The sequence below is a fragment of the Plectropomus leopardus genome, chromosome 10 (assembly GCF_008729295.1).
Source record: "Plectropomus leopardus isolate mb chromosome 10, YSFRI_Pleo_2.0, whole genome shotgun sequence".
NCBI classification, from domain to species: Eukaryota; Metazoa; Chordata; class Actinopteri; order Perciformes; family Serranidae; genus Plectropomus; species Plectropomus leopardus.
The window spans coordinates 29,939,608-30,011,696 of record NC_056472.1 but is presented as its reverse complement, the minus strand read 5'-3'; the positions used below and the strand labels follow the sequence as shown (position 1 = coordinate 30,011,696).

Genomic DNA, 72,089 nt, shown 5'->3' with positions numbered 1-72,089 from the left:
CACTGTATACTTACACTGTATATATATTATTTTACTATGCAATCATTTCATAATATTCATCATAGTTCACATATATTTTGCAGAGTATTACCCACTCTACAGTACTAAAAACACAGTGAATAAATGCTGTAAATAAGATGATTGTCACAGTTTTACTCAGAGGGGCTCATTCACATGCAGTCCAGTCAGTGACATGTGGCACGTGTCGCCCGCAGTGAGGGACCCTCGGTGTTTCCATGGCTTTATATGGCGGAGTCACAACATCAGAGAGCGGCGGCCAGAAACAGAGAGGTGAAGGGAAGATGGGGGCGGGCCGCGGATATGAAGATGAAATGTGAAATGGGGAATCAAAGTGACAAGAAGCAGGAGACTAAGAGGGAGAATCACAGAGGAATGGAGCGACTGAGAGAGAAAACAGCAGGAGGAAAGCACGTCGGGGGAAATAAATCCACAGCATGACTCCTGTGGCTTTCTGAGAAACATATCTGAGAGTTTTGTAAAGATTTGATAGGTCATGTTGTCTTCTGGATTAAAACTACTCATATCTAATATTTTTATACTTCTGGCCATCATTTCTATAGCCTAAACAAGAAACACGTGATGGGTTTAAAGGCTTTGAAGCCTTTGATTTCTCACAACAACATGAAAATGGAAAAAAAGGCAATAAGTAACTTAACAAGAAATTATTCAGAAGTTAGCAAGAAATTAGTACAAATATACAAGAAAACGACCTGAAAGTAGCACAAAAAAGAAAGAAAGTAGTAGAACAAAAACAGAAAGTGACATTGAAATATCACCATTGGTCCTCGGAAACATGTTCACAGTTGATGCTGCCAAGGTCGTCATTTGTTTGTCCTTTTCATCGCCCTCCACTCTCCCTCACTGTCCTATTTTGGTAAAGTGATGATAACATCTGCTTTCCTGGGAATCTTCAGAAGGAGACAGAGAGAGAGAGGACCTCGTTTCCCTCCAAAGTCAAAATCAGCACTTTGAACTCAGCTGCCCTGTGAGTGTGTGTGTGCATGAGTGAGTGTGTGTGTTTGTCTTGATACACATTTGATTAAGGCAGAAAGATTACTAAATTGATTGGAATAATTTTGACTGAGTGGATTTGACGTTTTTTTGGAAAGATTAGCAAACCAATCGCTAAACAGTATAAATTGTATATTTCTGCAAACTACATATACTTCACATTTGTACATTATTATGATGTGGATATTCTAAAACTCAAAGTTTTAACAATGCTGTGGTTAAGACGTGGTTAGGTTTAGGCACAAAAACACTTGGTTTTGGTTGGAAAAAGATTGTGTTCTGGCTTTAAATATCTGGTTTGTGGGAAATATACTTTCTGGAAAAGCAGCAATGTCTCAATAAAAAAACAATTGCTTTTTGTGACATTATTCTGGCTTGGCAATCAGCAATGGTTTGCTTAAAAGCACCTTTATTTGGGGGCTTGAAAGCCGTTGGGAACATAGTGACAGGCTCCTTAAAACACCCATATTTAGACGCTAAGAAGCCACGTAAAACACAGCGACTGGTCCCTAAAAAACTTAAGAGGCTAAAAAGCAGCAGGAAATAGAGCCAAGGGTTGCTAAAAACATCCACATTTAGGACCTAAAAAGGTCCCTAAAAAACACCCAGGTTTGGATACTAAAAAGCAGTGGAACAAGAGCCACTAAGCAGGTTTCCATTACAGATTTGCGCAAAATTTAAGCAATATTTCTGAAATTTTGACAAACCTCAATTGCGAGATGACTGCGTTTCCATTAAATGATGTTATGCAACTTTTCTCAAGAAACATGGTGATGGATGTTTAAAACATCAGCAGGTTTATTTCTATTGCAGCCACGGCACTAGCTCTCATTATTTCGGATCAAAGGTGACATACGCATGTTATGCGAGTGATAACAAAGACAAGCCCCTCGCGGCCACGTATGAGGGATTTCTGGGAGCTGATAGTCCAGATTTTCACAGAGGAACTGTGGATCCAAACTTCTGCATGATCTGCTCAACTTTTGAAAAGTTATGTGATGCAATAACAGCTCTTGTAGCTCCTGCAGCATCATGAGGGAGCCAGTTCCTACTGACAAGCACATAGACATAGCATCATGTGACCTAGGAAAGCCAAAAAGTGCTTCCTTTGCAATTTTGCAATATATGGCTTGTTCGAATTGCCTGAAATCCATTAGGCGTATTTTTTTTATTCTCAATTTCAATTTGTGCAATTTGAGGGTTAATGGAAACCCGCCTACCGGTTGCTAAAAAACACCCAGGTTTGGGGACTAAAAGCTGCTGGAAACACGGTGAATGAGTCCCTAAAAAACACCCAATTTCTAACTAAGGTGGGAGAAAACCATATTTAGGCTTAAGTGATGAAGTGATTGAAAAAGAGACGGATTCAAGTGAATTTGCTCAAGTGGATTTCTTGTTCTAGCAGCTGAATAAACGTTGCTTTTGGATGACAGATTTCCAAGTTTCCCATGTAAGTTTTTTAATTTCAGTTTTCATTTAAATATTCAAAAGCAGATGTGAGCCAGAGAGCGAGTGTGTGTGGAAGAAAACAGTTTCACACACTTGGCAGCAAGCCTAGAATTTGGATGTATAGAAAACACATGAAAGCACAGTAAAGAAAATGCAAACACAAAGGTCAGCGGGGTCAATACGGTCGCCAAGTCAAATATAGAAATGACATTTAAATAACAAACCCTCGTGTCAAAAGCATGGCCAGTGAAGCAGCGGTGCGGCTGCCTGGAGAGCAATAAAAGGTCACCGATAGAAAAGCATTAGCCTCAAAACACTGCGGGGGGTCTGTTTATTCATGACAATTTGGGATTTTACCTTCAGCTCAGGTTTGCTGGAGCAGCCTGAGGAATAAACTCCGGCCAGAGAACGTATCAAACACAAACACTGGTCACATTATGTGGCTTAATTTTTTAAGACAAATGATATTCTCTGTGAGCAGTTTAGGAAAATATGAACCAAACAAGATAACTAGAATTTGTCAATCTCACTTTCCTTTTCAAATATTTACTCAAATGATGCTATTTCTAAACAAATCTAAACAAAAACTGTGTTTATGTTTTTCAGTCACGTTTCTAATGGAGTTTACTGGCAGTCTGAGCTCATATTTACAGAATCTTTTCCCACAGTGGAAAATGATCCTTTAAGCTGTGTACGTTCACACTGTTTACATCTTCATTCTGAGTATCTGTGTGCACATTAACTAACACAACATTTTCAGTATCCACATGTGCAATGAGATCATCAAAATAGAAACACAAACAGCATAAGATGTTGTTAAAACATAATGTTCACGGCCCAGTCGCACACACCAATGTTCGGCAGCTCAGAAGCTCCTGGAAACTCGCTTAAAAAAACTGGTTTTGTTGTCTCAAACAGTGATCTGCAGCTGGGCAGACATCTCACATTTTCCCTTTTCCTCCCAAAGACTAAAGGTGGGTTTCTATCATCCCTCAAATTTTGCAAATTGAAACTGCAAAACTAAAATACACCTAATTGAACACTGCAATTAAAAAAATCTCTTTAATTTATTATTTTTATACTCACATGAGATGATATTTCAGGTGATTGGAAAAAGCCACATTTCACAAAACTGTTATGGAAACGCTATTTTCTGCTTTTAAAAGTCACATCATGCTATGGAAATGTGCTTGTCGGTAGGAACTGGCTCCATCAAGGATGCAGCAGGAGCTACAAGAGGAATTTATTGCATCACATAACTCGTCAATATTCACAATTTCTCTGTGAAATCGTGGACTGTCACCTTCCAGAAATCCTAATTCGTGGCTGCTCCCATGTATAAGGGGCTCGCCTTTCCATTATTATTATAATGGAAACCCACATACAGCCAGCTCATATACTACGTCACTTCAGAAAAGTTGATGTACTCTGTATAAAACGTACAAAATGTAACATATCGTTGTTTTAAAAGAGAAGTTTGATGCCAACATTTTCTTCTGGTGAAGGTTTCCTCTCAGTGTTGTTACTCGACAGCTCAAAACTTTAACCTTTGACCTTGTTGGCAGCCTCCTCTAACAGGACCCCCTCTTCTCAGTCCTGCCAGCACTCAACACTGATGCTTTTAAAAAGAACACGGCTGCTTTTTGAACTTGACAGCTCCTTTGTGTCTTCCTCTGCGTCTGGTTTTGTCCTCCTCCTCCTCCTCTTCACGTTTGCTTGTTTCCAGTGATCTTTAATTTGTATTTGAAACATTTCTCAAATCTCCTGCTCCTCCCTTCCAGAAAACAGTCGCCACATTTCATTCAGAATAACATTTCTCCTCCTTATTTCCTGGAATGCAGAATCTGTCATTTTTCCTTGAGTCATCTTTTTCCCATTTTTTTCCGTTCACATGGGAGCAGCAGGTGGTGAAACGCGCAGCATGTGCTTCTCTCAGATCCAACATGGCAGATGTTAAACTGGGAGTGATGCCGTCAGAGGGCCTCATTTGGCCCCTCGCAGCGACACGTGAGCTGGACAGAAAAACGCTAACCGCAGGCCATGGTGAATTGCAATTACTTGGGACGGTGATTTGTCTCCGCCGCGGCCCCCTGATGCTGATTGGCTCCTGCATGTCCAGGCACAACCTGCCAGGTGAGGTTTTGGCTAAATGCTCTCATTAATCATTAGGAAATATCTGCTAATCAATCACAGATGTTGAAAACCTTCCGAAGCCTCGAGATTTGGAAATCTAAGTAGGTCATCTGCGCACACGTTTACATTCCTCTGATCCTCTCCTGATGAAGATGTTTACCTGTTGGTCTCATCCTGCTGCTGTTTGATGTCTGGTGTGGATTTACTGTCGGCAGAGGAACTGTGTAAAACCTGCGGTGCATCTGGCCATGCCTTAAAGGTGCACACAGCAAAATTTATACACAAAAAGGATCTTCTGAGGTGGGTTTATATGAGGTACTTATCCATAGTCAGTATATTACCTACAGTAGATGTTGATGGGCACGTCCCCAGTTTCGAGAAGCACGCTGAGTACCAACAAAAAGCAGCAAAATGTGTTCTAGCCAACTAAAATTAAAACATGAATAAATAAATAAATAAATGTTAGTCTAAGTGTGTGTGATATAGAGAACATTTTTACCACCTCACTTTACCATCAGACAGTGATTTTCCACATGGGGAACTTAAAGCACTCTTTTCAAAATCAGATTCCATTGAGAAAAACAGTAAATTAACCCTTTGAAACCTGGATGGACATCACTTTCTCTTTTGATGCATTCAAGACGCCTTTCAAAAGTATTTAAACTTTTGACATCTGAGCACAAAGAGAAGATTATCAAAAAAGGGGAAAGAATGTACAGGAACTATATTTATAATTATTAGAATTATTTATATGTAAAACATGTTAAAGATTTCTTTTTCTTCTAAATTTTCAGCACTTTTTCCCCCTGGCCATTTAAATTAACTGAAATTACTGTTTTTCTCCATAGAGTAAAAAAAAAAAAAAAAAAAACATTTTCAATATAGCTTGCAGTTAAACTGATGCAGTTTTTTTTTTTTTTTTTTTAGGTGGCTAAAATACGTACATTGTACTGCTCCCCCGTCCACAGCAGGACTTTACGTTTCTTCTGCGTCAGTTCTCCTGCCTGATCTCCAAACTGGGGCGTGCCAAAAAATAATTGAACCATCTCTTTAAGACTGAATTTAAAGACTGTCTGTGATTTAAAAGGTTACTTTTCTGGAGAAAAATGACTGATTATCTGATTATCATTATTACTTTGGCAAGATGATGATAGAATAATGGAAGCTAGAAGACATTTGATACCAGCTGCTTTAAATCAAATCGCTCAAAACCTAAATCATTTGCACCTTTTGTGAAGCAGATTTGGCCAAATAAAGTTGGAGAGAAATGGTTGATGGAATTTAAATGTCCATCTTGCTCTCTATCCTCTTCCTCTGTTTCCAAATGACTTTTTTTTTTTTTACCATCTCCACAGTCACAGAGGACTTGACTTGTCGTGTCAGACGTAGGGAGGAAGTCTTGTGAGGAATGTTGGGTTTGTCAGACCGAACAGGGAGTGCTCTGGTCGGGGAAGTGGGTGGCTTCGTTTTTGGATGACCTCTCTGCATGTTTCTCCTACCTGATTCTTAGTTTCCAGATTCAGGGAACCAAAAGCGAGATTTTAGGAGAGTTTGATGCCAAGACTGAGAATAGGAATTTCTACTGAAATCCCACTTGTTGTTGCACTGTAGCACGCTGCAGCTGATTCACTCTGTTTTTAAATCATATTTCATTTTATGACACAACACTACATTCCTGCAGCCCTAAATTAAACAACCTGGTTCCTCAGATAAATATCCAACACACAGCGATCCGTTAATGAAAAAGACTGATGTGACTCAGCTCTGACTCACGTTTGGAGGTCCAGTTTTAGATGACTCAGTGTCAGCATGTGAGAATCACACTCAAATGTTCCCACCACAGGAACTTTCCCAGGAGACCAAAAGCCTTTGAGGAATTTAGGAACTTTCAGCATGTTCTCATGGAGCTCGTTCTCATTCCAAAAGTCGTCTAACACCGCCGCTTTGACGCTTCGCTCACCGTAGCGACATCATGAAACGTCAACAGCAGACTTTACTACTTATTAGTACTAAATTCTATTGTGTGTTAATAACATTCATTGTATTTTGCCCTTATAATCAAAATTCGATAAAGGGATTAAAAAAAGAGAGAGAGAGAGGAGCTATGATAATAACACATAACGAGTGAACAAGAGGAAGATTATTTTACCCGCTGGTTGTTAGTCTAATTTAAATAATAGTCACAACTAATGCTACAAATGATGTTAAAAACACAAACAGAGGTGCTCAAAGGGGATTTTTAGTTCCTACTTTGGTTCCTGTGATTCCATTTTTCCTTGAAGTTTTGTCTTGTAATCACAAATCAAATATTCAAACCATTTCACTAGATTTTCCTTATAAGTTTTAAACATACCTTTTCTGATAATGATGACAGGCGGACAGGACCCGGGGTTACTGGGCTGGACGTGTTGAACCTGGCCTTTGAACCTGCACACAAACACACACACATACAGGGGAATAAACATGCTGATAATCTCAAATGAATCCCAACAAACAGGCTGGTGAATGACAGCTGGCGAACTCTGTTTCCCCTGACAACTGCTGGGATGTGAGCCAATAGAAAAGCAGAAAGTGGGTCAGCGCTGTAGATTATACTCCATCACTAATCAGTGATGGAGACACGCCCGAATATTCCTTCTATTATTGTTCAGTTAGTCAGATATGAATCGAATTGGGCCAAAGCCTCTTAGGGCCACTTACAATGATTACATTAATCAGATTTGAGGGTATTTGTAAGTTAAATCCTTTTGAGGGATTTATTGAGCTGATGAAAACTGGAAATTGTTGCTGTTACTGTGTTTGCTACTGACGATGTGATCTGGAACTATGGTTCAAATCAAATAAAGGCTGCCTATAAATGGGTCAAATGTGTAAAAAAGTTATCTAACAGATATTTCATTGTGTGTCATATCACATTAATTTTTAAAATTTTGTTTTTAATTTGATTTTAATATAATCTTTTTTGTGTTTTAAAGGGTTAACCCGCATTGACTGGCTTAGCGACCCAGGTTGAGAGGTGTTTCAGATAAGGAACGGACCGGGGTCGTTTCAGTTTGAATAGCACACCACGAGGTTGCTAACCAGACAAATCATGAAATTGCAAATAAGTGCGCACAGTCATGACACAATCGTCACAGGTCACTGCAGTCTGTAAACAAATGTTACCATGCAGGAAGTTTCAGCCTAATGTTACAACTACAATTTGAACAACACTGAGATGTGGCGAGACTTCAAGATGCAGGCGCTAAATGCTGTCCATGATGAGGAAAATATTAAGCTGCAGATGAGCGCGATGTCAGGCACAACGTCATGTATGTGAGCACGATAAGGCTGAATAAGAGAAACAGGTCACAAAGAAATAAAATGTACTCAATAATCAGTTCACCTTATGTAATTGTACTATTACAGGCTGAAGCAGGTTTGGTTTGAATTCCCAATTAAAGGGTTAAACACAGGTCAGATAACTACTCATGTACATTTCCTCTACATCCATTACGAAATCCCCCTGTGCACTGGTGTATTCACTCGCTGAGCAGCATCCATTGCTCAAAATATGCTGTGCAGTCCAAACAAACGTTGAGATACTGGTGACCCGATCACCTCTCTCTGACTGGTGTTATATAACCATGATGTCATTTACAATAAGACTTTAAGGGCAGCTGAGGGGCCTTTAGATCTCAGCGGAGGTGTGCTTTTTGCTTTCTTTCTCATTTATGAAAATAATGTTCTACCGAATTGGAACCAGCCAGTTTCTTACATCACTAATTACATAACATATGGCATTTATGCTCTATCCAAAGCCCTTTCCAGTCTATGAAAACATGTCTGATTGATGTCAAATGAAATCCTGGCGGAGGATCATGGTGACAAATGAGCCAGCAACCACCAAGGCTGAAAAATGAAGTCAACGCAGAAGTGCCAAAAAGCTGCAGTTCCTCTAACAGCCACTAGAGACTGGCTCCAAAAAGAAAGTCAGTATCCATAGATCTCCAAGTTAAAATGTCCAACTTTACAGCATAAATAATCATGTTTACAGAGTACTACAAAAAAAAACATCCAATGACAAGTAGCTATGATGGTGACAATGTTTGTTTGGTAATGTAATCATGGCGTATCCCAGGATTCACATAGTAATGGCGTACCTGTAGCAGTCGCAGTTCATGAAGGTTAATTGTAACATTATGGCTGCCTGAAAGAATCTTGTTCAGCATTTGATTGGACTAAAAGGCACTTATTTTAATTTCCTCCTCTCAAAATATGGTCACTTTTGGCTCAAATATTTCTAGAAAGGCAGCCAAAATGCCAAACTTGAGGCTTGACAACTCAGGAAGTGTGTCGGGCCATCCAGCAACGTATCATACTGCCACGAAATATCTCTTTTGGCAGCGGCATCTTAGGCGAAATCACTTACAAAGCGACAGTATTTGACAACCTTGGAATGAGAACAGGCTGTGTAAATCTCCTACATCCATGTTCAAAACGGGAGTCCAATAACCAATGGATGAAGCCAAGGAGGCTGCGTCCATTATTTTATGCAGTCTATGTGGCATATTTGGCATTTCCACTCAGGTTTTTTTAATGCACAAATTAAAAATGCGCATAAAAATAGGTGAATGGAAACTACTGTTGCACTAGAGTTGCAGTCCTCCACTATGGCTTCCAGACGGTGTGTTGTACCACCTGAAAGCCAGCTCTGAGTCACTTCTTGGGAAGAAAATTTGAACGCACACTTATATTTTGGCCATATGAAAAATTCTGAGTAACTCTGTAAAATGGCCTGAGTGTAGTAAATGAGCAAGCTTATGTAACAAGGTCAGAGGCCTTGAATATAATGGCCACCCATGACCAGGTAATAAGAAGGAAAACACACGAGTTTCAACTTCACCTGCCTGCCAAGTTCTTCCTCTGAGGTCATGATGTTGAATCGAGTCCCTTGGACTCACACAAACACGTCTTTATAGTCAACACAGCAGAGTCTAAATACAAAGCTTTTTAGGTTTTAGGCCATTATATCATCATATTACTAATATTTTTTTAGAATAATGTTAATTGCTCTTGATGCAAACTCTTTCTCACCCTGAAGTGTTGACATGTGTTCACAGGTTTCACTGTAAAATAGGTTTGGGTCACTGGGGTGATGGTGATTATGTAACACCGTATGTGAATGTGTTAGTGTGTGTGGGATGTGTGTGCAGCAACACATCTGTGTCACATCAAAAGGTTCAGTCAGTAATAAGGGGTAATAAGAGAGACGGATGGTTTTTGTGGTGTAAATTACACACTGACTGAACAGGGCACTGACCATGTTATCCCCCTCTGTTGGTCCTAGTCTGTCCAAAAAATGAGTTACATCAGGCATTACGACCAACCTGACGGTGTGCAGTTTAGTGTCTATTCCTGACAGAAAAATGTACCTGGAGCACTAGATAGTAAATCCTGCTGTGTCCTTGGTAACCTCGGGAGGCAAACATACACAAACATGCTTGCACACACTTGTAAGTACTAAAACGATCAAACACAGGAGGACAGTTTACACTAATGGTGGTTATGAAAATGGGACATTTTCCAACAAATCCACCCCTGAAGTTTACTCTGTAAAACTGTTATCTTCTCCTTCCAAAGTCGTTCCAAAATCATCAAATACAGCCTCTTTGTCTTTGATTTCGGCATAAGATACAGACGCCAAAACCCACCTTTTGCAATTGTATGATACACTGCTGGGCGGTGTGTTTGTAGGGCAGCTGGACAGAACTTTTCGCAGTGTTAGGATACACCTCCGTTTGACCAGACAGCACCTGGCGTGGCAGTATGATGTGCGGACAGGTGGTATCAGTTGATAATGGTTTAAATACGCACTGCATCATACGCATGGATGGCGTCAGGCTTAAGGCAAGTGGGATTTAAGCCTTTCAGAGAGTTTTTTAATTCTACTTTGCAAGAATTTTAAGATCAGTTTTACAGTAGCTAATATTGCAACACATACTAACTATTATTACTTATGGTTAAGGGGAATTTTATTTTATTTTTCAAATATTTATTGCAATGTAAAACATGACCCCGTGGTGGTGTTGATGCAAGAGGCATTCTGTAAATTATTAGCATTAGCATTAAAAAAGTCACCCAATTATTACAGGCTTTTTTAAACGCAATGTCAGAAAAAAAGAAGAATAAAAATTCCATCTCCGATGTCTAAGCCTTTTAAGACTTTAAGACTTTAAGACTTATGAAAACTAGGTTTAAGACATTTTACTGGTGAGTAAGACCTTATTTTTAGTTTAATAAATTCAACAATTTTAAGGATTTGCAGAAACCCTGTCATCTGGATGGTCCCCTGGGCTGGGGGGAGGGGTGGCTAATTGGTCCAACTAACCCAGGACTATCACTCAGGAGTCCAGTATTTGCATCCTGTGTGAATGTAGAGCCAGAACATGATGTTTTTTGTTGACATCCCTGTTTGTTGTGACATCCCAGAGGGTCAACAGCAAACATGGGAGGATAACTTGAGCGTAATATGTAGATGCAAAAGTGCATTGACAAAAGGGGCGATATATGACGACTTTGGATGAGAACATGTTGGGCTATCTTGTTGAGGTCAAAATATGTAAATAAACTACGACTGTGACCCCAGTGATGCGAGCCATAAAGCCAGTCAGAGTCTGGAGCACGCTTCAGGAAACCACCGTCAACATCATCAACAGCATCAATGAATTCACTGAGTCTGATGGATTTCATTTGTAAAACATGAGAAGAAACTGCGCCCAAAACTACAGTTAAATAACTCTATAACCAGAAATTATGGATTTTTAGAACTATCCAGAAACATCGATGATTGTAAAGCAGCAGCCAACAATTTAAGAAGAAGCTAAAAGGACTAAACTACATTGCACCACTGAAGGAGCTCACTGGATCACATTTAAGTGGAGTTTTACCTCGTATGACTTCATGCAACAAATCAATGACTGATTGATTGATAAAAGTAGAAATAGTCTGCAGAGACACCTGCAGCGATCTTTAAATAGGAACCAAAGAGAACACTTTGTTTCTTGAACATGAATACCTTTGACCTGCCACTAACATGACTCACACACTGTACGTGTCGGTCATCAGACAGGGACACGGGGTGTAGGTGTTGATGGGGGGCGATGTGCTTTTGAAGCCTTGATGTTGGGCAGGGGGGTATCAGAGGTTCTTGTTGTCTTCAGTTTTAGTCATAGGTCATGGCAGCACCCCACCTCACCTGCCATTTCCTCCCACTCTCTCCCCTTCCATGCTTCTCTGTCTTTCAGAAAACAACAGCACAGTGCATCCTAAATCTAGCTGTTTATTGATCCACACGGCTAACAGGTGACAGTAAGTCACGTGCAATTCACTAAGCTGGTTTCCATTAACCCTCAGATTGCGGAAATTGAAATTGCAAATGTAAAATACGCCTAATGAAAACACATCAATTTTGAAAAAACTCCCATTTATTGCAAAAAAGTTTTTGCGCTCGAATAAGGTGATATTTCAGGCGATTCGAAAAAGCCACATTTCGCAAAACCTTCCTTTAGATCTGCGTATTAAGGGATTCCCCAAAGAGTATTCTGGGGTTCCCTTGTTAAGAGTTGAGGAAAAAAAGGGCTTCATAGCCTTTTGGCATTTACTTCATGGTGAAACATGGATGAGAGCGTTGGTGGTGATAACAAAGGGGGAGATGAAAGTTTGGCCTAATCCGTTTCTTTTAATGCCAGCAAAGGTCAGACTCGTGCCCTCGCACCCACCTTCACTGGCACACACATGAAAGGGACACAAATACAGAAGCATACACACCGTCATGTGGAAAACCGCAGGGGAGCCATACGGAGGTTTCCCTGTGGAAGTCTGTCTGCATATTTGCCAGTAAATAAAACAATCTGATAAGTTATTTAAATCCACATGCGTGTGCTTAAATGTTTGGGAGTGTGTCATCATGTCTTTGGGTGTGTATTATGTGAGCATGCATGGTGTTTGGGTGAAAAGTGTGCGGAGATGATGGGGCCTTTGTAGATGAGAGGAAAAGTCTGCAGGGTCATTTTTAGCCGCAGAGTGTTTATAAAGTTGGAGGTTTCGGCCTCACAGTAGCAGTACGTGAGCAGTTAATGTCACATCAGATGTGGGACGACTTCATCAGCTAACAGCAGTTGGGCAGCATTCAGAAATACGGGGGGCAAAGACTATTCTCTTATTTGAATGTGCATTGATTGCCTGTTGCGTCTGGTTCTCCGGACTCACTCTTAATGAAGCGTTACATTAGTTCCTGCAGAGAAATGAAGTCATGCAAACAGTCAGCTAATCAGCATCAGTTGGCTTTGATAATCACCAGTCACGGTCAAACGAGTCACCTACAGAGAAAGAGCGCATTTTAGTCCCGCCGCCAAAGGGGAACGAATCCAGCGCTCTGACTTTGTATTAAGTGACGGTGTCTCTGTGTCTTTTCTGTCTGCTAGCAAACAACAGAAAAATGTCTAAAAGCTGCTGTGTGAGGGAATGCACTACAAACAATGTAAAGAACCCTTAAATGAGTTTTTATAATCTGCCAAACTAAAAATCTTACCTTTAAAGAGGAAGAAAGTGAACACAGAAGTGAGGGATCAGCAGAGAGAAGTGCACCACCCCACGCTCAGCACGACTGAGTTATTACACATATTTTTACCAGCGTAGCCTTGGTTTTCATGGTTTTTGACCATGTAAATGCACAGTCAAGTTAACACACAATGATGTATTCAATGGAGGAGACAAGGAGTCCACACAGACACACACAGGAATGTGCATACCTGAACGCATACATGTACAAGAACGATATTTTTAGATTCACAAATAGACAAACTGAAAAGCTCACTATATGCACATGAACACGCACATGTATGCACACACTTCTTTGCTGTTTTTCAAACAGGTGTGTTTTTGTCTCTCAGTGTCACAGATCCTTCAGTCCTCTGTGTCCCAAATCATAAATCTGCTCTCCGGTTATGTAACTGAACTGTGCTGGAGGTCTGAAATTCCTCCGAGCTGCGCCTGTGGTATTTAGATGTAAAAATGTCAAACAAAAAACTGACATGTTTTTCTTCAAATTGCTCTGTACCTCTTCAGAGTCCCATAAACCACCACACAATCATATTTTGTGGGTTTAAGTTTGGAAGAAACAATGCTATAATAGACTTGTTTTTTTTACAGCGGCGACTTCCCACACATGGGATCTGATTGTAAAATTGTATGCGAGTTGGCACGGAGATCTTTCTCTGTCAGTGCCATTATTTTGTGATCTTTTGCACATAGAAACTTAATTGGCCTCAGATGCAGGGTCCCGTGAGGGCTCACGGGGGGGAGTTTACTCGTGCCTGCTTTTCATTGCAACATAACTGCTTGACCAAAGCTGCAGAAAGTGTGTCAGAAAAACAATATATGGGAATGTTACCAGGCTTCCTGTGCAGGGAGTTACATGCTTGTTAGAGTGGGTCGACAGTGTAGCGTAGGGAGGAAAACACAACTAATTGCTGTTTTGACTGAAATTTGCGAGAGGGATAGATTGTATCAGGCGTGACCTCATTGCTAAGAGAGCTATGAGCTGGCAGAGAAATCTGTCCGAGAAGCCAAGCGGCCCTGAAACTCCCTTATCATCCCTGTGAAAACAAAAGCAAACTTTATTGTTGCCAAAAGGGCAGCGGAGGGTCTGAGAGTGAGGGACGCACCTGTAAAACCAACAACGAGCCCTCAGACACAAAAACGCTAAAAAGAAAGCACAGAGATACTCCACCAGACCATCATGTTTGGAGTTTTAAAACTTTGAGGCCTGCACGATTGAAAAGTGGCTCCTAAGAGTTTAAGGTTTTCTCCTTTGTGGAGATCAGGAGCTTCAACGACCAGCCATCTAGTCTTTAATTTCAGCACGAAACCCACACAGAGATGGGGATAACCGTGGTGTACTCAGGCTGACTGAGGGGCAGGAGTGGGCACCAGCTACATACTATGGGGTGTCAGAAAGTTTTCTGACAGGTAGGGCAGACTTTATGTTACTGCATCACTTTTTCTCCACTTGAGGGGAACACTAAGGGTCACAGCATCACAATTTCTTCACTGGAAGGGCGTCACATCACGTTTTTTCCACTGTGAGGGCACCTTAGAGGGCCATCGTCATGTTTTCTCCATTGGAAGAGCACCACATAGGGCACTACAACACATTTTCTCCACTAAAGGGGCACATTATGGGACACAGCATCACATTTTCCCTACTTTAAGGGCATCTTAAGGGTATTTCATCAAGTTTTCTCCATTGAAGGGCCACACTATGGGTCTCAGCATCACATTTTCTCCACCAGAAGGATGAAGAAGGGGGTTAGATGTATCAAACCGAAGACCTTACTTGCTGTGAGGCTGCAATGGTTACACTGAAATCTCAAGGTCACAGAGTTTCCCTATAAAACAACACTGTGGAAACTTCTTGAAGCTACAAACTATGCAGAGCAACATTCAGAATTCACATGGAGAAAATTTGTAGGATTTTGGTGTCAAAGTAAAAATGAGCACAAATGCCGCTGCTAGAGAAACACTATGAATCATCATGAGGTTGAAGTCCATCTGCTGACCTACAAACTCAGCACATAATAAGAGAAACATGGGAATGTTTGTATCTCACACTTTATCAAAAGCACATGGTATTCATGTACAGTGCAGTTGTCTTTGGTTTGCGATGCCCCAGCGGGAACTGAGCCCCTCACCCTGATGTGATTTGCTCTGCTCTCTGCTGGACCAGCACAGAGTTGGAACCAGAGCAGAAGCCGGGCTGATACAGCTGTATGTGATCCCACAGCTGCTGCAGATGTGAGCTGTCTCTAAGGATCAGTGTGAAGTTGAACGATTCAGAAGCTGATTGGCTCCACGCTGAGCTCGACGCTGGCTCTGGACGTGCTGCGCATACCTGCCTTTCAGCTGACATAAACGTCCTTACATATGATTTTATTTTACTGCAGACTTGCTTTTATGTTTTAATTTCTCTCTTTCGGAGTCATAAATTCCATACAAAGTGCTGTCCAGGGTTTACTTCTTATACTTTGATTTATGACTATTATGCATGTTTTTCACATTTGGGCACTACAAATCAAGTTGAATCGTAAAACTTACATTTTATAGAGTTATAGTGAAGTAATCTCAACTCTACCTTTTTTTACATTATTACTAAAGAATAAAATACTGAGCATTTAGGAGGCCGAAGTAAAATCAAAATGCTGAATAATGAATATTACAGTATCACTCTTGTGACTGAGCAGGCTGGATAATTTTTATTCCAAAATATAACAAAACATGTTTGGTCCTTTGAAAGTTCTACATTATTATTTTTGCTTATGTGTATTTTTTCTATATTTTTTATTAAATTGTCTTTTGGAGATCAGTAGCTGGGTGTATGAATTTTAAAGGATTGTTTTTCATCCAGACCTCATTAAAATTTTGTTTTCCAGCAACATTTCATAGCTTCACTGGTTGAACGTGTTACAACCCTCCTTTCAAAACTAAGAAACTTATGAGTGAAATTAGACGTGGGAAGATTTTGGTTGCTAAACTTGACCCCTGCCCTGAAAACACCATTTTACATTTGGACTCTAAAATCAAGCTGAATAGTAAAACTAATATTTTATAGTGTTATTTTAGTATTTCTTCTTCTTCTTCTTCTTCTTCTTATTATTATTATTATTATTATTAATTTTGCTCACTATTTTTCAAAACTACTTATATGTATTTTTTCTATATTTTCTGTAATATTTTTACTAAATTGTCCTTTGGGGTAACCCAATGTCAGTTTTAAAGGACGTCTTTTTCTGCCAGACCTCATTAAAGCTGTGAAGGAACGAGTGCCATACTTTTGATGATAACACTATTATTGGACTACTGAGGACATATCGGGGTCTTCAAGGCTGGCTACATTTCATGGGACGTCACCCACCAGGCTGTCCCTTGATTCTCCCTGAACCCGTCCAAGGGGTTCTTGATGGGATGCAGCAGGTAAACCAGCAGCCAGGTATGTGGAGCTGTAAATACCAGCAGCCGCTGACAGCTCCCCTCGCTGCTTATCATCTCCCAGGTCTCACAGGACGCAGAGAGTCGACTCCAACATACGTGACTGTCAGAGGAAATATTTCAGAAGACGTTTTGACATTTCTGGTGCAGATCGTTTCTTCTCAGAGGATTCCTGTTGTTATCTGATGGCAGCTGCATCAATCCTGTTTAACTGCCGGCTGTTAAAAGCCACGAACTTTAACTCGTCTGCTGGCTTTTCTTTGGCTGCAGCCACACGTAGACTGTTACACGCCAGGCACGCACATGACATAACGATGTTTATATTACCTGTCAGGTGTTTCTCACATATCTGGATCACTCTGTTAACTCCTCTGATCTGGTCCTAGAAGCACGCTGAAAGAAACGATGCTTCTGATCTTGACACTTGACATTTTTCAGCCAGACAACATCAGTCCTGTCTATAATCGTCAAGACTTACACAAACAAATTGAGAATGTTTGCTATTACGGCCATTGCTGCTATAGCTGAGTGACAGGAAGTAGACATCCATCCGATTATCCGGGGCTGGATGTTGGGGGCAGCAGGCACCCGAGTACCCCAGATGTCTTTCTTCTCAGCTTCCTAGCTCCTCTTTGGGGATCCCGAGGTGTTCCCGGGCCAGATGGGATATATAATCCCTGCAGTGTGTTTCTGGGTCTACCTCGGGGTCTCCTTCCACTTGGACGTGCCCAAAAATCTCTTACAAGTGGCGCCCAGGACATATCCATCAGATGTCGAACACCCTCAACTTGTTGTTTCATTTTTAGTGTTTAGTTGAGTTGTGCACAATTTAAAACTGCATAAAATCCAGATGAATTAAAAAAAAAAAACGTGTCAGGAGAGGTCAGGAGGCTAGAGGCTCGTACAAACACACACCCCTCAACATGACAACAACAAACAAAAACAAAAATTCAGAAAAACCCATTAAATTAACATTTTACAGAAAAATACCACAAAAGATAAATGACAACAAAGAGCAGAAAAAGTAACCAGTCAGTGAACTTTCATCCAATAAAAAACCAAGAAGACATAACGCAATAGAAACAAACGAGTTGTTGTGAGGTGTTGGCGTGTCTCTGAGCGCAGAGAAAAGACACGCAGACTACCCACCAGCTATTTTAACAACTCTTTAAAAACATAATATGACAAAAGTCAAAGGAAAACCAAAGTGCCTGCAGCTGCTCTCATACACACACACACACACACACAAACACACACACACACACACACACACACACACACACACACCCTTCCTGTCAGTCTCCACTGAATGCGTCCAATCTTGTAAAGAAATTGTGAAGTTTATGGGGCGACATTAACATTATGCAACAAAGTTGTGTTTGGGTTACATCACCTAAACTGCTGAGCAACCTGCCTCCCTGAGGAACATCACCAAACAACATGATGTATATGTGATTGTCAGCAACTGGTGGAAAATCTGAGGAGAATGCGACACACTGGTGCGCAAATCAGGAGGCTTTTGATGGTTATGTCTATATTTCTGCTGGTTTGGACGTCCCAGAATGCGTTTTCTAAATATATGAGTCACGCCTGACCGCCGCTCTTCTGTTTCTTGTTGAACTGTGTGCTAATGGCTCTCAGAAAACATTATAAATTAACGTTAGAGAGACAATTGCAAAGCCGCAGTTGATTATTTAGTTAGTAAATTTTGCTGTCAAAGCATATCAGGTTTGCACTCATAACTCAAAAGAGTTTAAACAAACTTTTCTGGGATGCTTCAGACTGCAGTCAGAGGGGAGCCGCACACTTCGAGATTCCTGCTTAAATTATTTCATAAACCTCTAAAAGTATTGTGTAATCCTCTAACTTCTTCAGCCGAGCAAAAAAAAAAAAGATTTTAGTTTGTGTCCTGATGACTCTTTATGAAGACTGGACTGGATTTTATATTTAAAAGAATCATTAATTTGCCTTTTTTGGTTGATTTAAATTGGCTTGAATCAGCAAGAAACTGATATTTATGTCAGACAATATTTTTTTTTAATTGTGGCTAATTAGAGTGAATTGCAATTAATCATATTTTTTTCATCCCATGTTTACAATTCAATTATTTTGCATTTTACAGCAGTCTGTAGTTCCTATTAAACTTTTTGCAGCAAGCAACTTAACAAGACACGACCTTAAAATAAGCCAAAAAGAAGAAGAAAAAAGAAAAAAAAGACCTAAAAAATCTCTAAAAAGTAGTTATTTTATATATTTTATTATATTTTTAGATATTCTGAAATATAACATTATAATTTTAAATATACTTTTCTGCCCATATTTTTTGCTAATTTTCTAATAATCTTTCCGTTATTTATATATTTATTTGAGGTAATTTTATTGAAATTAATTTATTCATTTGATTTAAAAGTTTACTTAACCTTTTACTAATTTCGTGCAATGTTTATGAAAGAAATCAACGCAATTTGCTAAGTGTGAAAAGGGTCAAATAGCTTGTGAAAGGTGTCTCAGCACAGCACAAAAAAATGATACTGAGCCACGTTTCAAAGGGTTAACAAGGGCAAAGCAAGTCTTACCAGAATGTCTTGATTGGGAATGAAATGACAGCGTTTGTCAGCTGATGTTTGCTGGTCTGCAGTCAGTTTTCGTAGTGTTCGTGTAGTTAACTTCATCCACACGTGATTCACTCAGAACTGTCATTCAAGCAGAATCCATGTTTGCGTCTTTCATGGCGCTTAATGCCAGATCTCTTTTGGCATGACATCCTCCAGCAGAGCCCTGACGTCACAGCTGCATCAGCTGATTGGCATCAGCCTCTTCATTCATGCCTCAACATGATTGTCTTATTAACCCTTTGAAGACCTGGATCTACATCAGTTTTGTTGTGCTGCGTTCAGATGCCCTTTAACAAGTATTTAAACCTCTGGAGCTTGAGAAAAGCTTGTTTTCTTTTGAAAACATGGGAAAAAAGGTGACAAGAAATTGAACTGAAATAAACTGTGAGGAGGGAAAAATGTCCAGAAGACTATATTTGAAATTTGTAGAATTTAATATTTTAATTTTTAAATTTAAAATATATTTTTTTCTATTTTGTTTTTTTTGCCATTTTTAATGGTTATTTTTTCAATTTTTTCGTTTTCTTTTTAAAATTTTATTTATTTATGAACTTTTTTTAAGGTAATTTTTGGCCATTTTTTAAAAGTTGCCCATTGCCTTCCTCCCATGTTTTCACATTTTTGAAAAAAATCAAGCCAATTTGCTCAGGTTTCAAATGGTTAACTAACTCTTTGACTTCTACCTAACTGACTAGTAACATCCTATCATACATGCAAACGTGGCCATCATAACGCACTAATCTGCTAATATCTACTAGAGCTGATGATCTTTCCAACACTCCTTGTGTTATGGCTTTTCATATTTTTGACACCTAAAATACTTGAAGCATATCCCTCCTTACTGCTCGAATTCTTTTCCCCACCAAATCTATAAACAATCAATTCCTGTTCTTACTTTCATGAGTAACCGCACGAAAGAACAAAGTCAGTCTGATCCGATCTGTATATTTCACAAGAGCGACATTTATTAAAATCAATGACATTTTGTTCTCGTGAGCGTTGGACATCAGATGTACACAATATACAAATGGTGCGTTTTGTAGCAAATATACTTTCTATAGGGACAGCAGCAGCAGAATTGGCATGTACAAAAATACACATTTGATTTTTTCACACAACACGACATACCAAAGTAACAAGATAATATATTTATATATATTTATATATTTCTGTATCATAAATATGCAGAACTATACACGTTGGACACAATTCACTGTAATGGAGATAACAATTAAAATATTAATAATAATAGAAGGGAACAGTTTAAGACTGATGCTTATCATGACAAGGACCTTATTGCAGTGTGTGGTAAGTTTATTTGGTTAATTCCCATAAAAACTACACTTATATTGTGTTAAGAATATATTATCTTTAAGTATGTATTTACGTTCCTTTCAGTAAATTAACCCTTTAAACCTGAGCAAATTGCCTTGATTTCTTTCAGAAACACGGGAAGAAGGCAATGAGAGAAAAAAGAAATCACTTAAAAATTTGCAAGAAATTACCTGAAAATAAGTTTAAAAAAAAAAGAAAATTAAGAAAAAAAAACAAGTGGAAAAATGCTTTTAAAAAACTATAATAATTTTGTAACATAATTCTAAATATGTAATTATAATCACTTTTCTACAGCTTTTATGTGTGAAAAAATAAAATAAAAATTGCACCACTTTGCTGAAAGCAGCACATGAAAAGTGACACTGCTGCAGGTTTCAAAGGGTTAATGCACAGTGAAATAAGGTCATTGATTGTTAAGCGTCACCTTAGAAATTAGCGCTGCATTGACGGCAGCATTGGAATGAAAATATCATAACATTATGGACAGAACGTACAAAAACTGTGGTGCATTCAACTCCACATACACACACACACACACACACACACACACGCACACACACGCGGTGTCCTTGTCATTCATGTGAGACTGAATGGGTTTCTTGTTGAGAATAATGAAGTGCTATACAAGCAAGAATAAAGGAGATTTCTCCTTCAATGGCACACGTTTTTTCTCACATTCCTGCTCAGGACACGCTGTCAATGATCACATCATATTCAAACGCTCTGACTTTCTTTTTTCACCCACACACAGCGACAGTTTCTCTTCTTCCCTCCCGTGTCCCGTCCCTCCCTCCCTCCCAGGTCACAGAGATATAAACCAGAGCTTCAGAGGACAACACTGCGCGCTGTGTGTCTGGAAACTCGGCTCATATGAATAAATAACGGCCCTATTGATTCACTCATTCACACAGACTAACGCTTCACTCTCTGGGGGAAAAATGCTTCACTTTACAGATGCAGTTTGTCACAAAAGGTACAAATGCCGTTAAGATGTTTTAAGTATGTACAGCTGGAGTCATCGGTTTGATAACTTTCCTCCTCTGGCAGCAAACATCACACATGTTGTGGATGGAGCTACAAGCATGTTCATAGTGTGTTATTTTTACTGCAACGTTAAAGGGGACCTAATACCTACGCTATTCTGTGTTTTGTGCTTATGGATTATGTAGAAAAAGAATTACTTAATATTAAACTTGGGCAAAGTTTCAATCATGTGTATTTTGTGTTTGCATAGCGCAGCCTGCACTGCTACATGTAGCTACATGCTAACGTCAGAGAAACATAAATCTTGGTTGCTGATGTTGTTAATTTCCCAAAGATTTGGGATCATGTATCTGTTAAAATATGTCCAGTTGCATTTAGAAACTTTAATTACCAAATTTTCACTGTAAATGCTGCTATACTCCATACTCCAAGTAGCCTACACTGCTAACGTACATGTAGCTACATGCTAACTAATCTCAGTTGCCTGATTTTGTTAATTTATCTCCAGTTTTGGATCATATTCCTGCTGGAACACATGCTGCTGAGTTTAGAAGCTTTTATTCGTTATTTTCTTATGGTAGAAAGTGTCGCTATTTTTGCGAGTACACTGCTAAGTACATGCAGCTACATGCTAACATCAGGGAAACACGTACTCTTGGTTGCTTATGATGATGATTTCTCCCTGATTTCGGATGATATATCTGCTGCAACATGTCCTATTGCATTTAGAAACTTTTCTTTGCAAATTTTCTCAGTAAAAAATGCCTCTATACTCTGTTACAGTCATCTCACAGTTGCAAGTAGCTTACACTGCTACATGTAGCTACATGCTAATGTCAGGAAAAAGTGTAATCTTGGTTGCCTGATTTTGTTAATTAATCCCCGATTTCAGATAATATTTCTGCTGGAACATGCTGTCATGTTGAGAAGCTTTTACTGGTTATTTTTTATGGTAGAAAGCGGAAAGCGTTGCTATTTTTTTTCCTGTTCAGTCAATCCCCGGCTGCAAGTACACAGCTATCGTACGTGTAGATACATGCTAACGAAACTTGGTTGCTAATGTTAATTTCCCAAAGATTTTGGATCATATATCTGCTGAAACACGTCTGCTTGCATTTAGAAACTTTTATGATCAAATTTTCACTGTAAAAAATATAAGAAAAGCATATTAGGCCGTCTTTAGCATTAGCTGTGCCAAAATTTGTATCCCCCCTCAAAAGTTTTTTTTTTCTGAATTTACATGCATATTTAGTCAACTTTTTCACAACATTTGAAATGTTTTGCTGCTAGAAAATTATTACAAAAATGTGTCAAAGCCTGGATTTTTCTGCCAGTTTTAATGGATTTTCTGCTGGCTTTGGAAATGCCATAAAATAAAAAATTTCACAAGCTTCCAGAGATTGAAAAAAGTTTTTTTTTTGTTCTTTCTCTTTAATTTAGGAAAATCTCCTCAGCCTTCATCATTTTTTCACGTGCTAAAAAAGCAACAACACATACCGGAAGGCAAAACGAGGACACACTGCCAAAGAAAAATATGTCTCAGGAGAACCAGATTTTGGCACAAATGCTGTAACTCTGACCAGTTTTGACAACAGCTTTAACAGCTTTGTTTAGGAATCCAGATGTCCAATTAAACCAACTTTTTCTTCATGTCTTCTCTGAAATGAATTCACAGAATCAGGCATCTTGACAGCAGAATGCCACCGTCAAATACACGAAAAAGCTTCTAAACTTAAACTATTGTGGATTATAGCAACTTTAAACCGTTCGATCTGCTGTTTGCCAGACACACTGTCACACTGTCACGTTGAACGAGGAGTCAGAATTGATTTACTACCACACGGAGGAGAGACATGGAAACGAAAAGTGCATCTGTACCTTTTAAAATCTTGGACGTACCACTACAGTAAACTGCAACACATTTTTGTATTGGACAGAAGGAAAAAGGGCGTATATGAGGGAATTCTATCACATCAACAACGAAGAGAAGTGAACACATCAGTTAAAGTTCAGTCTCTCAGTTTGTTTCTACTCAGTTCGTATTCACACGTAAGACTCTTCTGCAAAAAAAAGCTGGTCAAAGTCGTCCACTCGCGGGTCACTGCACCGCCTGCTCTGCCACTCCCTCTTCCCCTGCACGATCGCCAGCGCCACCTCCTGACTCCTCCGCAGGCATGCTTCAGCGTCCTCCTGACCCTGCGAGGAAAAGTAGTCCCTTACAGCTCGAGTGGCGGAGGGAGACAGGCAGTAGCGTGGCTCTGCGTGGTTGGGCTCCACCTCTGTAACTCTCAGGCCGCTGTCTTGAGGCTGGCCTTTAGACGGTCTGTCGAGGGTGAGGCTGGCGGAGGGGAGGGTGACGTCAGCGGGTTCAGACGCTTGGCGAGGAAGAGGGAGGGTCTTGCGCCCTTTGTATCCCTCCATGGCCGGAGTAAGAGAGTGGGACTTTTGCCTCTGGAGGACCAGAGTGGTGGCATTCTGTCCGTAGAAGACACCCTGCGGCGGCTGCACTGAGTCGCTCCTCGGGGAGGCTGGGATCGGGGGTCTGTAGGTGCAGGTCTGGTCGTGGAGCTGCCTCAGCTCTCGGACCGTCAGAGGCTTCTCCGTCCCCCTGTAGAACGGGGAGCGGCTGCGCTGCAGCTGCAGTAGCGCCTGCTGGTAGGACGGAGGGCTGCTGGATCTCCGCTGGGAGTTTCGGGTCGCCGCGGCGGCCTCCTGGGCACCGACGGAGTAGCCGTTACTGTTTGGGTGGGTTTTCCCGTTCACCACAGGAAAGTCCTCCTCTGAGTGTCCGTTTTCAGACTGCCTCAGGGACAGGCGGCGGTCTTTCTTGAGCCACGTGTTCGGGTGGAGGCCATGTGGATGTGGGGGAGTTTGATTGGTCCGAGGGGCCTGCGTGGACTGAGGCCAATGAGGCGGGGCTTCCCTCTGAGGGGGGGAGTCTCTGGGTGACAGCGGGGGCCGTCCAGGAAAGAGAGGGGAGAGAGGAGCGGGCTCAGCCAATGGAATCGCCCCATTGGTGGCGTAGTCAGTGGAGTACTGTGAGAAGGCGGAGTCTAAAGAGCTGAGGGAGGAGCCTGTCGGCGAGGTCGCCGGCGACGACAGACTGGAACAGCTGGCGTCAAGCCGCAATGGAGGCGGCGGGGCGTGCTTCGTCTTCCTCCGCCCGCCACTCTGCACTTTGGCTCCTCCCTTCTCACATCCGTCCTCCTCCTCCTCCTTCAGCTGCAGCCCGCTCAGCCCCTGCTCCAGAAACACCTCGTCCTCCTCCCGCTCCCCCTCCATGGCGGCATCATAGCTCGCCTTCCTCACCAGTAGGTCATCGGCGTGAACGGTCACCGTGCCCAACGGCGGCGTGCTTGTCAGCGCCAAAGCCGGCTCTGAGCTCCTCCTCAGCCTCCGGGGACCCTGCGACGGCCCGTTGGCCTGGCGGGCGCGCGGCTGTCGGACCGCCGGGCTGAACCTCCTGGGTCTGGCCAGCGGGGGGAGCTGCAGCAGGAGGTCGCTCTCAGGGTCGGGATCGGGGTCGCAGTCGCTGAGGGTGATGACGGAGTCCCGGCTGCGGCTGTCCGGCTTGTCCTTGTCACGCAGGGGCAGCTGTTCCTGGAAGGGAGACTCCGGGTCGTCGTTCAGCTCGTTCTCCAGACTGTCGTAGGACGAGTCGTTCATCTGGAAGGACGACACATCTGGACGGAGAATAAAGGAAAGAGTGAAGAGACGATGTTATTATATGACTTTGAATAAACACGTGATACGGCCGAAATGTCAAACGAAGATAAAGAGAACTGAATCCAACTAGAATTACCAGCATGGATTACACACAGACATCAAAAATAGATGCTTCATACACATCTCGCCCTCAAAAGCACAGAAGATCTTTACAGTCAGAACAGTTTCAAGGTGAAGGTGAACGTTTGTGCCAGATTTGAAGAAAACCCATCAAGGTGTTCTTGAGATCATTTAATTCTTCACTGCTCGTCTTTGTTCACTATTATATTTCCTACAATGGTGAAGAAGTTCTTAAATTATACCTTCCATTTCATGCAAGTATTCTGAAATTTCGGGCATTTCCACCTACTACAAACCAAAATAACAATCCAGTTGAGGCTAACCAACCTTATTTACACAAAAACATACACTAAAAAACCAACACATCTCCCACTTTCTTTCTGCTCTGCCAGAAACTTTAAGCGGAGAAAGGGTGAGAGCAGTCTGAGGGAAAATATGAATTCTGACCCCTGAAATGAACAAAGACACAGTTGACTGCAGGAGACGAGGGGAACAGAGGACAAAGCGTCCTCCTGCTGTGCGCTCCTTCACCTCTGCTGGTTTATTTATAGCGTCAGGAAGAAAGTTGGTGGTAATTTATGAATGAGGAGATTCAACGCAGCGTTAATCAGCACCTGTGACCCCGGCAATCACCGAAATGACTGCAGGTCAGTCTACTGACCCCAATCAACCGGTCTGAGAGAGCCTAGGCCACTTAACAACACACACACACACACACACACACACACACACACACACACACACACTGAGCTCGTCACTCTGAAACCACCTTTGTTACTATATTTTAAGGTTTAACACTGAAGCATTGACAGTGAACTCTTTGAGTAAATGAGCTGGTCTTTAGCTGCGCTCATTTTGATGAAGACTCTATTTGCTTCTAAACCTCATTCAGAACTAAACCCAAAAATCAATATTGTCTAATTTTGCCTATTTTCTGCCTCTCTCTTTATTTAAAGTAAAACCATTTTCTTATGGGACCATAATGGAAAAGAAGTGTGTTTGAGGATCTTCAGAAGACATCATTTGTGTAACTGAACCTTTACGGTCTTTACATAACAGGAAATTTGCTTTTTGCTCGGCAACAACAACAACAACAACCGTTATAGCTGCAGACCATTTTTCGTGTGGGTTGATGACATTAGGAGTGCCCCAACAGTATCAACGTATTAACTAAATTGAGAGTAATCATTTTTGCAACCTGAATCCAGTTGTCTGGTTTAACTATTTTTACCAGTATTTTTTTATTTTATTGGTTTTAACTCAAGTACGTTTTTAATTTCACTGGTTCATCTATTGCTATTTTATTTTGTTAGTTTTTCCTTGTCTGTCATTTCTTGGTCTATTTATTTTATTTCATTCTTTTATTTATTTTTAATCATATTTAAAATTCTCTTGGTGGTGGTCTATTTATAGTATTATTATTTTATTAAAGGTATTCTTTTTAGCCACCGTTTCCAGTAGTCTGGTTCAACTATTGTTACTAGAATTTTCTTTTATTTCTTTTATTGGTTTTAACTCAGGTGTGCTTTTACTTTCAGTGGTTTAGTTATTGGTTGGTTTACTTGTGTGTTATCGTCTTTTCTTGGTCTTGGGCTTTTAGTATTATTTTTTAATTGAATTTTTAAGAAATGTTTTTTTTTATTCTCACCTGATCCGTGGTCGCTGCTGCTGCTCTTCTGGCTGAAGCTTCTGAACAGCGAGGTGACGTCTTCTCCCAGGAGGCTGCTGCAGTTCTCTATGAGGAGGCGAACGAGCTCACACACCTGCAGGAGAGAAACGCCCCCTGGTTATAGCTTCAAAGCTTTGACTTTGCTTTTGCTGACTGTTGGTTTTCTTACATTTGGCTGAAGGTGTGATTCTGTTACTGTTTATGCAGAGCTTGCAGAGGAGCGGTTCATCCAGCCAAAGCTCTGCAGTAATTCAGCAAACACGCACTTGTGTCGATGTAAACTCACAAATTTGCTGCTACACACAAAATGAACATTAATTAGATGTAGATATTAAACACTGAAAACAGTGTGAAGCTGTTGGTACTGGAGCTATTGGCTGCCTCATTTTGAGAAATCCTGACCTAAATAACTGTGATATCAGCTCCAAACAGCTGTCCAGAGCTGTGTTTTTGTGTGCGCGCCTCCCATATTATCATTCTGAGAAAAGTCTGTGTTCGTTTGTTTGGGCTGATGTTGACCCTCCAACTACACGACTATTTGCATTCCACACCGAGCAAGAAAACATCAAACTCCCTCTTCCCGGTCCTGGAAAATGTCTTGATAGTAATACATGACATCATGTACTGGCTTTGATTATCACTTTCTGAAACGCTTTTTGAAAGACCAAGACTGACAAATAACTGACAAATATGTTCTTAATGTGTCGTTTTACGCTTCAGCTCAATTTCCCACAAGCTAGAATGTGCTAGATTCATAAAACTTGGCAACATAGCTGGAAATGATGTCCATTCGCATCATAGACAAACTAATTGGCATTAACTTGATTTCTTTAAAAAACATGAAGAAGGCAATAAGCAATGAACGACGAAAAATTTTGTAAAAACTACAAGAAAATCCCCTGAAAATTAGTAAAAAAACAAACAAATAAGGAAAGGACTTGTAAGTGCTTCAGAAAAAGTCCATAAAATTGATAGAGAAAATAAAATAGAGATTAAATTCACAAGAGATATACAACACTTAGTCCTGAGCATAAATACCAAGTTTTATTCACGTCCAATTAACGGAGAGCCAGCAAATTGCTGGACTTTACGCGTGCAATTATTTAAACTCTGCATACCTGTAATGTTTGAACTATAGTATGATTGGTCTCCCCTCTCTTTTATTATTATTTATTTATTTTTGTTTACTATATTTTTCATTATATCTATGAGCAATCACACAATTTGCAAACGGCTTCCAATATAAACTGCCTGTCTCCTGCAGCCACTTGAAGTTCTGAAACATGCTGACGGTGTTTCTAAGAAAACCATGAGCCCAGTTGGACTCCACACTGAACAAATCATGTTACTTGGCTGAAAGCCACGCCTTTAAAACTAAACAGACACAATTTACTAAACACATATGACGTGCTGAGACGCAGAGCTACTCAGAAGAGTCATATCCTCCCTGGTGGAAAGTTTCCACTAAAATCTGTTTGTAAATGAGTTGTTTTTCCTGTCATTGCTGCGTTTTTGTGACACTTTGGAAAACAGAAAGACAAACACACTTTAGGGCCTCCCTGTTTGTTTGTTTGTTGGGCCAGATGTTGTCTGTTCATGTGTCTGTATGGTGTCCATATGGGTTGTATGACTCGGTGTTTAGAAGAAGAGTCCAGCATCACAAACAGGCTACACTATGAACTTGTAGACTTAAATCAACCGGTTTCAAGACTTTTCAGGAATCAAGTGCAATTTTTCTCTATAACAGCAACAAACTGTCAACAACAAGTTGATCTATAAGAGAAAATTGAAGTTATTCAAGTACACTGTGATTTTTTTTGTCACTTGTTTAAAAAAAACTAAAATTACAGCCTCACGGTTTAATACCTCCATGATGCAGTCAAGTTGCAGTTTACATCTATGTTTTTGCAAAACACTGTGACGTCACAGTGATTTCACTTATTAGACATTTGGGTGAAATTTTGTCAGAAAAAAATCTGGAGTTATGGCCAAAAACATGTTTTGTGAGGTCAAAGTGACCTCAATGTTTGACCTTTGAACACCAAAATCTAAGCAAGTAATTCTTCAGTCAAAGTGGACATTTGTGCCAAATTTTTAAAAATTCTCTCAAGGTGCACATAAGATATAATACTGATGGAAATGAGACAGACAAGGTCTTATGTCCTTGACCTTTCACCACCAAAATCTAATCAGTTAATTCTTAAGTGGAATTGGACATTTGTGTCAAATTACTGAAAATTCCCTTCAGGCCTTCTTCAGAACTTACATGCACGAGAATGAGATGGACACAAGGTCACAGTGACCTTTGACCACCAAAATTTTATCAGTTCATCCATGAGTCCAAGTGGACGTTTGTGCCAATTTAAAAAAGAAAAATCTCTTAGGGTGTTCTTGAGATATCACGTTCACAAGAATGAGACAGATGAGGTCATGATGACCTTGACATTTGACCACCAAAATCTAATCAGTTCAATGTTGAATAAAAGTTGAGATTTGTGCCGAATTTGAAGAAATCCCCTCAAGGAGGTCTTGAGATATCGCATTCACGAGAATGAGACAAACGCAAGGCCACAATCACCTTTGACCACCAAAGTCTAATCAGTTCATCTTCGATTCCAAGTGAGCGTTTTTGCTAAATTTGATCAATTCCCTCAAGGCGTTCTTGAGATATGGCGTTCACATAAACGAGACAGGCGATGTCACAGTGACCTTGACATTGGACCTTTGACCACTAAAATCGAATCAGCTCATTGTTGACTCTAAGTTGACGTTTGTGTCAAATTTGAAGAAATTCCCTAAAGGCTTTCTTGAGAGACAAACAAACCGAGAACATCATGCCTCCAGCCACCTGTCGCCGGGACGGAGGTATAAAAACACTCTTAGGCTCTGATAATGGACCAAACTTTGGATTAAAAAAAGTGAGAGAAACATTTTACCTGACAGATGACGGGAGATGAGAGCTGTTATATAACTTAATGAGTTTCACTTTTCGATTAAAAAGGCACCGTTAATCTCCCAGAATTGTTACCAGAGCACAAATGCAACATTAACTTTCTGGTTTTATCTCCTCTTTGTGTATACTAACCCTCTTCGGATACCAAATGTGCTAATGGCTGCTGTTTGAAAGTCCTGAGGCCACATTTGACTTGGATTATGGGTAATTCCCGGCTCTGACATCCATTACCTGCAGTGACACTTTCACATACATAAGAAGCAGATAAATACACAAGTGTCTCATCAGTCTGTCATCATGGCTGACACTTATAAAGTCAGCAGGTAAATTCTGTCCACGTGGAATCTGCACACCTCATTTTCACAATCAGCCAAAACCTGTTTGCGATCACAGGTGTATTTATCTTCAGATATCTTTAGATACTGTTGCTCTGTGACATCTGTCTGCCATCAGCGCACAATAACATTCCACTGTCTCATTCCCTTTTTAAATTATGTAATAAAGTGATTACACTGTGTCCCATTCCTGCAGGGCAGCAAATCATCTGGCAGGCATTTTAACAGGCAACTGGTAAGTATGTGTTTATCAATCTATAATTATAGGGGACATTAAGTTTCAAGGCTGGTATGTCTGACGTCCTCAGCTGACATTATTTTCCATCAGAGGCTGGTTTAAGGGAGATTTGAATTATATGAAAGGAAGGTGGTTTAATGCACCAGAGTTATAGGCTACATTTTGGGAAAGCGGAGAAACAGGTATGACCATTTTCACAGGGGTCTCTTGACCTCTCACTTCAACATATCTGAGTGAAAATGGGTCCTTTGGGTACCCACAAGTTGCGCCACTTTGTGCTTGTCCCATGCAGTTTTGGGCAAAAACCATGCAGCTTTTCTTATGCAGTACAAAAGTGTTATTTTGGCCTACTGTATTTTAATGTCTCTGCATACTGGGGTTTCTAAACAGTCTTTGAATTGTATAAATTGGATATGACTGGAAAGCTGAGACTCGTGGATTTAACTCATAATTGCAAATTTACCATATGTGCCTGGTGGAATTGTCCCTTTTCTGACAGTCATGATAGCGGCAATTAAAAAAAAACAGTTGACCAATTCATCTCTTATTGTGTTGAATTAATCTGCAGATGCTTTGGTTGAAAATGAGACCTTCGAGGTGTATCATAGCACCGCCAAAGGTGACTTTTCACAACACTACAACATTATTTTTCAGACATATAACCTTACATGTAACCTTCACAATCCCATATTCTCCAGAAATTAGACAGCAAGCCTGTTATTTTATCGAAATGTCTGAAATGTTGCAAGCACGACTCTATTATATTTTGCAAAAATAAAAGCTTTCTGTTCCTTTTTCATTGCTTTCGCCACTTTCACCATTTTTAAGTTTTTCATTTCTACTTCCCTTTCGGGACTCTTTTCTTTCCTGCTACTCTTTTTTCCTTTAGCCTCCGTGTCCTCCTTCAATCACTCACTCAGCATTCCTGGCTATCGCTCAGAGCGGAGCTGCTACGTGATGCAGAGCACTGTTAGAAAGAGCTTGAGGGCATCCAGAAGACTTTCAACCATCCATCAACAGCCCATTCAGAGCTACTTCTTCTTCCTTAACTCAGCGGGATATTATCTTAAACTTTCTCTCACCTGTTCTGCTGAATATCATTCACAAAATATTTGTCTGCAGCACCAACGCAGGTTGAGTTTCTACAGTATCACTGCAGGATGCATCATCTGCACGTGTGCGTGGGCTTGTGTGTGCATTAAGAGATGTCACAGCTGTGTGTTAGTGGCTCATTGCTGAGTATTTTTGAGGTCGTACATAAACACATACATCCAACATTCTGCAAAGGAAAAATCTGTGTATCACTTTTTTGTTGTGTCCTCTGTTGGATACTGTAATGCGGAAAAGTCGCAATAAAAGCAGAAGAAAAACAAAGTTTAAGTCCACGTTTAGAAGCCAAACTCGAGAGAAAAACAACGTTCTTTTGAATGATTTGTCTCCCTGTCTCCATCTTAAGTAATACACACACTAAAGCAGTATTTACCTCGGCCTCTTTCAACCAAAAACATTTAAATCATACACTGCGTGAAGGAAGGAGGAAAACAGAGGCTAAACCAAATTGGCTGAAACTGAACGTTCACGTGTCTCCAGACAAGTTTGGAAACTAGCCATTACACAGCCAGGAGCCCACGCTGGTTTAAATTGGCCCCCGGCTCCGACCGCAGGGAGGGAAATGTCGAAATCTCACTGTTATTTTTTAAAAGTTTTTTCCCAGGAAAAGGGTCGCCTGCGCTCGTGCTGCGCACACAAACACGCAGTGTGTAGGAGGGAAAGTGTTATCAGTGTTTGTGAAAGAGATATTTAGGTATTTGTGGGGATTTGTGCTGACGTGTGTGTGTGTGTGTGTGTGTGTGTTTGTGTGGAGAGAGAGGTGTTTCAGCGACACAGTTTTCCACTAAAACACACACTTAGCCTCAGGATTCTGTAGGAAATTCTTTGCATGTTTTCTCAATGAACCTCAGCCACCTCAAGCGCGCGCGCGCACACACACACACACACACACACACAAACACACGCACATTTAAACAGATAAGCAAAGCAGCCACCCAGAGAGATTGTTTTTAACTCAAATACTGTAACTTTCCAAATAGACCACAAATCACAAAGCTGTGTATGAGTACAGGATGGGCTCTGCAGGGCGAGGGGGGGTTTCCTCTGTGGGCTCTGGCTGCAGCCGCTTTCGTGGAATTAAGTCGTCTCAGGTTAGCCTCGCTGCCCAAGATATGGTGGAGAAAGAGCGAGCAATGTTTCTTCATCGTTTAATTAACTTTAGATTTAAAAAATACAACAAAAGAGAAATTCAGTGTCTGGAAGATCACAAGCTGATTTATCTCCAGTTAACACTTGTTTCTGATTTGCTGGTAGGCACCTGTTATCATCAAATATCGGGCCAAATGTGGCATCGTACGTTCTGCAATAAGTTTGATTACGCATCGTATCAGTGTTTCTAAAGTCAAGTCACATACAAGCCGTTTCATTGAGGTGGATGATGTGTCATCTTGGTGAGACGCCTGCCGAGCTGCGGACCCTTGTTAGAGTGCAAAAAACAATAAAACCACTTTCCTTTGAGTGAGCAGGCACTGTTTTAGGGCCCTGACACACCAAGCCGATGATCGACTGTCCGTCAACTGTGAGGCGTCGGTGAGCGTCTGTCGCCCTAGTCTGTGTCTCACACTGTCAACCTCTGTCTGCTTTTTCTAGCTGTTAAAGCATGTTGAATCCGCTGCCGCAGCCTGCAGGTGACTGACTCTGACTGGCCGTTCAGCTCAGCGCACGAGAAGAGAGACGGAAACGAGGGAAGTAAACAAAGGGCTAAAATCACAGAGATTATAATGGAGAGTTACTTCCTCTCATGCAGGGACATATGCACTAGTTGGCCGTCAGTTATAGTTGTTGTGGTGTGTTCATGTGAAACTTTTTGGTTGAGACACGACAACGTGAGGTGACAAACAGTCTGCTTTATTTGATGCTATTTTTTTAATGTCGGTTATGTGTCAGAGTCCGTACAATTGGCTTTTAAGACACCACACGTGGCCAAAACGAGTTTTTTTACTGAGACATTGCTGCATTTCCTGCTGCTTTTTAGCCAATGGAACTGGGTATTTTAAACCAAAACATGATCTTTACTTTACCAAAACCAAGTGTTTTTTGTGCCTAAACCTAACAACACGTTAACCACAGTAGTGTTAAAACTAAAAGTTTCAATGTATCCACCACATAATAAGTTACAAATGTCACGTTTCCATGGTTTGCAGAAGTGTTCAATGCCAAAACTTATTCTGGAGATTGAGTTGAAGTTTTAGGACATGTAAAATGTAAAATGTAAAAAAAAAAAAAACAGTTCTAGAGACATTTTGAGGACAAATATAACTCAAAGGATGCAAAATTGACCAGAGACAAATAAATAAATACAACCAGAGCTGTCTTTATACCCACATACCACCAGAGCCAATGAAAAAGTTTGAGATTTTTTGTAATTTGGGAGAACTAACTCTTCAATGGTGACTTGATACTCTCAGTGGTGATCCAGAAACCAGTATCTTCTTGTGTGCTTTGGAGTAAGTCACCATGAAACTTTGTGCTTTCCTGTAAAGTCTTACTCTAAACCTGAGTATTTCAAGCTCAGCAAAGTGTAAGAATGTTGCGATTTTAGCTCATGAGCGATCATCAGAGATGACATGTGAATGTGACTGAGCATGTGTGTGTGTGTGTGTGTGTGTTTGAGTGTGTGTTACAGCTGTGTGTTAGTGGGTCAGCTCCCGCCAGGAGGTCAACGCTCACATCCGCAGGGAAACTGTCTGCTGACAAACGGCTCTGAGGCCGGCAGAGGTTGTGTGTGCATGTGAACACGTATGTGCGCGCACACACACACACACACACACACACACACACACACACACACACACACGGTTTACTTGTGTTGGTGAAATCTGAATTTCTTGCCTGTCTGTCAAACTCTTGTGTGTCTGTCTGTCTGGTCACATGTGTTTCATACGCCACAGAAGCGCGTACACACTCATACTGAGACGGTCTCTTATTCCACTGAAATGTTAAATTCCTCGTAGTTTGCACACTGTCTCAGTAAGCCTCCTCTACACACACACACACACACACACACAGACCTGTAGCAGTTCAGTGTATTTAGAGTGTTGTTCAGCTTCATGAAAAGGTCGAGACGAAGTGCCAGCAGTCATTCAAGTTACAGGGCGCCAGAAAAAAATGCAAAAATAGCGAAATTCGCAAATTTAAAACCTCACCTTTTTGGTGCCTTCTCCCTCCATTTCGGGGGTGCTCGGCGTTGGAGCCCAAAGCATGCTGGGAGCGATGCAGACAGACAGGTTGAAGGCGTTCATCTGGTTGTCGTGGGCGTTGCCTTGGATACAGTGCAGAACGCCGATCACGTGTCGCAGGAGCAGCAAGTTCTCGCTGGGCAGGAGGTGGAGCAACCTGAGAGGAGATGGACATCATGTGAACTGCACGACTCCAGCTAACATCCGAAAATACTTCGTTCCTTCTTCTCACAGTGTGTGTGTGTGTGTGTGTGTGTGTGTGTGTGTGTGTGTGTTTTGTCATGATGTTTGTTGATCTCAGTCTCCACAGGAGTTTCTCCACAAACATTTTCATTGTTGCTTCCATGTTTTTTATTTTCCAAAGCAAAAGGAATTTAGTTTGTTGCTTCTGGAGCTGAAGCGTCTCCCTCTCTGTGTCTTTCTGTCCCTCTCGAGACATAAACAGCACGTAATTAAAGGAAAAACCAACAGTGTCACAGTGAGGTGTTGGGCCACCACAAGGAAACAGAACACTCATTTATTCAGGTCTTTCCTTTAATTTTTCACCCATCTGTTTAACGAATGTCTGTGTGACTTGTTGTGCTTTTTAGAAAGAGACAGCAACCTGCTGTGTATTTTAACTTTAAAATTAGCAGTAAGAAGTTGTTCCTACCTCTGGACAGCTTGCGTCCTCTCCTCCCCTCCCTCCTCCTCCATCACATCCATCCACTGCTCGTACAGATCCACACACAGCAGGCTGCCTGGGATATTTCGCAGGAAGTCCTGTACACAAAAATGACATGAGATCTTAAGCTAAATGATCCAAATATGAGTGAAAGGAAAACTATCTTGAAGACTTATGTTATTTTCAAGACTGGCGTCACTTAATGTTCTGTCAGTGGACTACAGAATCGTCAATCTGCGTGATTAATGGCATCATTTTGGTCTCAGGTGATTCACAATCTGTGTCCATTGTGCAGAAACCAGGTAAAACACACCAAAGACAGGAGATGAATCAGTTCTGTGTAAAACCTCAGCTGCTCCCTGGATGCCCCGCGCTGAGGTGGCTGTTTGGCCTGGATGCTGAACAATGCAGCACCTTGTGTGTGTGACTGGCAGCGTGCCTGCCGGTGCACAGACAGATTATCCTGTCTGGATTTATGTGACTTTGGATGCACATCAGTCGCTCCTGCTTTCTGTTGTCTGGTTTCAAACCTGTGTGACGGGGCAGTTTGGGGTCGAGCGTGTTACCTTGAGGACGGCAGCGATGACGAACACAGACTGGTGTGTGATCTCCGGGTCCTCTGTCCCGCTGTCCAGTCTGTCCCGAAGCTCCCGGCAGGCTTTGACCCCCGCTGAGCGCCTGAAGACGCCCCGGGTGTACGGCCCCTCCAGGGACAGGAACACCAGCATGTCCTGCAGGGAACAAATTAGCAGTGATATCAATATTATGAATACAACAAAGACTTCACTTTTCTAACAAGGTTTGTATCGCTGACAGAGCTACGAACTCAAAAGCTGCAGTACAAAACCCTGATATTAAAGAGCTTTTAATGTAAAACCCTTTAAAACTTGAGAAAGCTGATTTTCAAAAACATGGGAAGAAGGTGATAAGAAACTTCAGATAATGCCCAAATATTAGCAAGAAATTAGTGAAAAGTTACAAGAATGTTACCTGGAAATAAGCAATTTTATTATATTAATAAAATAAAATAAATAAACAAGTGATATATATATATAGCTAATTTTCAGATCTTTCCTTGCCATCTTTTAATTCATAATTTTTTATTCGTCTTCTTTTTTTCGCAGTTTGCAGGACATTTCTTTTCAAGTTGCTCAGCACTAAATGGTCAGAGGGGAAACTCTTTTGTTGACGGAGATTCTGGGTTTGCTTATTCAACAGATTGCGATTTCACTTCCCTTGTAATTTCAGCGAGTCTATTATTTCTCTAATTTGCTATTCTGTGCTGAGTGTCGTTAACTCGCAGAACAGTAATCTAACAGTGGTTGTGATCTTCATACCACTACATCCCCCTCCACTCAAACACACCAGACCCTCCTCCCTCCAGACAGACCCTGACCCCCTCCTGCTGGCCTGCGTGACCTCGACTCGGCTCACCATGACAGGCTTGGGCAGGCCGTGCTCCGCGGAGCAGACGGAGCTCAGGGGTCGTCCGAACAGCCGTCCCTGAGTGGGGCAGAGCGAAGTCGGGGACAGGGGCAGGCCGTCCAGCTGCGTGTTGGAGCCTCTCCAGAAGGGCCAGTTGATCAGAGACCTCTTCCTCTTAAAAGTCTTCTGCTGACCAGGCTCTGCGGGGGACACGAGGAAGAGGTGAGCTGCGGTTTCAGACAGAACCAAACTGCTGCTTGAGTAATTCATGTTGGAGTCACTGGAGTGCACGTCCAGCAAAGCTCGATGATTCACAAAACTGCAGACTTGCAGCAGCTCATGTTTATTTTTTTAGAGTTCTGGGTCAAATTTTTTTAACAAATTAGATGTGAAGTGTTAAGCAGTTAAAGGTCAGGGTTTTCACATATTTTCTTGGACACAATTTCAAAACTTTTCTAAGGATCCATAGTAAAATTTTTATCTCCACTCACATCAGCATCAGGAGAAAATAAAAAAAACGCACGTGATGGTAAGCAAAACAACAGGTGATGGTGTTTTAAAGCTATGTTACGTTGACAGCTTTTATGTGGACTTTTTCAGCATGCATATGAAGGCTTTGTCTGCCTAAAAAGTTGCAGGGAGATTTACTGTGCAGGTTTTTCCAAAAAAAACAAAACAATACTGTGTAGCAGTGCATTTTTCTGCAGAGACTCTGTCCATTGCCTGAATCATCTCATTTTTTCTTATTTTCTGTGCTCAAGAGATTTTTGGGCATGTACCCGCACAAAACTCAGGTGAGGTCAGGGCTCTATAAAAAGGTAGTGACCAGGTGTTAAGCAGCAGACATCAAAGAGACACAACTCTGAAAAAAGGAGGTGAAATGCCAAAGAGAGGGTGATTTTTACTTTTCACAAACAGTAACGTGCAATTCTGCATATTATGCATTTAAAGAGAAAGACAAACAGTTCTATTGACAGAAAGAAAAAAAACATCAATTCAGTCTTTGAGAAAAAATACGTCCTGTCCTAAGACCTGTCCTCACGCTCGGGAGCAGCATTTCACTCGAGCTACGTGTTGCTTCTGTGTGAGACAGCACATGTATGTGGCTGTGTGTGTGTCTTCAGGCTTGTGACTGTGTTCCTCGTTGACATTTGCTCTGTCGTGACAGTGTCTACCTGTGCTGTTGTTGTTGTGTAAGTGTCTGTCTGCAGGTCTGTCTTCACTGCATGTTCTCTGTGACATAACAGCTCAGTATGTTCCTGCAGTTATGAAACTACATACTGTGCGTGCAGTCAAGTGCATGTTAATGAGAATGTACAGCAAACATTAAGAGTTTGCTGTTTGACACGACGCCTGCAGAAAAACTTAATCCAGACCTCAGTTGTCCTCACGGGACACAAAAAATATGGGACTAACTGTAAAGGCACTTTCTAATACGAATATCTGTTATGGAGAGGTGCGGAAAATGATTATTAGCTGATTAGTTGACGGAGATAAAATTTCTGCTGACAACTGAGATCATTGATTAATCATTAAGGTCAGTCATAGCACAAATCGCCTATTAGCGACCTATTAGCATATATCATAGGTATAATGTATTATTATTATTTTTATCTATTTAAACAGTTTTCCCATTTTATTGAGCAGAATTATTATTATTATTATTTTCTCATTCTCTGGTAATTATTATTAATTATCAAAAATCGTCATTAATTCAATAATTAAATCTATAACTATTATTATTTGCGTCAGAGTCTGAAATGTGATTCTCTGTTTATATCATTGTAAAACATATCTCTGGATTCGGGACTGCTGATTGGACCAAACAAGTCATATAAAAATGTCCTATTTCACTCTGGGAACTTGTAAAAGGCATTAACGATTGATCAATTAAAGAATAAACTTGATTAATATCATAAAACATGCAATAATTGATAATAACATTAATCATTAATCATATTCTGGATTGTAAATACTATAAAATACGTGTGTGAGACACTGGTGACAAAACTGCAGTAAATCTTTTAAAGGGCCACTGACGGGAAATTAAATTGTAAAAACATCATCAGCAGCAGTCTTAAAATCAAAACATTTGTGTTATAAAGTGATTGTGATTTATATCCGAGGGTGGGACTCTCAAATGAAGGATTCTTTCAGTGGGTGGAGGACCCAGACCCTCAAAAGAGCCCGCGAAATATGAGGCATACCTCACGTAGAATTCATTATTTAACGATCTGCTGTGGCGCCGAGCCCGAACACACTTCACTTCAGCTCTAACAGAATTAGTGGGCCGCTCTGGCACTTGTCAGCAGGCCTCGCCAGCATCGAACAAACACGACCTCGCTGTAAATCAGGCGTTACATCATTAGTCGGGGAGCAGTTTTAAAGAGGGGGAAACAGACGACTTGTCGACTGGGTGGGCAGCGTCCATCATCCCGCTCTAATCTCCTGCTATCGTTTTCGTAATGATCATGAGCGTTTAAGAAGGAAATGATGAACAATATCCTGATTTTGCAGATGCCAGATCAGAAAATGTTGTTTTGGAAGGGCAGTTAGTGCCCTATGTTTTTTATTTTTAAGACCTCCACCCACAAATAAACACATTTTTGTTAGATTGATTCTATTGGCTGCTGCCAGGTAGCATCATGGCAAATACTGGCTGGACCTGGACCTCTGCCTGCACCGTCTTTGCTTTGAATTTATAGCATAATTATGGTTTTTGGGCTGGACTGGATATCAGCCTTCAACACATTTATGGCACAGAAACTGACAGTCGTGTAACTTACGTTGTGGCAAAGCTGGCAAACGTGTATTGGAAATGTTTATCAGTTACTGTGTAACAAGACAGTAATGTGTGTGAAGAACTGTTTTGTTACTAGTTAACTGTTAAAAATATCTGTAGGTGGGTTTCAATTGAAGGCTTTCAAAATGTTGATAAAACACAATGTCGAGATGACTGAGTTATGTTATACGACTTCTCTTCTCGCCATATCATTAAAAGAATCATGGCGATGGATGTTTAAAACATCAGCAGGTTCATTTCGATTGCAGCCTCCGCACTAGCCGTCATTATTTACAATTGAAGGTGTGTTATGGGAGCGGTAATGGAAAGGACAGCCCCTTTTGCGTGGGAGCAGCCACGTAAAAGGGATTTCTGGGAGGTGTCAAAAATCTATTACAACAGCTAGTCTCATATCATGATATTGCTATAAAATCTATATATTCCCCGGCTCTATTTCATAAGTCTTAATATTTGATCATAACAGGCTCCTACCAGCAAAACAAGTGTTAACTGGAGTTAAAATGGTTTCTGGTAACAGTTTGCAGTGACCTACATTCTCCGAGTTTCTCTTTTATGTATTTTTGTGCACTTTAAATAAACTTCAAAGTGAAGCAACATTGCTCACTCTTTCCCCACCATATCTTGACCAGCCAGGCTAACCCGAAGTCCTGCAGCTGCAGCCGGAGCCCGCAGAGGAAACCCCCCTCACCCGCCACAGCCCGTTATGTTTTGAGAAACAAAGCATATACAGCTTTGTGATTTGTGGTGTATTTTGGAAAGTTACAGTATTTGAGTTACACACAATCTCTGTGGGTGGCTGCTTTGTTTATCTTTTCAAATATGTGTCAATTTACTGAAATGCAGCCTTTAGAATAGCAGGACACACAATATTGTGAAATCTAAGATGATATACGGTCTCAGGTGATATCAATATAATATCAATTTATTGCCCAGACCCTGTTTTTTAAACCTTTAAAACCTGGATGGACAAGTTTTTCTTGTGCTGCATTCAGACACCTTTTACTAGCCGCTAAAACCTCTGAAACCTGAGAAAACTGGTTTGATTTCCTTCAAATACATGGAAAAAAATCCAATGAGAAACTGGGCTAGAAAAGTCCTGAAAATTGGTTTAAAAACAAAAAAAAAGGTGAAACAAAGTGACCTGAAAATTTGCTGGATGGAAAAATATCCAGGAAACTATACTTATATTTATAAACTGCAAAAAATAATAAAAGGTGACAGGGAAATTATCTGAAAGTTAGCTGTTGGGAATTACTAGATATTATCAAAAAACGAGGGAAAATGTCCAGAAAATTGTATTTTTTTGTTTTGATCTAACCCATATTTAACCAAGTCAGTCCTGTTGAGCTCAACAATCTCTTTTTCAAAGGAATTATACCTTTAAAATTATGTTACATTGTTTTTATGTTGCTTTTTTCTTTGATTTTTACTTTTTTTGTTTTGTTTTGGTTTTTGTAACTTTTTACTAATTTCTTGCTATTTTTTGGGCCATTTTTTGTTGAGTCGCTGGTTGCCATCTTCCAGTGTTCCTAGGTATCAAACGTTTATTGTACCATATTTAAACATATTGTTTCGGTTGCACTTATGACATCATGTATTGGTGGATCTGAATGCAGTTTGTTGCAATGGACAGGTCTTGGAGCATTTAAACATATATAAAAAACATCACCAGAGTTTTATTTTGCACATTCCAGTTAGTTCGAGACAGAACTGCCTGCAGGGATGTTTGAGAATAAATGCCTGAGAAGGGGCTTCTTCCGTGGCTACGAGTCAATAAACACACGTGTTCGTTAGCTTTCGGGTTGGGCGTGAGCGATTAAGCCTCCATGGCGGCGGGGCTGGTATGGAGCGATTATGTAAGACGCTGTTATGCTTGAGGCGAAGGAATCTGAGGCGAAGCTTGTGGTTGGCAAACTGCAGCCTCCTTGACTGGAAAACACACACGTTTTCTCCTCTATTTGTTTTCCTCTAAACCTCATCCCCTACTTTTTCCATCCCTGTTACTCATCCCTGTCCTCTTGTTTTTCTTTCTCCTCCTCCTCGTCTTTCTGTCCTTCTCACTTTTCGAGGTTCCTCTGTAAATTCTTCCCCGTCTATCTGTTACCGTCCGCTGTTTCTTTTTCCTTCACCTCCACTGGCCTTCAGACTTACTCAATAGCTGTGTCATCTCTTTTCACTTTCCATCTTCCTATTCTCACACTCATCCGTCCCTTCTGGGGTTTCTTCCTCTTTGTCCGTCTGATGTTTTTCTTATTTTGACACACCGTCTCTCCTGACCCCCGCTCTGACCTCTCGTCTGTTAAAGTCTCCATTCCCACCGTTCTCCTCCACTCTTTTTCTTCTTGCTCACCTACTGATTGTCCTCAGAAACAAAAACAACGCGGCCGAGCGTCCAGAGCGAGCACAAACACAGTGAAATGAGTTATATAAGTGAAACAAATTCAGAGGAAGTACTCTCTGTTCTGCTTTAATACTTCTGCATCTGCATATTTCTTTCTGCGGTTTCAGAATTAGATTCATGGACGAATTCTTGACACGGAACAACCATTGATTTGCAAACCTCAATGGTCAAAAAACTAATATTTTTCACAGCTCTGTTTTACAACATACTTTTATTGTTGACACCAGTTGTTGCTTCTTGCAGATTTAACCCTACAAGACTGAAATTTTAACACTTAATGTGGATTTTTGGTTTGAAAACATTTATCATATGTTAGGGCTGAACCTACAAAGATTATTTTCATTGTTGAGCAAGCTGTTCATTTTTTAAAAAATATTTTCCATGCATTTTTGTTGTTTGTCATGGTATTTTTGTGTGTATTTTTGTGATTATTTTGCTTATATTCTGCTATTTCTGATCTTTTATCTATTTTTATTTGACATGCCTCTGTAGTGTTTAATCTCTTTGTGAAGCACATTTGGCATCATTTGTTGTTTTTAAATGTGCTCTAAAAATAAACCTGACTTGACTATTTTCTTGATTAACTGATGTACTGTTTAGTTTAGAAAATGTCAGAAAAAGGTGAAAAATGTCCGTCAGTGTTTTCTGAAGGAAAAATATTTGCATCTATTTTTTTCTGTAAAAATATCTCTAACGATTAATCAATTATCAAAATACTTGACGATTAATTTAATAGCTGACAACTCATTGACGGGCCGTTGCAGCTCTTAATTTGTTTTTGGAATATACCTTGAGACTGCAACTTTCCCAAAAGAAAATGTATTTTTGTTCACATCAGAGCAAAAACTAAACTAACAGGATGGCTTCACCAGGCCACTTTTTTGTGTGTTTTTTATGTTTTATGATTATGTCATGATGTGTTATATTATCAGCCCAATCACTAAAACAAAATGTTGGTACTGTAAGTTATTCGTACGTTTTATATGTATTAAATCATTTCGAAAATGATGTAGTATTTCAGCAGACTATCAGGAAGTGAAGGCGATGCTGGATGGTGTGACACCTTTGTGAGATGCGATCTGCAGACCGATGTTTGAGACCAACAAACAACAAAACCGTTTGTGATTTTGTGAGTCCTCTCTGCATTTCCAGCTGTTTTTTAGGAACAAAAGCCTTTTTTTTTCACCGTGACATTACAGCATTATCAGACGGGATTGTGCTCCCCAAGGTGGGCATTTTTGGCCAAAACATCTTTTCCTAACAATGACCAAGTGTTTTTTGTGCCTAAACATACATCAACCACAGCTCTATTGAAACTTAAAGTTTCAGTGTATCAGCTACATAATACAGGAAAATGTATTTGTATTTGCAGAAATGTACAATGCCAATGTTTCTCCTGCCGACTGGGTTGGTCCGATTTCTTTTGAAGCACCAAAAATAGCCAGCTGATAGCAAACATAAGCATGCCGCAGAATTTCTTCTTTTTCAAACTGTAATTTCACAGTTTTTTGTTGCCCACGTATTGAATTGTATTGAAATCTGAAACATACTTTCTTGAAAAATATCCAAAATATCATATCATGCAACCTCATGGTCTGACCCCCCCACAATGTGACCCACAGTGTTGACCGGCGGTCTTACCTATGAGCGGAGCCTGAACCAGGGTCACCTTGTTGGGCTTGAGGATGAACTGGCACTGTGTGTCTGGGGGGAGACACTGGTCCAGCAGCAGCACCCCTGGACAGTCGGTGGGACTGGCTGGATCCCTCCCGGCTCCTCCTCCTCCTCCACTGCTCCCACTGTCCCGAATGTGGCTCATCTTAATGCTGAAGGGGAACTCGTGGCCTGAGTGAGAGGTCAGGGTCCAGAGGTCAGAGGTCATGGCTCTGGTATTTGAAGTCTGTGCATTCGATGTGGAGTGAAGTCGAGAAATCTGATAAAAATTAAGGCTCGTGCCACGCAGCGATGAATCTGGAGCTGGGATGTTTGGAATTCAGTGTGAGAACAAAAGATAGAGAATGTCGCGGAAATACCACCGAGACGCAGAACGAGCTGCTCTGAAACGCTCCCAGATGTTGAGTTTTTGGTGTACTGTAGTAGTGACCCGCTCCCTGCGTATTCTCTTCAATGGTTTTCTTTTATATTCAGATGAAACAAGTTTTTTTTTTTTTTTACCCTCAATGAATTTATAAAAGACGTAATTGTAAGTATACGTGCAGATCCAAGATATCGCATTCTAACTGTAAAGGGGATTGATTATGCTTTTCCTTTTAATATGCCTTCTTTTCTGTCACATATATAATGTTATAATGTCAGATGTTCATATTAAATGTGGCTGAAGTCTCAAATAATGATGAAAATGATCTTCAGACTATTGTTCTGAATATTTCCGTTTCCAACTGATTTTTTTCTACTTTTGAGATGAGCTGACGTTAAATATGATGCATCTCTGTAAGTAATCGCCTTCTTCAGGCATACTACTACAATCGTTTGATTTACACACACTGCTAGATGCAGCTGCATGCTATTGTTGTGAAAACCTGTATTCTTGGTGCCAATGTTGTTAATTTTACCTAATTTTGGGTCAGATTCCTGCTGGAACATGTCCAGTTGTGTTATACTCAGTCATTACTGCAAGTACACTGCTCCATGTAGCTACATGCTAACTTCAAAGAAAACGGGATTTTGGTTGCCGATGTTTGCGTTTCTCCCCAACATGCCCGGTTATCTTTAGAAGCTTTTATTGGTGATTTTTCACGGTACAAAGTGCCACTATTTTCTGCAAAATGGTGCAGAGACGCAAAAGGAAGACCTGGCAAAACTGACCAATCAGAGAGAACTGGGCTTTTTTGGGAGGATGTCTTAAAGAGACAGGTCCTAAAATAGAGCGTTTCAGACAGAGTGTGAATACAGGTGTTTCAGTGCAGACAGTATGAGGATAATAGAGCGTTTTTAAACATTAAAGCATGTAAAAATGTTGTAGTAGAAACCAAAAATACAAGTTTGAACCTGAAAATGAGCATGACAGATTCTTGACTGATTCTTGTCATAAATCTTAACCCACAACACTGTAGGGAAGCTTTCTCAGGAACATCTCCTAATGATAAACAACGTTTAAGGGAAATTTACTTTTTACTTTCTTTTTACATGGTCATTTTTTTTCCGATGTAGGAAAAGTTTTACAAGAGATAATGATGACAGCTGGGCTCACCGATAAGAGGGTACGGAGGGTCGTCCTTACTGGAGCTCACCCACAACCGGTGGTCTTTAACGCAGCCCTGGACAGAGGAGAAGAAAATCAGGTTTAACAAATTAATGTTACATTAAAAGAACAATCACGATAAACTTTTCCACGATTCATCAGCTCTTGTATCCTGATTGCACATCTGTGGTTAAAAGAAACCTGTACAAATGCTGTAAAAGTAGTTTGAGGCTGCTGTGCAAAACAGCACTTTTTTTTTTTTTTTTTTACTGTTTTACAAAATTAGTGAATGTTACACAAATTTTCCCAAATGCTTAATTTGTATTAAGGTGTTTTGATCTACCAAGGGACAACAGATGCTAATTATCTTGGAATAATTTAAATCTCCTTCTGACTGGAATAATCTAACTGTAAATACCATATTTCCACTTGTTCTTTTTAAAGGATCAGTCGTACATGTCCATGAAAACAGTGCTATAACTTTGACTAGTTATGTTTTATGACTTTATTACTTTGAAAACCTTATTTCTAGTGGCCAGACAGGATACTAGAGGCTGCTTTAACCACCCTGTTAGAGTACAGTCACTGTATATCAAGCTGAGTTTGAACAGCGGCCTCTGGTTACTCACAGATATGCCAAACTGCAGCAGAGCCATGCGGATGACATCAGTGGTGCTGTCAGTGTTGCTCACTGCGAGCGTCTTGGCCTGGTGGAAACATTACGGAAAATATCAAGTTATTTGTGTGTTACATAATGATGTCATTAATTACCCATGAAAAGACTTGGCAAATCAAACAATGTTCATTTTGTGCTGATAGAAGCAATAAAAGGAAAGAAGAGAATCTTACATATGCGCAGTTTCCAATATCCTTTGCAAATATCTTCAGAGGGATGGTTTTGGGGTCGTCTTTCTCTTTTCCCTCGAGTATCCGACTGTGTTCAAGGAAAAATGCAAAGAGCACAAGTCAAGTCACACTTTATTTGTAAAGCATATTTAAAAGAACTGCAGCTGATTTAAGTGTTTTACAGTTTTAAACTGGCCAAGAAGTGATAAAAGCCTGAATAACTTCCTCTAGATCTCTGTGGGGGGTGACAGGGCTTAACCTTGGCTAAAATTACTAACACAAAAAAGTTAGTTTTGACAGTGTAACTGATTTGTGTGTCGAATTTGAAGGATCTGTCAAAAATTGCACCAAGTTTTTTTAACAAAAAGGTGCACCTTGTGATGCTAAGGGCGTCATCTAATTGGTCTGGTCGTCCAAATATAACAATTGTTTTCATAACAACTGAGAAAGTTTAGGTTCATTCAAGTCTTGATGTTTATAGACAGTTCAGCAGAGGCTGTGTACAATCCTTTCTATTTGTTTTTAATGGGAAATAGTTTTGGACGTCATTAGCAAAGCAATGACATCAGTGTCAGAATAAAAATAACATTTAATGTGACTTCATATGGTCAACACCAGTGTTAATTTCATTGCCGAAAACTATGATGAAAACCATCTTGACTAAAATATCAAGAATTTTCCTCGCCTGGCGGCTCAGTGGTGGCCCTTTGCTGCATGTCTCCCCCTCTCTCTCCCCCTTTCACACTCAAATTGTCCTTTCCATTAAAGGCAATAAAAGCCAAAAAATAATCTTAAAAAGCTAGACTAAAAATATGAAGGATAAAAAATGACTAAAATGTGACTAAAACTAATAAGCATTTAATCCCGTCTGTGCCATCTGCATCAAATCCTTCCTGCCCCGTGGGGGAAATGCGATTCACATGATGAGCTATAAAATACACAAAACTAACCATTGCAGACAAAGTAGCAGGGGACAAAACCAAACATTTACCTCTTGATGAGTGCCAGCCACTTGTTTTTGATGTCCTCCGAGCTGAGTAGGAGTAGATAAAATGATAAATTATAATCAGAGGAAATCATTTTAGATCATTTTGTTCTGTTATGTAACTCCCGCTGGCTAAACCAAAGACTTCGCCCGAAGCTTTGACTGGATTCCTACTGATGGAAACTGTAATAAGTGTGTTTGTGAATGAATAAGAATGCGTGTATGCAATTGAGGAAGCTGCAAATATACAGCACATGAATATATGAATGTGTGTGTGCTGCATGTTCGTGCCTGCTGTGCGTGTGTGGTTATCTGCTCTGGTCGCACTGCGGTTGGATTGAGAGGCTTTACGACTGGGAACTGCCATCGCACATAAGGGGTTTTAGGGACTTTGTGGTTGCTTGTTCAGTTTTTAGTTCCCTTCTATAATGAGCATTTGCACCTCAGAACACTGTGTGCTCATTTAGAAGTAAACTGGAGTGACTCAGACAGGCGTTTTATGAAATATGTTTAGCATGCTTGGCATGAATAACTGTCATGCAATGCAAGCAGATGTACTGAATGAAGTTATATAAGAGGAAATCACAACGAGTCGCTCCTGCTTGATCAAATTAAGGTAATCTTGAAAAATGGATCTAAGGATCTGAGGAAGGCATTTTTCTGCCTGAGTGTGTTGCTTATGCTGTGTGTATGAATGTGTGTACCTGAAGGTGGCCACACAGTTGCAGGTGGGCCAACCCATGACGAAGCTCTTCTCGGGGTTGGTGCTTCCCTCGCACACCTCCTCCATGCAGTTGGCCGTCCACATTTCACACACTCGGACCTGGGACTTCACTTTGAAGTGGGTTGGGGACCTGCAGAAAACACAATTTGCCACATTAAACTAAACTAGGGCCCCAACTGATAATTGATTTCAGTGAAAATTGATGACCATTTCTGGAAATAGCCCCCTAAAAATGCGTATCCAAGGCATACTGGAAGTAAATTGAATTATTGGCTGAAAAAAAAAAAACACAATGGGAGCATGGCTTGAAGCTTTTCCTTGTCCACATTCACTCAAATGATTTATTAGTTGTAAAAATTGTTAAATGAAAGAAATGGCCTAAGAAATAAGCCATATTCTTTAAAAAAGAAAGAAAAGAGAAGTTTTCTGGACATTTTTCCGTTGTCTTTTGCAGGACATTTTTGGGACTTGTTGCTACGCTGCTCATTATATTTTTTCTTGTGTTTTTGAAATAAATCAAAACAATTTTCTCAAGTTGAAGTGGTTAAAATGCTAGTAAATGCAGCCCAGGAAAACGAATGTCAATCCAAGGGTAATAATATGTTGATCAGCTATCAATTATAGGAAAAGTTTTTGCAACTGAGAAACTCCTAAAGATTGTTTTGCAGAAGATTGCATGAAAACATTAAAGTCCTTTGTGAAGTTCCACAAGGAACGAACTTGGATCCCCTACTTTTCTAATCTAGCTTTTAATTTCCCTTAAAGAAAAGTTCTCCACAAACCTCTAACATATGTCAGCCCTTCAAAAATGCTTTATATAGATTAGATCAAGCTTTTTTCAGCAGTTGCTCAATAAAAGTGTACATCTGTGATTACAGAGAGAAATACTGCAAATGCACACATGTGGCAAACACACACACTCTCCTGCTATTCCACAGATATAAAGGCACACAAACACACATACACATCAATCAACCTCTTCTGCCTCTCAAACACACACATACCAACACACATTCCTCAAACTCACCCTGTGTTCAACCACAGTGTAATGGCCAATTATAGCGCATACTCTCTGTGCTGGAGGGGTCAGCTCCACCCACTGGCACATGACTCCCAGGACGGACCACAGAGGTCCCGCTGTGTCTGCTTTGACGAGTGTGTGTGTGTGTGTACAGTAAATATAAGTACACAGAGCAGAAGTCTGCGTCCGTCTCTACATGCCTGTGTGTTTATATGTATGTGTTGGACTTCAAAAACATAAATGTGCTCTTTAAGATTCTATTTTTGAACATGCGTGTGTGGCAGTTTGTGGGTGGGGAGCCCCATACTGTAGGCCAGAGGCAGGCCAACGTGGCTTTGATCTGAGCCAGGCTTCATATGGATTTAATTGGCTTGGAAATAATTATATAGTAGGGAGAAAATGAGGGAGGGAAAAGTGAAAGAAGCAGAGGAGCAAGGGAGGAAGAATTTAGGGAAAGGTAGCACCAGGATGAAACTCAGTGCTCCACAAATTGTTTTTTGTGATCTGTGTTAGAGAAACAACTAGATGAAATGTTGCTTCTTTGTTTCTCATTTTTTTTACTCTATTTTTTCCTGTTTATGTCTCCATTTTTCCATCTCACTCACACAACCACATAAACACACACTCCCTCATTCACTCTGTCATTTCTCCAGACATGCAGAAGGAAACTTACTTTGCCTTGGCGACAAGCAGTGTGTCAGTGAAGAGGAAGAGGTGCCTCTCCTGGGTCTGCAGGCCCGTCTTTAGCTGCGTCTGGGCATGACCCAGGAACAGGCGGCGTGGACACTCAGCCAGGAAGGCCTGGACCAGGGAACAGGACTCTGGACTGACTGGCGTCATGCAGCTTTCCCTGGAGGAGAGACAAAGAATGAAGGGGATAGCGTCATGAAAAGCAGTTGTTTTTTATTGAAGCATGGCTGCGTTTCCTCTTACAATTGCGCAACCAAAACTGTGTTGTTTTAAAGACATTTTTTTCTTTTTGGGGCATTTCCCCTTTATTAATAGTACAGCATTAGAGAGGCAGGAAGGGTGGGAGAGAGAGGGGGATGACACGGAGCAAAGGGCCGCAGGCTGGAAGCAAACCCGTGCTGCTGCAGAAGTCTCAGGGGCACACACTGTCCCAGGTGAGCTAGAGGTCGCTTCTTTAAGCCAAAAATGGATCTTTTCCCAAACATTACAGAGTGTTTTTTGTGCCTAAACCTATCCACAGCATTGTTAAAGCATAAAAAATATAAACAAAACAAAAAAAATACCCACTACAAACAGTACAATTGTACAAATTAAATGAAAAGTAACACTCAGAAGTTTTACTTTTTTAATTCAAAAGTGGCACTGAGTTAGTAAGTTTGAACACACTGAGGATTTTTATCTTTTATAGAGTTTCAATGTATCCACTATACTGTAATATCATACAAATTTAACATATCCGTGGTTTTCAAAAACATACAATGGCGACATTTATCCTGTTGGTTAAGCTGGTTTGGAGGCAAGCTCTAAAAAAAGTTTTGAACCTCAGCATTGGAAATAGATGGGCTTAGGTCAAGTCAGGTCAATTTAATATATTTTCCAATATCACAAATTTGCCCTCAGGAGTTTTCCAATCTGTGTTGCGATAAACACACAGAGGGAGGGGAAGAAAAGGACAACACGCACACAAAGGAAAGAGAGACAAGAGGAGAGGCTAAATCCCTTGGAGGACGAAGATCCAAAACATCTGGAATGAGGCACCAACAGAGAGAGAAAGAGACAGAGAGAGACAGAGACAGAGAGAGACAGACAGAGAGAGAGAAAGAGAGACAGACAGAGAGAGAGAAAGACAGACAGAGAGGGTTCAACTCTCTTCTCTCTCTCTTCACCTCTTTTGACAACTACAGCAAAATTACCACTGAGCACGGCACTGAGTCCCCACAAAATGTCACATTTGAGCTGATTACTGACTATCAAAAGAAGACTTAAGCAGGCTAAATAGAGTCCTGCAGGGGTGATTTTTTTTGTTTTTTTTGCAAGATGACCTGTAAGTTAGCTTTACCTTGGCTTCCTTGCAAAAAGCCTATGGGATTTTTCCATAGGATTCTGGATTTTTGCAGAATAAAAACTCTGACAAACAAACGTTTATGATACCATGTTTGGTTCAGCAAAATAATCTTCACAAATGAAGACCACTTTTAGGATTTTTGAGGCCTAAATGCAATCGCCGGAAGTAAAAAGCTAACCTTAGGATATCAATTAACTACATTATGGTCACATGTAATGTTATATCATGTGAAAGTTTAGTTATTTAAGATTACTGTAACAATTTCATTAAAAATCCCATGACGTTTCCAAAACTGACTCAAGATTTCTCAAACCCCGAGTGTGGAATAACGATGCCAATGTTGTGTTGAACCAAACTTGAAAAAGGCGCAAATATCCAAACAGCCTGTGCAGCATAATCAAAGTCCAAAAGTGTAATTTTTTTGTTATTTCCTGCATGTCCTTCCCCGATTCCTCACAGTTGCAACCATTTACTTAATCAAGCATTATCAGTAAAATTATTCTTAGACATTTGGAACTGCAGAGCAATTTTAAGGCTACAGATTTATTATTATTTGCATGTTTACAAAGACAGCTCTGTTAACTTAAACAGCCACAAAACTTTGGACTAAAACCAAAGACCTAATGTGTTGTCTCATTTTTTTCTTATTTCATCTCTCCTTTCAGTAAAGCACTTAAGTTTTATTTTTTAAAAAAGTACTTGCTTGTTCGTGTACTACAGACTTAGTTTGAATTAAAATGGTCTATCTGGGTTCCACTCTCAATATGAGCCGCTGATGGTAAACAGAGGGGAAATTTTGGAGGAAGAGGAAATAGTTTGAGAGCTCCATCCTTTCCTGTTTACCCTTCACCACCAGATAAAAGACCTCCATTTTCTATCTCTACCTTTCTGTGTCTCTTTCATGTACACAAACATGCACACACACTCTCTGCTCTCTCACGCTACCCAAAGGGATACACAACACCCAACACCGCCGACATCCATCAACAAAACACCCAGTGGAAGAAAGTCTTGCTGGAAAGGACAGAGAAGCTTCTCTCATACACCAGTCATCCTTCCAGTTATATTGCGTAAGTGATTGGTTACATAATTAATTAACGAAGAACAGACACTGGAGTGCTTCCCTTTTTGTCTGTCTTTGTGTGTCATCCAAAAATAAATCCTAAGGGGGCTTAGAAAGTTCAAACAAAGGAGACGAATGTAGCCAATTAAGCCCTGATGCTCAATGGGACACGACGCCCTGCAAGAATGGGAGTAAAATACTGGTGAAAGATACAGGAATATGTCCAATTCTCTGGTCTTTGTTCCTATAAAGCTTTAAGAATCACCAGTTGCAAAATAATCAGTTATTGTTCCTTGAAGAAAGAAAATGCTTTCCACGTGGTATGAAACACATTTGCAGAACTCGTGCACCCTTCAGCTGCTACAATTTAAGCATTTAGTTCATTCTTTCTTTGTCAGGGAGCAGCAGCAACGTATAAATCTTCATTTTTTTATGTAAACTCCTTAGGCATTGAGAAGGGGTAAGAAATAATAAGTTTATATTTCCTCTGACTCCTTTGAAACATGTAAGTTTCTGTTGCTTATTTGAATCTATTCATTGAGTATAGGTTAACATATCACTTTAATGTCTTCAAAATTGGGGGGACACATATGAGGCCAGAGGAGGACATAACCCCTAAACAACCCCTTCACATCTCGTTCTCCCCCCAAAAAAGAGAACATCTTCCGTATTCACCGCACATCCCTCCCTCCTGAATGTAAGATTGACAGCTGAGCCGGCCGCCCTTTGGATCTGACGGATGAGCCGCTAATGGCTCCATTGTACATCATGTGATGTTGATAAATTGAGTGCTCGGCCTGCCCGCGCATACATGGCCACCTTTGTTGGGGCACGGCACCGCGGGGAGGACTGTTGACTTTCTCGAACACAATGAGGGGCCAAGCGCACAATGAACCACACAACACAGCATACTAATGTCCCAGCATGAATAATTAATCTGCAGCGGGCATGATTTGTGTACAAAAGGTTGATACTGATCTTATCAGCGTAAATCACAAAGTAAGACACGTTGACAAGTCAATTTGATTTATATACAGCCAAAATCACAAATTTGTCCATCTTTATCCTTAAGTAGTAGAATCACAATATAGACAAAAAATATATAAGCGCTGCAAAGGTGTACAGGGAAGGAGAAAGTATTCAAATTCTTTATTTAAGTAAAAGCACTAACACAGTAAAAATACTCTGTTACAAGTAAAAGTCCTGTATCAAACAATGTAACTGCAGTATTTTTCAACTGGGACTCTACTTTCCCATGTTCTTGTGTCTAAGTGACTATTGGTGACTATTGGGAACAATAGCTTTTGAAATTAATCCCATTTAGTCACAGAAACATGGAAAAAATGGGGCCTAGGTAGGAAAATACCAAAATTACAGTTTAAGGTTAAGTATGTGAGTATTATCAGGAAAATGTAGGCTACTCGTAGTATTACAAGTAAAAGCATTCAATGCAAATAATATAAAATAAAATTTTAAAAAAAGAGAGAGAAACACCTCCAAAAGTAAAAAAAAAAAAAAATATATCAAAAAAATGAAAAGCTTGAAGCTGGACCCATGAAATGGTTTTGCATAATAAATTTCTGTCAATCAACTAATCGATTAATCGACTAATCATTTCAGTACTTGTATAAACTGTTGGGTAGTTTAATTTATAACAAACATATCTGATAAGCTCCTCGTGTTTTTATGCAAACATCTAAATTTGTTAAATGGTTGTAAGATAACTGCAGTTAGGTACAATATTTAAAAACGATAGATTTAGAGGAACAGAAGTGTCAAGTAGCATGAAAAGAAAAGACTTGAGTAAAGTACAAGTAGCACCTACCTCAAATTTGTACCTTGAGTAAATATTCCTACATTACAGGTATATTCTATAGAGCTACAGAATTATAAAATACAACCGATTATACTGAGAATCAAAGGTTTAGGTTAATTCAGGTCAATGTAACATAATTACAACTGAAGCTGAATAACATAGACAAGTGCCCTCTGATCACTGAGTGAAACTGCCCAAATCTGCCCAAATGAAACTCCTGCAACAGAAATAGACGCAGCCAGACTGGACTCGGCACAGTCAGCAGTGAGCTGCATCGGTCATGTGGACCGACATGTCTGCAGTTGTTGCATCACTCCTTGTGTTTGTGCTGCAAACACTCACACACATCTGTTTCACTGTCCGCCTCAATCATGGAGGCTGGAGTGGGCGAGTCAAGAAAAGTCAAGGACACACAACACACCTGTGAATACACACCCTGAGGACAACAGCTGGAAAAAACAGCTGTAACTTTCTCTTTCTCTGATTATGTTTTTTCTTTGCTGACATGTCCATCACCCTACTTTCTTCTGCTGCTGTCCCTCCTGCCAACTCTCATTCAACTCATTTTTTTTCAATTTCCCTCTGCCATTAAGTTTCAGGTTAATCTGTTTTTTAAATATCAGTGACCTTAATGCACCCAAAGGCTTAGCTGTTTAACAGTCAACCATGACCAGGCAGACTGACTCTCTCAGTGACACACTCTTATATAAGCATCCATCTGCTCAGCTTTATTATTAACACTGAAAAGGACTCTCTCTCTGTGTTTGTGTGTTTTATATTATTTGTTTCATCAGTTTATTTGCAGCGTATTTGGCTCTAAGGACACCAAGATTCTTGGCAAAAATCAAACTAAGAGGAACTGAATGAAAAAAAGAAGAAAACCTTCAGATTGCTCTGTTGTTCCTTATGCAACAAGTGAACTCTGACTTTAATAAAAAAAAAGAAAGAAAGACAGTAAAGAAGTGCGTCAGATCGGTGATTCACTGACGATGCTTGTGTGTGTCCAGAGGAATTTGCTGAAAGTAAGAGGGCGTGTGCATGAGTGCTCGTCCGTCTACGTGCCACTCTTCGGACTTGTGTGTTTATGCAGGAAAAGGATTGCATCACCAGCAGTTTGACCTCTTTCTCTCAGATAAAGGCTGTCCAGACAAGCATCAATTGGCGGCTCAGTGTATGTGTGTCAGAGACACTGAGTGTCTGTTAACATGCAGATTAAAGTAGATGTCATTTTGCACAAACACACACCAGTCTGTGTCATCTCCTAAATCCACAGTGGCAGCTTTTGTTTGCTGCTGCAACACAACTGCAGACAACACATTACACGAGGGGATACATCCTCAAATACTCCTATTATAACCAACTTCATATTTTTGTGTTCATACAGGCATATGTGCTCTTGAAAAGAAAAAAAACAATTAATCTTGGTCTTCATTTGACATGAGCCTGTATTTTTCTATTTTGTATTGAGTAGCTGGCTGAATTCGAGTTAAAAGGATTAATATAAAGTTGCATAAAGTTGCCAGCTGGTACTGAAAATGAAGTTTATAAAAACCCTGAATGACAAGCTAAAAAAGGCTAAAAAGTAGAGGTGATAGGCCCTTTGATACCATATTATCAAAAAGACACTTTACTCATGATACAATATAATTGCGATTTTAAATACTTTGTGATACGATGAGTATCAGGAAAACATGTATGCCAATATACTGCAACATACAACCCTGTTTTTAGCTGTAAATGATGTCCCAAAAATAAAACTTTGTCAGCATCTGTTTTATCTAATAAGACAGAGTTATGAAGAAAAAGTTTCTCACTTAAATTATTTTTATTTCAGGAAAAAAATCAATTGATTTCATGAATTATATCGACTGATTTTATTATGTAGTAGGCTACGAAAAGTTTAACTTGTATTTGAAAAATTAATAATTAATACAATTAAAAAATGATACTTGGTGTCATTGTCTCGATACAATGTTGCACAACTAAATAATGCAATACTATGCTAAATCAATTTTTCAAAACCCTTCGAAAAAAAGCTGCTGTAGACCTGAACTGCAGATTAAGGAGGTAATTGTTAATGAGTTCATCACTACAAGTGGTACATTTCAAATTGCGAGCATAACTTCTGTCAAGGAAAATTTCAAAGATACTGCCATCGTTTAGAAAAATAAAAGCAGGCAACCAGATTTTCAATCAAACTAACTGCTTCACATCTTTTCTGTCTGTTTCCTGTTCCCACCTGTCTCACATCACCGTGAACGGACTGACTGCGCCAGATCATTTCCATAGGCAAACTATAATGTCATCCGTGGCTGACACACAATGCTCTCTCTCTCTCTCACACACACACACACACACACACACACACACACACACACACACACACGGACACACTCACGGAGGATGAGGTCAGAATATTGAAACTCGTCCTTTTTTTCAGCCAGTAAAAGAGAAGTGACCGGGGGCTGTCGGCCGTGATAGCCTTAGCAGAGCTCATTATTAAAGCCAGGAAATGTCTTTTGCATGATGTGAGTGTGTTCTTGTGTCATTTTGGAGACCCAATGTCCTCAAACACCAAAAGAATCCAGAGCTTAATGGATAATTAAACTCTGGTTTCAGGCTGAAGTTAAAATTGTTAAATATCCCCAGAGCTATAATAATATAAAGTCTACTGGAAAGCCCTATATTGCCAATACTAAACCCAGAAATGTCGTTTACTATGAACTTTTATGATTGAAATGTCATTTATAGGCCATGTGGATTATATTCAACTTGGTTGCTGAGAGTTTCATCTCTAGCAAACTTTGGCAATTAGTTAGTTACCAAAAAACACAAGTGAAAAAAATTTTGCTTCTGATTAACTTGTCCGTGTTTGTGATGCAAAATCCAACCTTTGCCATAAAGCAATCATTCAACCTTTTCTTATTAGCATAATTTGCATACATTATTTTTTTTTAAAGGAAAAAATCAGGAAATAGCTATACTTTGACTTTTGGTTAACCTGGAAAGGAGACCTAGCAGTTTAAATGCATAAATGCATTTTTTTGCCATAACTAAATAATAAAGCCTTTTCTTAAGAGGTAAGTCAAATGTATTTATATAGCACACTTCATACCCAGAGACAAGTGCTTTACAGATTAATTAAGTTAAACTTATTTGTGGCCCAATCACAAAGCATGCCCCAAAGAGCTGTGCAAATAGTAATTTCAATTACACAAACAGACCATGACACAAAAGACAGAACAGCGACATTAGACTCGCTAAATTCGAGCTACCTCTGTTTCTGGTAATTAATTACCTTATCTTGTTAATTGCGCAAATTGCCTAGCATGCAACTCATAGCAACCAAGTTAAATTTCATCCACTAGGTGTATAGATGATGTTTTAAATCCTAAAAGTTCATAAAGAAACAACATTCCTGGGTCCAAGAAATTTCCAGGAGACTAATAAAGAGGTCATTGAGTCACTTTGTGGTGACACTGTGGCTGATAGTGAACGGAGGTGTGAGGTCAGCGCTGTGAGCCATTTAGCGTGTTTTTATGCTTTAAGGTGCAGCCACCTTCCTCCCTGCAGTATAGATTTCATTGCCTGAGGAGGAAGAGGAGGATCAACTCCAATTTGGGCCCATAATACTCTGTACTGTAAGCCTCGAGGCTGAAGGATGAGGTTATTCTTCTGGATGAGGTCCACGTGAGTGTGTGAGTGAGTGTGTGTGAGTGTGTGTGAGTGTGTGTGTGTGTGTGTGTGTGTGTGTGTGTGTGTGTGTGTGTGTGTGTGTGTGGAGTTGATGTAAGTGGTTGAGCTGAAGGCCAGAAGGCTTTTCAGCGCCTCATGGCCTGATGGGAAAGGCAGAACAGAGTGTGCAAAAGAGGAGTCATCTCAAAGATCGATGGGAGGGAAAATAAGATGTGAAATATAAATTTAACTCCCTCTTGTTATGTTTTTAAATGCATTTTTAGGCTTACAGCTGATGCTCCAAACGACAGTAATCCAACATTATAATAAAGGTCGTTAAATAAGAGCAAAAAGGGAAACTTCACCCTTTAATCAAAAGATACCGCTTGTCTTTCCTGAAATGCTTTTATTCCATCTAGGTTGTTTAAATGCAAGTTGCCAGTCACATCAGCCTCATACACGTTTGATTCATGATGATTTAAGACATTTCTAGGAATTTAGAACAATTCAACACTTTTTTTGGTTATAAACAAGCTTCATTTTAATGCTGTTTTATGCATGTTAGTGCCTTATGTATACTTAAAGTTCAAAACAGAATTCCAGTGTGAATCACTTTATTTTTAACTGTGAGTTGGAAAATGGTTGGGGGCCACCCTGCACGCTATACGGGGCCAGATTTGGCCCATGGGCCATATATTGAGTATCACAGCTGTGTGTCATTAAAATTATACTAATACCTGTTATCTGTTGTTTGTTTTTACAAGTAAAGCAGAAATAGTTGATTTTAATAAAAAGCAGTTCTGTTTATGTTTTCTGATATTTACTCTTGGATGAAGAGCACAGGGTTGATGCAATAATGAGAAAGCTGCTGCCAAGTACTGCTGGCAGAACCGATTCATCCATTAAAACTGTATTAATAGGACTTTGGGGTGTTGTAGTTTTTTATAAACAGTTACCAAAGCGTGGAGACGACCTGAGAGGCTTTTACAAACAAGTGTGAAGACGTAACACAAAAAACAAAGAAAGCTCAATGATAATATTTCCAAAAACTATGTAAATAACTGACCTGTTGAAAGACGTTCACAATAATCACAACCACGACCTTTCACCTTTACCTACTGTGAGTCACCTGACCACAATAATTACACATCTCTCCCCCTGCACACACACATATCCACATCCGGACATTAATGAACACCTCCCATACCCACTGACATGGGAGGTGTTCATCCATGTCCACATGTGGATAGGTGTGTGTGCAGGTCAAAGGTTAGGGGTGGCAGCTGAGAGCCCTGGCTCCATACCTCCTGAGACTCTCTCTCACACACACACACACACACACACACACACACACAGCCCCAAGAGCACTGACCCATTTAACAGTGTGGAGTTTCCCTCAGCACTCTAAATGGTGCGTTTTCACAGTTCAGTTTGCTGCAGACCAGCCTGATCTCCCTCTGCAAACACCACAAACCGCCACCAGCTCTCTCTCTCACTCACACACACACACACACACACACACACACACACACACACACGTTATTAACATGTCGGACAGTCGCACCATCACAAGTTTCATCACCAGGCATTTGGTTATTAGAGAAAATATGGTGCTGTGAAGAACATATTTCCACAAGGACTTCTTTTTGGCCAGTTATTGATTTAACCCTTGTGAGCAAACAGGCTTTTGAAAACATGGTTATAAGGTAATGAGCAGACCCAAAATTTGCAAGAAATGAGCAAAAAGATACAATAAATTTACCTGAAGCAGAAAAAAATAAAATAAAAAGGAAATGGCCTAAAAATGCAAGTAAAAAAAGAAAAAAAAAAGTAAAATAATTTTCTATATAAACTGTAATTATATTTATTACAGTTTTCTGTACATTTTTCCCTATTTTTTAAAATACTTTTCTAATAATTCTATTTCACACTCTCTGTCTTTTTTAATTTTTTAAGCAAAGTTTCGGGTCATTTTTTTTTGTCACCTTTTGCTAATTCCTTGCAATTTGCGGGAAATCTCTTGCCAACATACTCATGCCTTTTTTCCATGTTTTCAAAAGAAATCAACCATTAACCCAGGCTTTAAAGAGTTTAATGCTTGTGAAAGGTGTCTGAACGCAGTGCAAGAAAATGATGTCTATCTAGGTTTCAAAGGGTTAACTTCAAGATGTTTCTTTATCTTAAATCATCTGATTTTCTTCAAAGAATTAAAGGTCTATGGAATACTCTTTATTGTTTATTTTCTTCTCTAAAATCCCCCTAAAAGCTGGCACCACCAGCAAAGACACATGACACAAATATTCCAGGAAATAAATGCCCTTCCCGAGGGGTTTGTAATGGCTTACTTCCGAGCGTGAGGAGGAAGGGATTTGTGCGATACGAGGGTGATGAAAAGCATGATAGCTCTGGGAGAAGTAAGTGTTTAAACCCCCTCTAAGCCATGAATGAGTCTGGGAGACCAACCTCTTAGCTCTGATGTTTGAGACAAATATAAGGCAGTGTGGGAAAACCAGCTGAATCTTGTGAAAATATCTCATCAGTTACATCAGTTTGAAACTTTTTACAAATTCTCTCCATGCTTTCACCCCCTTAAATGTCTGGGTCTTGCATCAACCATTCATAAAAAAGCACTGAGTTTGCAGAAGCAAATGTTGGTACGGCTAAGTTAAATGATGAACCACGAGCAAATATTGTTAAATCACAATTCAATCATTAACGTTGAACGATTGAACGCCAACGTCGTTGTTGGCATTGTACATTTCTGCAAACCACAGATGAACTCTATATTTATAGACAGGTTAATGTGTGGTTAGGGTTAGGCACAAATACCGCTTACTTATGATTAAAAAAGGAAACACATTGATGTGATGGTAAAAAAATTACCCGCTTTTCCTGACACTATTCAGACAGGAAACGCAGCGATGTCTCTGTAAAAAACAGCCGCTTTTTAGGGCTCCATCCTGGCAGGAAACGCAGGTATGTCTCGGTTAAAAAACGCTTTTTAAGAGCCCTTTCCCTGCTGGAAATACATCAACAGGTTACTTAAAAATACTAAGTCACTTTAGAAATGTTGATATGGCACTTAGGAAACGTACAATGCCAACATTTTCTTCTGACAGCTTGGCTGTAATTCATCCACAACTACAAATGTTGGAGCTTCTTTTATAAATTTTGATTTTGTAGAAATTAATAAGTAAATGAGCAATGGTCCAGAGGTTAAATATAACTAAAAAGACCAAAAAAAATGTCACACTGAAGGATGAGGTACACCATCAAGGGAGAATTTTACAGCCTATAACTGATTCTTTTATGGGGTACAGAAGGTTTGGAAAGAAAAATAAGAAATAGAAAACTTTGAGGTCCTATTTCAACTTCGAATCAACTGTGTAGTTAATCGCACTACAACTTGCTCAGATAGCAGTAAAACTCGAGGATAATCTGTCTCTCAGTGGCGCTCTCTGCAGAAGCTACATCTGTAACACCACTGAGAGAAATCACCTCTGCATCGAGGATCTACGGGCCAACAATGACGTCAGCAGCAGTTTTTGTGAAAGCAGGTGTGTTTGCTCGTACCTGGATGTGCTTCTCGATCTGGTAAGCGCTTTGCTGATGACCAGCGAGGGAGCTGACTGTCGTCTCTGGGCCAAGGTCTTCATCTTCTACACAGCCGGAGAGAGAGAGAGAGAGAGAGAGGAGGGGGGTCAGAGGTGATGGTTTGCATCCCGACGATGAATTAAATGTTTGTGTAGGAGGACACAGAATGGTTGCAAAAGGACAGAGTCAGCAAAGCTTGTGGCTGGTTGTCAGCTGTTCAGGAAATAAAGGAAGAAAGGGAAATTGATGAAAATCCAGAGAGTGTGTGTGTGTGTGTGTGTGTGAGGGAGGGAGTTAAAGAGAGAGGAGGATGTTGGCTGAAAGAAAAGGAGAAGTGACAGCCGTGAAGAAGGAAAAGAGGAAAAGAGGAAGTGAGCTAAATGGTTAAAGGTGGCGACCAACAGAAAGATAAACGACAGACGGGCACAGAGGAAGAGGAAAATGTCGTCCAGCAGTTGCATAATTGTTTATGATCCCTCGTATATTCTCACTGTAACATGATGAATCGTAAGCTGCCTCACAAAAGTATGACAGGCATCCCCGCTGCCACCGCAGCTATTCTAATTTAATTATTTACAACATACCAAAACCACGTGAGCCCCAAACACACACTACAGTCATTCAATCTGGCAAAGAATTTCAAACAAAATAAGTCAAAAGCAGCGACAGAAATTGAATAAGACTTGGCTTCCTGAACTCATTTCGCAGTGACTTTCGGGTGACATTCCTTTCCTCTAAAGATGTTGAAATAAGAATTCAACTCATGTTAGTCATAAAAGCCACAGAAACAACAGTGCTGCACAAGAGTTAACATCCTCTCTGCATTTTTAAAAAGTAAATTAAAGGCCAGTATTATTTAACATAGCAAATCATTGGCTTATTTTATTTTATCCCTGGTACTTATTTTTTATCCTATTTTATTTATTTATTTTAATAACGTAGACTTTTATTTATAATTTTTTTGTTATCTAAACTTTTTAAAAATATTTCACTGTCATTTATTTATTTAATTTATTTTATTTATCTATTTATTTATTTAACCTTTACTCAATCTGGTTGGTCCCACCGACATTAAGAATCTCTTTCAAGGGAGACCTGTCCAAGACATTCATACATTTTTGTGAAGACAAAAAGTTGCAGACAGAGACACAAAGGGAACAAAAAATTCACAAGCACTAAAATTTGCAATAAAAGACAACCATCTATGAGTCTTATTGTTGTAATTTTCTAGTCTTATGTATGATTGTTTGTGAAATTTAAATTGTGTTTATGTTATTTAAGTTTTGCCATGCGAAGGACTTTGGGCTGCATGTTTGCAAAAATAAAGTTAACTGAATTGAGCTCATATTTCTTTAAATGTGCTTTAATATACAAACCTGGCCTGAAATAAACTGTGGTCCTGGCTGACAAAAAGGCCCAAAGGGTCAGTTAGATTGTGGAAAATACTGTGGTTGAGATTTGGGTATGGTTTTGTTATTTATGAGCTTTATGTAAGAAACTGGCCCACTTTAGTCTGCAACGTCAGCAGTTTTCCAAACAACTTCCACAACTAATCAGCTTCTGTTTTAAAGGAATACTTCACTGCAAAATGATAGTTTGGGAATCAATTACTCATCCTTTACTGTGTTGAATTTATGAGGAAATTTTGTTTTTCTTGCATGAGCCCACAGAGAATGAAGAAACCAAAAAGATCAAACTTTACACATCAATTTAAGTAAACAGGAACCTTATTTAGGAACAGCAAAACTATATAAAAACATCTGTTTATAAACTCTCACACAACTCCTGCAGAAGAATGCAAGTCTCATTTATAAAGTCGAATACTCAGTTCTTCCAAAACACATGCTTTTTCGCTAAAATGTTAAGCTTTGAAAAACAAAGCACAAACTGTCAAATCCCAGGAGGTTTGCTGGACTTTGACGCCAATTTTCATAGTGACCAAACTATGTAATTGCACAGTCAAGTGATGCCCTGCGGCCAAATATGACTTGTTCCCTGGTCTGACAACATTTGGAAAGCCTAAAAGAGACTAAATCATTTTATCCTAATTTAGCACAGCGTTAAGCTGGAAGTTCTAGTGCACGTGCTCTAGGGGCCAGACGGTACTGAAGTAGTGCCAATAATCCTCAGATCATGCAGGTAATTTTATACGCGACAATCGAACGATTCGGCTTCACGTTCCACTGAGCAACTCTCATAGGAATAAATGAAGAACCGTGTTCAATGCCGTGTCCAGGTGTCTTAGTATACGCACAATGCAATGGTTTGAATACTAAAGTGTTTTACAACATTTTTGCAAAAAAAAAGCATGTGTTTTTGGGAACTGAGCAAAGTGGATCAATTAGACTTTGGCCTCGTTTAGACAAGGACGGCACTACAAAACAGAAAAGTTTTTACCTTGCGTTTTTTTTTAAAATTCATATGATAACATCGTGTACACAGATCTGCAAACAACCCAAAACGCTGTAGTATGCATGCCAGGCCAGTAGTTAGCGGTGTGACTTTGTAATGACACACCACAGAAGAACTCCACAAGCATGCGTAAAGTGCAGCCGTGACGTCACTGTTCTGACAGGATCCGCACATCGCCAGTTTACACGGCGGCAGAAGGGGTTGTGTTTTCAGAAAATTACACTCTGGAAGCTGGTTTCAAAACTTTGCAAAAAAAACAAATTTTCTTCATGAATTCAACGTAACATGAAAGCTCTTTATTTGACGAGATAAAACATTTTCATGCGCAAAAAAAAAACGTGTTATAATTTCCCAAACTCTGCAGGATAAACACCTACATACCACACACAGTCCACAGACATGTTATGCATATTCCCGACAAGTGCAGCACAAGATGAACTTTCAAGGTTCTCACACAAACATCTCAACACTAACAGCTCAGGAGTGGAGTGGGAGGTGAGTGCAAACTGTATACAGTCGCTCTCAGTCAGTGATGATGAGGCAAAGCTCGAGTTTCTCTGCTCGGCCTGACAGCTTGTTTCTCACAGCCGACCAAAGCAGCGCAAAACTTTCCAAACTAGGCCAAAGTGCAGCAACTGCTCATAAAATAAGGGGCTACAGTAACAACATTTGTGGATCCATGAGACTGAATTTTACTAACAGCATGCCAAGCTCCGGGACGTGGTGAAATACTTAGAAAAACATTATGAAAACACGAGAAACTGCACGCTGGTGCCAAAAAGTGATGTAATGGGTTACAGGAATTGTGTGGATAACAGTATAACAGCGCTTACAACTGCTTCAGTATCTGTTAACCATCATGCATTGCTTTGGATGTTAATCTGCGGCCAGGTTTAACAGTGAACAGATCTGGGTTGGTTCAGTTATTTTGTCTTTAAACGTAATGCCTCTTCTCAGTTTTGTTTTTACAGATAAAGGCTAATAAAGAATACTTTGAGGCACAGAAAAAGGAAGGGCTGCAACTCATGACTCATTTTGATTATTGATTACTCTGCCTTTACCGGAGCCATTGTTGCGTCAATAAGTGTGTTGTGCTGCGTTGATGTTTCCATATTGAGGTCCTGCTTTGCCCCCAAATATACACCTATGGTCCAAAAATCCAAAGCTGTTAAGTTATTATAATTTATGATGAAAAAGTATCAAATTCACACATTAAAGAAGCACGAAATCAGAAAATGTTTGACTTTCAGGCTTAAAAAATTACTAAAATGATCATCGAAGTAGTTGCCACTAAATTTACTGCTGTGACTACTCAATATCAACTAATCATTGCAGCTCTAAAAAAAATTACAAATTGCAAACCCTTTATAAACAAATCGTTGCTTTTTGCCCCTTTTTCAGATCTAAACTCACATTCATCCTGTCTGCTGAAAAATGCAGTTACACCTTTTAAACACGCGTTGGATGGGGGCGCTGTTTACTACAATTTAACTGAGCAGCTGCTGGAGAATCACCTCCTAAATCTATCACTCAAGGACCAAAACTGAGATTAGAAAGCCACAGTAAATAACTATGAAAATAGCATTTAAAGTCAAGGATTAGGATTCAAATTTAGGGCTAAGTAATGAGGGGTAACTTATAAGACCTGATGGCTCCGCAGTGCAGGATTCATTCCTGCGTGTTTGCGTGGTGACTCCTGCCTGTCTGATGAACTAATAATGACTTTCAGCACGTTATCCTGCTCTCTTATTTGGTTCCTTTTTGGCCCCTCAGCTCAGCCAGATACTGTTTCATTCATGAAAACATGAAATCTAATAATGAGATGGTCATTTTGGTGTTGGTGAAAAAGTAAAAAAAAAAAAAAAAAAATGAAATTGGCGACATTATGACAAAATATCAAAAAGCAGAAAGTGTTTGAAAACACTTAGGGAAAAAAAACACTTGCACAAGGTTTGTGTGCCATGGATCCACTGGAGATAACATTTATCAGTTAAATCAATCACACTGAATTGTGTAAAATAAGAGCTAAAACCTAACTAAAATGTTTCCATATCTGATTATTTTTTTAAAAAACAGCAACGAAATCGGAGCTCACGCCATAATCAACTTATCCAGACCAAAACTGAAGCATGCCAAAACTGCAGATCTGCAAAAATCTGATTAAACTCAAGTACGCCGGAAACAAAAGGGAAAGCAAAAAAACTTCATAAATAAGCATATAATCTCTATTCAAGAGCTCTTGCACGTCTATGTTAACATCTCCTTCACATCTCAAAGGCGCGCACCGGACAACTCAGTGCGTAAAAACGCAAACGGTGTCCACCGCCAGCTCTCCATCAGCACCACAGAGGACACTTGTACCTTTTTGTTGTCTGGGAGCGCCTTGCTCTGTCCCGTCAGAGAGTCCGACCTGTTCTGTCCCATGGTCCCCTGCTGCGGTGACATGGTTTCCATCAAGACTGTATAGATCCACGGGGCCGAGCGCGCACACAGTATATTCCCATCATACGAGCTTAAGTCCAGAAAAGTTTATCCGGCAGAGCGAGGGGCGCGAGCCCGAGGAGGATCCATGATGGAGAGGAGGAGATCCGGAGGAAGAGAAGAGGAGGTGAGACCTGCGCGCGGAGCTCCTCTCTGTCTCTGTGTGTCTCTGTGTGAGCGCTGTCTGCTCTGAGGGCTGGCACCCCGCTCCGCCTCAACTCACTCCGAGGTTGTCAAGTCAACCAAGTCACTTCCGCTCATGCTTTTCAAAATAAAACTCGAAAAGGAAACGAAAAATGTGTGTGAGAAGTCGCAAAACTAAAATAGGAGATGCCTTAAAGTCATGAGGGAGGAAAGGAAAGGAAATACAATTTTAAATTGAATTTTAGATTACAATTATAATTTTAGCAGTGCTTATTAAAAGTACAAACAAGTGGAGTGCCTTTAAATAGTTATATTTACACTTAAAATGCAATCCAATAAGAAAAAAGGTCTGCATCAAACTAACTTATTTGCATATGTCAGCTGTTTTGGGTAAAATCGTTGGCTGCATGTTTTTAATAGGAAATCTGCACTACTAAAGCACAATATCAACATACACAAAGGCATGATTAGATAGTTTTGTAGCTATTTGTTGAAGCAGAACCCTGTTTTAAAATCAAATTTGAGATTTATTGTTTTAGTTTATATTCTGTGCATTTGATACTCAAAAATGCATGAAAAGCTGTAGCTAGTAACATTTATAAAATAACTTTTCTCTTTCATATTTCTCGAAACTGTCACTACATCCACACAGAAGTACCTGAGATGGTTAATCTGTGAAAAAAAATCGTTACTCCTCCTCCTCCTCCTCCTCATAGTGCCTCTAAAAGGTATTCAACCAAAACTAAGCAGATCAAACATGAATCATGATTCTGTTACTGTATTGTCTTATTCTCACCTAAAATGTTTTCAGAAACATATTTTAGTGTACTGTTTAGCAGTAAAATGAGAAAACTGGAAACTGACAAGCCAAAACAAGGCACCGCCAAATGGGCCAGAGCAAACTCTCTCATTTTACAGCTAAACTGTACACTAGAATATGTTTCTGACAACATTTGAGGTGAGAAAAAGGCAATGCATTCACAGAATCTAGATTTATATCTGACCAACGCTGCCTAGTTTGACAGTTTGACTGCAGTTCACGAGCAGTGATGATAATTGACAGCTACAGTGGATTCTAGCAGATGCCATCAGAGGCACTAAATGGAGGGGGGGCAGGATTTTTATCACAGATAATCTGTCTTTTACTTCTGTTTGGATGTAGTGACAGTTTCAGAATATATGACAAAAGTAATTTTCGAAAAACATGTACCTTTGAGTGTATGCACCCAGTATGTAGTGAGTTGATAATGTCACTCACCACCTCACTCCACTGGACATCAGACGTTTAGCGTTCTTAAAGTAGTTAAAAATTTGCACCACTAAAGTGCAAAATCAACAGAGGCAATCCTTCATGTTTAGCTAATTTTGTGGCTATGTCTTGTATAAGGACCCTCTTCCAAAATGTAGTTTTAAGAGTTGTTCCTTAGTTTATAATTTGCTATTATGACACTCAAAATTACATTTAATGTAACTGCAAACAAAAAAGTATTATTTCACCACAACAGTATATGTTGCATGGAACTTCTTAATGTTCTTATAATCTTATCATCTCAGCCAGTGTGGTCATTTAAAATGTTGCAAAGTTGTTTTTACAGCATGTGCTCTATTAAAAGTTAGATTCTCCAATTTCTTTTATTATTTTATACACTTGACTTTTACCTTTAATTTTTTTTAAGGGGTATCTATTTTACACATTTAGCTTTAATCTATTTTATAATGCATTAGGTTGGATGATCCATTCACTCCATTAAATTTTTTGCCTCTTTTATTTTGAAAACAGAACTAAATTCTAGCCATTTCCTGCTGTAACCTGCACACCTTGACACAGCTCATGTACCTGAAAGCATGCTTTGGTTTGACTCCTGAGTTTTTCTGTGTACCCACAAGTGTGTGTTTTGATTTGAAGGGCCCATCATGTGTTTTTACGTCTGGCAGTCAGTGCCATATAGAAGCTGACTGTTCTTGAACGGCAGGACGGCGGTTTGCAGAGGGTCCAGACCAGGTGTAAAAATGCGCTCCCAGGGCCAAGAATAACATGACTGATGAGGAGGAATGTCAGCAGTATTTTTTTTTCTACACAGTCATGACGCATGACACATTTGCCTTATAGCTGCAGCTACAGTATACCTGAGTGTAGGATCATTTCCAGAGTGGGTGGGAGTGTTTACTTTTAAAAGCCTGCAGGCAAAGAAGAGAACACACCTCCATCAAAGCTGAAGCTAAACTGGTTTGTTGACCGTGCAAACAGAATTTAAGCATTCAGGATTAAATCTCTGTGTCCAGTTAGGCCTTAAATATTATGACAGTCACTCCATGATGATGCAATTGCAACAAATTCAACTCATCCGTCTGCACTTCCTTGCTTTTTTTGCCCAATCACTGCAATTTTTCCGCATATTTAACCAAACATTGTAGTTTCCTGTGAGTTTCACTCATCATGGCAGTCCCCGCATTTACGTCACCAAACTCACTTCCTTATTTCTGAAGATGCAGACCTCCTCTGCACGGCTTACATTTACAAACAAAAATTACTGCTAAAGACCGAGCAAGAAATTCCCTGATATTCTGCACAAAAGTGGGGATAAACTGTTTTGCACCACGTGTGACAATGACTCTTCATAGTCATTTATTTTGTGTCTCTTTATGGTCATTTTGCGTCTTTTTCTTTTTTTTGCTGCTTTTTATATTTATTTTGTTTCTCATTGCAGTCGTTTTTCACCTCTTTTAGGTAATTTTGTGGGTTATTATGGTCATTTTGTGTCTCTTTTGGTTGCTTTGTGTTTCTTTTTTGTTATTTTGTGCATCTGATTGTGCATTTGATTGTTTTGCCCCTTTTTCTAATTATGTTTCTCTTCTCAGTCATTTTGAGTATATTTTGGTCCTTTTAGCTGTTTTGTAGTCACTTTGTATCTTTTTTTGTGTCTTCTCTTTGTTTTTTGCCTTTTTTTAAAGTTATGTTGTCTCTATGAGGTAATTATGAGGGTTTTTAGTAATTTTGTGTCTCTATAGTTGATTTGTTTCTCTTTGAGTAGTTTATTTTTGTCTGTTTTTGGTTGTTTTATGTCTCTTTATAGTCTTTTTTAGACTCTTATTGGTTATTTTGCCCCTTTTTGTATTTATTTTGTGTCTTTGAGGTCATCTTGTATCTGTTTTGGCTGCTTTATGTCTGTGTTTGTTTTGCCAGTTTTGTAGTTATTTTGTGTCTTTGCAGTTTCTCTGCATCTCTTTGTTGTCTTTTTGTGTCTCTTTCTGGTCTGTGCATCTTAATTTAAGTCACATTTTGCAGGTGAAGGCCAGGGGCGGCAGTTAAGTAATCCATCCATGATTGTGAGCCATTGTCTCCTCTGCACAAACATAAAGGTATGCAACAATTGTTCCATCTTATCTGTCCCCTGAAAAGTGGCGTGCATCAGATGATAAGAACAGTCATAGTGCTCGAGCCCTTTGATCATATCACAAGCTGCAAGAAACAGCAGCTGGCGTGTAATCTTTACTTCAGTCTGGTTTCAACTCTTGATGTTGAAACAACTATCTCTCTGTGACTAAATCCATTTCATCAAGAGCCCAATGTGGCCAAGTCACATTTGTCTTCAAACTTCACATTTCCTCGTTTTAGGGGTTAAATCACTGTGTTTGTTTCGTGCTCTTTGTCAGGAGTAGCCCGTCTGGAGGAACCCAAAGCAAAAAGCGAGACTAAATTGAGGGTGTGTCAGAAAATGTGGTTGGAAACGCCGCTGGTTGACCACGACTGCAACTGCACTGCACTGTTTTGTTTCTACCTCCTCTTTGTTCCACTCTGGAAGACGCCGGGTTACGACAACACAAAAAAGAGAGTCTTGGAGTGGTTTTTATTTCGGTATCCATGGCAAAAAAGCAACACATCTCCCTGTGATAACACATTTTCAGCCCAAAAAACCCCAAAGTGGGTCACACACACCGCTGTCAGACAGCAGCCAAACACTCAGAGATTCTCCTCATGCCTGAACCGAGTTTGGCAGAGTGACTTCAGGTCAGGGAGGAATGGGAGTGATTATGCTCCTCAAATAAAAGGCAGAGAATCAATATGTGTCCACGGGATTATCTAATATTTCCTTTCAAGTGTGTCTGAAATGTCTCAGTCACGCCTGGAGAAAACATAAAGCATAAGGAGAGTATCGACTTGAACGGCAAACAGTCGCTTCCAGTGAGAGAAAAAGAGCTGGAGAGAGTCCAGATCTCTGACAGGAGCCTCACATGAAGCCTTCATTCTCGTCTGGTTGGGGTGTTAGGGTTGCACTTCGCACTGTAAACACAAAATGCACGTTCACACTCACTATACATAGCTGAATATCTATTTAAAGAGCACTCTACCATTCCTCCCTCCTTTCAAAGCAAATATGCACATGGAGTTTGAGGGGAGGCCACAAAGACATGATGAGCAGTTTTGGTGGACAGATGCATAGCTCTAAAGGATGTCAGAGATTCTTCAAGCAGACAGGGAGTTTCTGTGACCCAAAAGAAGCATCCGCCTCTACTGCCGCCACCACCACCACTGCTGCCGCTGCTGCTGCAACTTTAAGAAGCCAGACTTCCACGTAGCCGACCAAAAATAAAGACCCACTGTTTCCCTTTTTCCCTGAACAGCAGAGGTTTCTGGGCGACAAATGTTTGAGGTATGGCTCTGCAAATTCTGGAAAAAATGACATGTGGGTGGGAAATACTTTTATTTTGGGCATTTTTCTAACCATGTAGTTTCTGGTCACTCTGAGTATTTCTAAAAAGCAATATGCAACTATAGAAAACCTGGAAACCTCTACCTCATCTTATCTGTCCTGAGCCACTATCTGTTTCATCTTAGACATAATTTACTGAAGGAAACTTTAAGGATGGTCAGTGATAAACCAAACTGAAAGATTTACATCACCCACTGGTTTGTGGCCCACCATTTTGAAGCCTTGAGTTTGGCATCGAAGCCGTTACCATCATTTTTTTTTTTGGAGCCAGTAGTGAACAGACAGGGTGGAGCTGTGGAGGAGTGAGGAATGGATTTCACGAAAAACCTGAGGACTCTGCCGTGTTTGTCAATCACAAGGAAGACATGCCCTAAAGCATACCCTGCTTTAGTATCTATTTTTGTCTAAATGGCACCATAACTTTACTAGTTTCAAGTCTTGCGACTGAGACCATAAACTCAGTGGGTAAATGTTTACTGGGTCAATAAATCAAGGTCGAAGAACGCCCATTTTCATTTTACATTTGTGCATTATTATGTAGTGGGCATGTTAGCCTGCGTTTCTTCACATTTCATCGGTGCTGTGGTTAATTTATGGTTAGTTTTAGGCAGAAAACCCTCTTGGTTATGGTTAGGAAAAGATCATGTTTTGGCTTAAAATACTCAGTTTGTTGGTCTTTAACAGTCGTCTGCAGCTTGGCAGAAGTCTCTTCTCAGTGTCACATAAGTCTCCGTCCCCTCGAACCCCCTGATGACAAAGTCATCAAAGTCCCAGTGAGAAAGCAAACAAGCCGAATCCAAAAATGTCAGACTACAAAGTTCATACATAAGACATGCAAAGAACCATGAATTGCTAACATTTAAAGTTTAATGTTGCATTAACGAGGAGCCCTTTCAAAAGACCTCTCTCATTTCCACTGTTTTGGTCTTTACATGCCGAGTCCATCATGTGTTGTTATTACAGGGATTTACAGATCCAGCCTTTAAACCCTCGGAGACAAACATCAGGGGCAGTTACCCAGAATGAGAAGGCGGAAATGTTCGCATCACTCTCCTCCAGAGCCAGTGTGTCTCTGTCTCTCTCAGTTTGTCTAAACACTGCGGCGCAGCGAGGCCGAGGCGGATCAGGCCGCGGAGACATGTGGAGGGGACAGACAGGAGGCAGCCCTGGTGAACCAGACTGAGACAAAAGCCTGCGGTGAGAGGGAGTGACTCAGGTGGAGGAGACGGAGGGAAGACATC

General features: G+C 40.1%; 1 protein-coding gene across 1 annotated transcript; it reads right to left on the bottom strand.

Annotated features, from left to right (window-relative positions):
* Positions 1 to 22,072: 22,072 nt before the first annotated feature.
* arhgap20 (Rho GTPase activating protein 20) lies at positions 22,073 to 66,144 on the bottom strand. Its single transcript, XM_042494555.1, has 15 exons — positions 65,873 to 66,144; positions 61,079 to 61,164; positions 49,590 to 49,766; positions 47,876 to 48,025; positions 47,178 to 47,219; positions 46,190 to 46,274; positions 45,970 to 46,047; positions 45,350 to 45,416; positions 43,780 to 43,983; positions 36,944 to 37,134; positions 36,076 to 36,240; positions 35,498 to 35,607; positions 34,813 to 35,002; positions 27,010 to 27,124; positions 22,073 to 25,258 (listed from the first exon to the last, which is right to left on the bottom strand). The coding sequence occupies exons 1-15, from the start codon at positions 65,963 to 65,965 to the stop codon at positions 23,619 to 23,621; spliced, it is 3,393 nt and encodes a 1,130-aa protein (XP_042350489.1). The 5' UTR covers positions 65,966 to 66,144; the 3' UTR covers positions 22,073 to 23,618.
* Positions 66,145 to 72,089: the final 5,945 nt, after the last annotated feature.

Bases quoted from the DNA above. Each gene is read 5' to 3' on its own strand.
- arhgap20 (XM_042494555.1), bottom strand. From the start codon at position 65,965: ATGGAAACCATGTCACCGCAGCAGGGGACCATGGGACAGAACAGGTCG. The intron at 36,241-36,943 runs GTGAGCCGAGTC...TGTTCCCTGCAG, and splicing joins GCCTGCCCAAGCCTGTCATG to GACATGCTGGTGTTCCTGTC. The intron at 25,259-27,009 runs GTGAGAATAAAA...TTCTCCGTCCAG, and splicing joins CAGCAGCGACCACGGATCAG to ATGTGTCGTCCTTCCAGATG.